This window comes from Diceros bicornis, chromosome 2 (genome assembly GCF_020826845.1).
Source record: "Diceros bicornis minor isolate mBicDic1 chromosome 2, mDicBic1.mat.cur, whole genome shotgun sequence".
In the NCBI taxonomy this organism is placed as follows: domain Eukaryota; kingdom Metazoa; phylum Chordata; class Mammalia; order Perissodactyla; family Rhinocerotidae; genus Diceros; species Diceros bicornis.
The window spans coordinates 53,717,489-53,769,502 of NC_080741.1; the positions used below are offsets into that span (position 1 = coordinate 53,717,489).

A 52,014-nucleotide genomic window follows, 5' to 3' on the forward strand; every position below is an offset into this window, starting at 1 on the left:
GAAAGAACTGTTGGAGGTGGGGAGGTGGGGTCCTGAGTAGAGAAGACTGCTGATGGCCAGATGAGAGACACCAGAGGTCCAGGCCAGGCTGGTGGCAGTGAGTACAAATGAATGGAGAAGTCAGAACGGGGAGACCGAGGCATTGAGGGGACAAAAACCTGTACAAGCTTCTACAGTGACGTGGGCCTGGCTGGGGTGGTGACCATCGTGTGTATGCGAGGTCAAGCATGGGGGACCTGGCAGAAAGCCCACTTAAACCCAACCCAGGGGCTGGGAATCCTTCCTCCTCTCCCTCTCTTTCTCAGAGCAAAGCTTCCGCCTGAGGGAAGACAAGTTCATTTTCTTCCTTTGTACCACAGATGACACCCACACAGCGCCCCCCATAGTGGCTGCAGTTTCTCAAAAGCCTGGGCGGCGGTGGAGGCTTCCTCCAGGCTTTCTCTAGATTCCAGCGGCTTCCTGTGGGTGGTGTGGAAGGAGGGGGCTTGAGGAACAGGAGGGAAGACCAGGCGTTTCTGCTACCCGCTTCCCCCCAACCACTGCCCCCCTCCCACAGGCATACACATCAGCTGGCACACTAGGCACACACACAAGAACCCAAGGCAGATTCCACAGAACACTCCCTCCGCAGCCCTTATGGCCCAGCACTCAAACCCACTCACACCCAAGTTCCCTCCTCAACTTTCTGGCTTTCCCTCCAGAGAGATGCCCCTGAAGCCAGGAGTGGCCCATACACAGGGGAGGTACCTTCCCACCTCAGAGGACGGACAAGTATGGTTGCTCTGCAACATGATGGAGCTAGAGCAGACATCAGCATGAACTTCTCAGGCTTCCAGGTTGTGAAACCTGAGGCCAAGTTGAAAGTCCAGTTCATCTTCTTTGCAAGGCCCTTAAGCAGGGTCCCACATCCTCCCCACACCTGGCAGCTCCTGTGATCCTGAGCCTGGTACCTGAAGCTGAGGCCTTAGTTCCAGCACCCACCCTGGAGAAGCCTGGTGCAGCTTGATTCAGCTGGCCTGAGTCCTCTCACCCCACTGGCCTAGAGAGGGGGTGTAAAGGGCCCCACACGGGGCCCACCTGAGGGCTTAGATTATGTACCCTAGCTCTTGACCCAAATGCCACTCCCTAGCCAGAAATTCTAGCCTTCTTCCTCCCCTCCTTCCACTGCCCTGGGATGACTTCCCAGTGCCCACAGGCCCCGGGGGGCTGGCCTGGGAACTGGCTGTGCTTCTGGCCCCAAGGGCTCACCATTCCTGCTGCCCAGGCCTGCCCAGCACCCTGGCTGCCTGCCTAGCCACTGTGGCGAAGATGACCACAGCCTGTGCCCACAGGAGCCTGTGAGCAGGGGCAGAACCCAGGCATGTGAAGGTGGTGGGGTGGGCAGTAGCCTGAGGGTGATTTGGCTTCCTGGGGAGGCTCCGATGCCAACCTCTGCCTCTGCCCACCGCAGGCTGCTGGGCATTGGGGAGGAGATGTGTCTTTGCCAAGGGAGCTCACAGTCTGGGGGAGACGTACATGAACAGACCAGTTGCCTGTTTCTAGTGCTGGGCCCTCTGCACCCAACATTTCAATCTACCCTCAGAGCAGCCCCAAGGGGTGAGGATTTTACACATGAGGACATTGAAGCTCAGAGAGGGCTGGCACTTGCTCAAGGTCACACAGCCAGTTAGCATGTTCTCCCCACTCTGGCACCTCTGTACCATGTGGTCGGTGCCTCAGGAGAGGCCCTGAACAGCCCAGGTTGGGGGTGGGGTAGAGTTGAGGGGCGGGCTCATGGAAGCAGAGAACCTCCTTGGTTAGGGGCAGGCATCTGGGAGGCTCCCTGGAGGAGGGCCTTGTTAGATGGCTAAGAGCTTGAGGGAATGGCATTCCAGGAGCAAAGCACAGCCGGAGCAGAGGCGGGGGCGTTGATGAGCAGCATGGGGGAGGAGGGGGCATGGTGGTGGGTTGGCAGGTGTGTCCTGGTGCTGCAGGGCCTTTTATACCCCCCGAGGACCTGGGATGGAGAGTGCTGGCTGTGAGGGCACCTTACTCAGGTTCTGCTGGTCCAACTGGCTCAACCACTTCTCTCCAGGCACTGCCCACTGCCCCTGTTCACAACCCTGCCAACAGTTATTGGCAAACCCTGGGTAAAGTCTGGGTCAGGAGCCTAGGATCCCCCATCCCGGTCCCAGAACAAAATGATTAAGGGGTCCCAGCCCCAGACTGCTCTGCCATGTCCTGATAGCCACCTCCTTCAGAAAGCCTGCCCTGACTGAACCCTCCACCAAAACAATTTCTAAAATACAGTGACAGTGTGGGGGTAAGTCTATCTGGGGAGATGAAATTATCCGTGCAATTATGGGAGCTTTCTACTTTCCTCTGTAAATTTGTCTTTATTTTCCTTATTTGCTGTGTTTTTCATCACAACACCCAATGTGTGTCATTACTGTTCTAGGTTTCTGTGACTCTCCCTTCCCATCCCTGATCCAGCCCCCTGTCCTCACGGTCTTCTCAGAGGTTCCCAGATGGGGGGCAGGCTGCGGTACCTTGGATGACTCCCACACCAAAGAACTCAGTAGAGCCATCCATGAAATGGGCGTGCTCAAGTCTCCCTGACTTTTCTGGACACAACCAGCAGCAGGGAAGGGCGAAGAGGAGAAGGCACCACTTGGCCCCCAGGCGGAACCAGCAGCGCATCTGCACCGTCCAGACAGCTTCCCGACACGGGAATAGAGCCGGGTCTCTTATAGCCGGGCTTGCGTCACGTGGCTGCGCGGGCGCCTCCGCTCCCGGCTCAGAAAGGTTTCCCTGGGGCGGGGCGGGGCCACACGCCCCTCGGTACCGGAACGCCGGAGACGTGCCTGCGGGGGCGTGTGCGCGAGGCCGCCGTGGGCGGGGCGGGGCGCGGCGCGGCGCGTCTGCCGGGGTGGGGAGCGGGGCGTGTGTGCGGCACGGTGGACTGTGGTGTGCCTGCTGTCCTTCGTACCCTCCTCACCTCGAGGTGCTGCCCTCCAGCTCGGGGTCGCCCCTTCCGCCCCTTCCCCCTGTTTCCCACGGGCCAAGCTGCGCTCGGTGAGCTGCCCGCTGCGGAGGGAGACTGAGGCATGGGCAGGCGAGAGGGCTGGTGAGGCCCGCGGCTCTCCCTGCCCTCTGGGTGACTGAGACTCTCGGACTCCCCCAGGTGTCAGAGCCTGTGTGAGACCTGGCAGATCAGAGCAGAGGGGGTGCTCTTGCGTGTGGGGGATTAGGGAGGGGGAGGTAGTGATGGGAGGGGCTCCCCTGGGTGTCTGTGCCAGGAGATAGCTGTCGCTCTGTGCCTGCCTCTGACAACACCAACGCCCTCCCCTCCACACCCCTTTAGAGGGCAGTAGGGTCGAGGAGCCGGAAGAGGAGATTCAGATGAGGGGGTTGCGCGGTGGTCAGTGTAGGATGGGGGCAGTCCAGGGGCTGCATACCCCTGTGAGAACCCCAGGAAAGCCTTGCTCTCTGCACTCCCAGAAAGCACCTTCTCCTGTCTACCCCAAGTATTTCTCAGGTTTCACCCAAACACAAATATATTGAGGATAGAACTTTGGGACTATTAGCCCAGCCTCATCAACTCTGTGTGGCAGTTAACATCAACATAGATTGAGCTTTGCTCCTAGTACTTCACATACATGATCTCTTCCATCCTCTCAACCACCTACCAGACCAATGTTACTGTTATTGTCTCCATTCCACAGATGAGAAAGCTGAGGCACAGTTAAGTCACAGGTCCAGGGCACAGCCTGGGTGTGAACCTGGCCCCTCCAGCCCTACGTCACACTTTCCTACCATGTGGCACTGCCCCCAACGCCACTGCCCTCACTTACGCACTACCCAGTGCTGGAGGCTGAAATCCCTGCTCAGGACCACGTTGGTGGCCTGAGGCGTGCCTGCGGGTTTGGACCATATCCCAAATGCCCTTCTTACCTACACTATCCCCAACAGGACCCTCCCAAGCTCTGCCATACCCAGCAGTTGCCCAGGCGCACCATCCCTGCTGGCTTGGGCCTCCTGCTCCAGAAACATGAGCCCACTCTCCCTTGGCCAGGCCAGGGCTCTGGGTGTGATGGGCTGACACTGGCAGCCAAAGCTTCAGGGCCATGGATGGTGATACAGAGAAGCAAAAACAGAGAGGGAGCCAGAGGCAGAGAGGCCAGGACAAGGACCAACTCTCAGCAGGGATCAAGTAGGTGACCCGATCCTGCCCTCAGCTGGACAGGCCCCAGGGACAGAAGAAGGTCCAGGCCTTTTCCAGGTTGCTTGGCTGAGTGCTGGACTTCCTCTGGAGAGGTCTTGGGGCCCCCAGCTTTCATGGCCTCTGAGTAGGGTAGGAGCTGCAGGGGTCAGGCTGGCCCTCCTCTAGACAAACCCTCCAGGGAGCCCACAGAGGAACAGCCCTGGGTGGATGCTGAGAGTAGGAGTCTGGACACTGCCCAGTGCTACCCCTGATGGGCCCATTTCCTTGACTGCAAACCTGGAGGAGGAAGAAGGGAAAGTATCGCTTCTGCATGGCTGCTATAGGCTCAGCCCTGATTGGGGATTTATACCCCATGTCACAAAATGCCATTGAAGGTTTTTCCAAGGCTGACAGCCTGTGACTCTGCAAACGACCATACCCCTACCCCCTGGCCAGAGTGAGCTGAGCCCTCACCAGGTGTCCATGCTGGCTGAGGCTCCACGCACATCATCTCACCTAACCCTTACTCAATCCCCAGCATGGGTCTGTCATCAGCCCCTTTCACTCGTAAGGACTCAGGATCAGGGAGGTGTGGTTACCTGCCCAGGGTGATACAGTTAGCATGTGACACAGCCAAGGCTTGCTCCCAGGCTTCAGCAGGCCCTTCTAAGGTCAGTGCCAGGCAGGTTGTGGGAGCACAGAGGCAAGCTTATCTGGATCCTGCCCTGGCCCACCCAGGAGCAGTTCCAGCATGCAGAGTGGCTCTAGCTGAGCTTGGCCTGTACTCCCTGGACCCCACACAAGCCTATTCTGCCTGGAACCCCCGTCGCAGGGCCTGTCTCTGGAGGGAACCCCACTCACATCCCTCCTCTGCTCTTGCCACAGTGTGGCCTGCACAGCCTCAGCCCCTCTGCTCCTCTCTGAGTGTATCATGCTTCACCTTGGAGTCTCCAGAGGCAAAAGATTGGCTGAGGCCAATATGTGCTTGCAGCCTCTGAGCTCCTGAGCCTGCATAATCCTGAGGGCCGGAAAGTGCTTCCTGGTGTCTAACTTAAATCCTTCTTGCTCCTGCAACACCAGCCCTGCTCTAAAGCAGTGGTTTTCTGCAAGGGGTGATTTTGCCCCAAAGGGAACATTTGGCTGTGTCTGGAGACATTTTTATCTGTCACAACTTGAGGGAGGGGAGTGCTACTGGCATCTAGTGGGTAGAGGCCAAGGATGCTGCTAAACATCCGACAATACACAGGACAGCCCCCACAACAAAGAATGATCTGGCCCAAAGGTCAGTAGTGCTGAGATTGAGAAGTCCTGTTGTAAAACATGGGCTTTGGAGCCAGGCAGACCTCAGTTTGTATCCTGCCTCTGCCATTTACTAATTGTGTACCCTTGGGCAAGTGGCTTCACCTACCTTTGAGACTCAGTTTGCTCATCACCAAAAGTGGCACAAATAGTGGTCCTCACCTTACAGGGTCTTGAGGAATTATCAGATTGCACACTTCCAGTACCCAGCACAGGGCCTGGCACTGGGGAAACTCCCTCAGTGATAGCCATTATCCTTCTTTTCCACTTTTCAAGGTGAACCTCAGGGTGTGGGAGCCAAGTTCTAGTGACTGGACTTGGAGCTCCCCAAGGGTCAGCCCCCACTTACCCTCCCTCCAGCGGCCTCTGGCACAGCGTGGGCCTATTGTTGATGTTAAGGGAGAGGTTAGGTTGGCTACTGTGGACCTGGATGGAGGAATCAGAAAGGAAACTTGATCTCAGGTGGGCAAAGGTCACTTGAAGCTCACTTTGCTCACCCTTTCCTCCAGCCTAGCCCCAGGGAAGCCATGGTGTGGGGGTAGGGGTGGGACTAGGACACAAAACACACTAACGAATATAGTCCATTAGCTCAGAGAAATGCCATGGATTTCCAGCTGGGCATCAGGAAGGAGTAGCATTTGAGTGGACACAACCAAGACAGGTAGAGATGTGGGGGTGGGTGGGAAATGGCATTCAGGTCCAGGGAACAGCATGTTCAAAAGTCTGGTTGTGAGGAGTAAGGTCTAAGGCCTATTTCCCAAATGATAGTCCAGTGTGGCAAGAGGGCTCCAGCTTGGTGGAAAGAGCCTGCCCCATTGGGGTAGGGGACAGGCGTCAAGGCTGGGAATCTGGACATTAACCAGTTTTCAAACTAGGTCCTCCTTCCTGAGTGTAGGGTACCTGTGGTGGGAAGAATGATTATAGCTTTTCTCTTTCCAGCCCAGACACCCACCCCTCCTCACACTTGAAAAAGAATTTCAGGATCCACATCTCTGCCAGAGCTCTCCATCCATAGAGGTCTCACTGGACACCCCCTCCCACACACACACTGCAGCCCTATAACATACCTGGTCTGGGCCCTTCTCCCCGCCCATCTCCCACAACCCAGGGTCCTCCCTTCTGAACAATGTGGCACCCCTCTGCCCCCATCCACCCCCTCCCTTCTGCAGCCCCTCTGCCTCATCCATTCCCCCAGGAGCCCACTCTGTTGTAACAGTGGCCACCACCTGCTCCTTGAGAAGACCAAAGTCTTAGCCATGGCCTGTCTCTGCCATGGGCCCCTTGATCAACTCAGGCCTCCTCAGGGGTTGGTCCCCCATTTCCATCCCTTAGGCCTCAGCTGGGAAGAGCTGTCAGACTCTCCCCATCCCCTCTAGGTGGCCCCCCAGGAGGCCTGGGACCTGGAACCCCCTTCTTTGCCTCTGGAAAGTGACATTTCTTTGGAGTATGGAGCCATCGGCTTGGCTTTCTGAGCTTTGGGGGCAAGGGAGTGGACTCCCTGGGCCCCACTCCATCCCTAGACCTTAGGCCCAGAGGATACCCAGAAAATGAATGAATGAATGAATGAGTTATGTCTGACAACCAACTTCCAAGTCTGGAAAGGACGCCCAGGTGCCAGCCAGGGGCGATGGGGAACTCTGGAAAGTGGGGGCAGGACAGCGGAAGACTGGGGGATCCGGGTAGGGGCTGCTCCCAGAATCTCCTGACCAGCAGCGGCGGACCAGCGAGAACCTCCCGCCCTGGAGTCTTCCCAGCTCGTCTTCGGGGCAGGGGCGGGACCAGCCGGCCTGGCGGCAGGCACCGAGCCCGGCCAAGTCCGCATTCCAGCCAACAGGAAGAGAGAGAGCGAGGCCGGGCAAGGCAGACCAGCTGGCCGGTGGGGAGTCCCGGGCGTGGGCGTTGGAAGCTGGGGAACCCCCGCCAACACCTCCCTGGCCTCCGTGTGCGAGGAGTGGGGTGGGAGAGCGCCCCCCGCCGGGCCTCAGCGTCCTCCTCTGTAAAATGGGGCCCCTTCTGAGGGCTGGTGCGCGCGCTAATGGCGGGCGGGGGGCGAGATCTGCAGGGAAGGGCAGAGGCCCCGACCCTGAGTGACCCGAAACAGTGAAGCGGGGACACTGGACCCCCCGCTCCTGGCTGGTGGAGGAGGGGCCTTGGGGGGGCGGGCCCTCGTGGGGGCGGGTGCTGAGCGGGGAGGGGCCAGCCCGGCACCTGGGCGAGGTCCCGCCGCCCCGCCCCCTTGCACTTCCGTGTGCAGCGGCGCGGGAGCGGGAGGCGGCGGCGCCGGGATCCCCGAGCGACCCCCGGCATCCGCCCGCCGCGCCGAGGCCCGGGCGCACTTCACCGGCCGCCGGGCCCGTCCCGGTCGGGCCCGCACCGACCCCCGTCCGCGCGCGCGCCCCGGAACCGCGCCCGGAGCCGGACCCCAGCCGCCGCGACCACTGGCGCCTGGCCCTGCGCCGGGAGGTGAGTGAGAGCCGGGCCCGGACGTGAGATCGGGGCTACCCCGAGGGCGCGCCGCCCCCCCTTCCTCCTCTGCTCCGGTTCCCGTTTCCGAAACTGAGAAACTGAGTCGCGGCCAGCGAAAGTCCTACCGCGCGCCGAGACCCGCCGGTGCCTCCGTGCCCCTATTCGTCCGTCTGTCCCTCGGTTCAACGGTAGGGGCAGTGGCCCTCTCATCCGTCTGCTCCTGGCCCCTCTACCCGCCTGTGTGTCCTCAGCTCCTCCGAGGGTCCGCCCATCCCTCCAAATCTCTGGGCCCCTCTATCCGTCCATCTGTCCCCACCCCGTCTATGTTCCCCCGTCGCCTCTCCCTAGTCCCGATCTGTCTGTCCTTCGCCCTCCACGAGCCCGTCGCTCCACCCCCACCTCACGTCCCGCCGCCCCCTAGATCCTGTCCTCTCGGAGCCGCGCCCGGCCCACGCTCGCCGCCCCCTGCCTGTCCCGCCGCGTCTCCTTTTCTACCGCCGGGCCGAGGCCAGGCCGCCCGCCTGGCCTCACCTCCCGCCCCTGGGTCCCTGCCCGGCCCAGCCCGCGCGGCGCCGCCTCCTCGCTGGATCTCTTCTTTCAGTCTCGGTGTCTCTCTCGGTCTTTCTCTCCATCAGTCTCCGGGCTGGGCGTGGCTCCAGTCTCTACACTCCCTCTCCCGCCCCACCCCTACGCTCCTGTGAGCCCCCTCCCCTGGTGGCCCCTTCCTGGTCCCCTCTGTCCCTGGCCTCTCCGCAGTCCAGACGCCCCCCCCCCATGGGGGCCCAGCCAGGGGGACGGAAGGAGTGGAGGAGAACTGGGTGAAGAGGCAGGAGGTGGGCAACGTCGGAATTGCTGCGCTTCCCTAACTGCCTGCCCCATTTGGCCTTGTCAGGGAGGGGAGAGCGGCACTGAGACCCCTTTTCCTGTGGCCCCTACCTTGTGTGCATGGACGCTGTCTCCTTGTGCTGAGTCGCCGTATCTGGGCGTGTAGACATGTTGTGTCTCTGTCTCCTTGTGTGTTCTTTGTCACTGTGTCTGGGACTTGCCCCTGTGTGCCCTTTTTCACATGTGTGACTTGCCCGTGTGTATGTTCGTATGTCTGTCTGGGCGTCCTGAGGCTCTGTGTGCCCTTTACAATTATGTGTGTACTATGTCTTGCTGTGTTCTTTTGTCACCAGACTCCCCTCAATGTATCAGGGTGTGTGTATAAGTGTGTGTGTTTGGAAGATCCTCTGTTGCACACTGAGTATGTAATGGTGACCCACTGGCTGTGAGTACATTCAAGCTGTTAACTGTGGGACCTCGTGGTGTTAGGGTGCCAGCCCACCAGGCTCGTGTGTGTGTGTCTGTATGAGTGTGTGTATGTGTGTGCACTCACATGTTCTTCCTCTCCTGCTGCCACTGAACTGCTGTGACCAGGCTGACCTGGTCACTGAGGGAGAGGACTAGTCCCTTGGGTTTCCTCGTTCCTGCTGTGGACTGAGCTGGGGTGTGGTGGACAGGCCGGCAGAGGGCAGCTGTGTTGTGTGTGTGTGTGTGTGTTGTGGAGGTGTTTGGACAGCGGTACCTAGTTGTAGGTACAGGATTTGGTGTGTGATGGACTGTGGCTGGGGAGTGGATGACTGATGGGAGACTCACGGTCTGACTGTATGAAACTGCCGGTGTGTTCAGGGGAGTAACTGTGATTGTGGGAACCGAGAGTGCTTGTGCGTGGGTGTCAGTACAAGGAGGGGATGCAACAAGGTATGTGGTGCCTGTGCCCTGGGGTGCTGGGAGGGAAGGTGAGAGCCTCAGTGTGTGTGTGAGCGCTTGGGAGGCTGTGAGGGTATGGGTGTGCACTCAGCACACTCAAGCCCAGCCCTGGCTCCTGGGGAGACAGGGAGGCTTCCATCTCTCACGTTCCTCTTCTCCCCCAAATTGATAGACACTGGAGGGCAAGTCTTGGGGTTTGTAGCATTGTGACCAAGACCTGGGGCTCTGGACCCAGGAAAGACTTGGGCTCAAATACTTGCTCTGCCTATCGAGAGTAAGAGACCGGAGCGAGGCCTCTTTAAGGCTGTTCCTTTATCTGTAGAATGGAGAAAGTTGTTGTGAGGACTAGAGGTCCTATGTTGAAAGTCCTTTAGCACAGCGTTGGTCCAATGAGAGCTCAGCACATGCTAAGTCTTATTTGGTGACCACTCACCACCCCCCTCAACAGTGTAGTCCCGATTCTCCTGGGAGCTAGGGCTAATAAAAGCCCAGATAGTCCCCAACCCAATTTCCTGCCTGCGATGTCTCTTGCTCCCTCCCGTCCCCTTGACCAGACTGCTTGTAGGAGGGAAGATGGCTGACAGAGACCCCACCAACATCCAGCCCTGTTCAGCGCACATGACAACCCCCCACCCAGTCTCAGCAGCAGTGATGGGGGAGAGAGTCTTGAGGGGTGATTGATTTGGAGCTGTGACTGCGGACTGCAGGGCCCTGACACCGTTTAGCTGGCACAGCTAATTGGAGTTTAAATTAAAATTAGAGATAATTTAAAATACAGACAAAAAGATAAAGCCTGAGGGTGCCTCAGCTCCCAGGGAACGGTGATGGGGGTCTTCAGCTGGAGGAGGGGCTCACGTCTGGGGAGGGGACTCTTGTGGAGGCCTGGCCTGACCTGCAGAAAAAGTGCTCAGGCCTTTTAGCCAGGAGACCTGGGGCACCTTGCTGCCTTTGGTGCCCTTCCTTCCTTCCAGGATCTCTCTGGGCCTCAGTTTTTTCAGCTATATAATGGGTACATCTAGTAATGTGAGAATCACCTCAAATAGACGGTGCAAAACAAGGAACAAAAAAAAGTGTTTCTATTCATTTGGCACTCCCAATGTGAGGTCAGCACAGGAGCTGGCATGCCACATCATTGGAGCCTTGGAACCACCTGGGGAGATGTATTCTCCCCATTTTATTTATTTTTATTTTTGTTTGTTTGTTTATTTTGAGGAAGATTGGCCATGTGCTAACATCTGTTACCAATCTTCCTCTTTTTCCTTTTTCTTTTTTTCTCCCCAAAGCCCCAGTACATAGTTGTGTATCATAGTTGTAGAGTTGTAGCTCTTCTATATGGGATGTTGCCTCAGCATGGCTTGATGAATGGTGAGTAGGTCCGTGCCCAGGATCTGAACCTGTGAACCCTGGGCTGCCGAAGCAGAACGCATGAACTTAACTGCTACGCCACCGGGCTGGCCCCGTCCCCATTTTAAAGATGAGACAAACTGAGGCTCACAGGAGTTGCCCAGGCCACAAAGTGGTGGTACCCAGTTGTACTATAGGTCTCTCAAGCCCACAGGGCATTCTCCTGGAGACAGGAGGATTAGGAACAGCTTTCTTGCTGTGTCTGCAGTCCTCCCCACCAACCTGGAAAGAGGAGGAGGGCTGAGACACAATATTGCAACCCCTAGCATGGAGTGGACACATAGCCAGTGCCTGGAAAAGTTAGGCCCAACACCTCGTTTCACAGAAGAGAAAGCGAGTCCAAAGAGGCAAAGGTGTCAGAACCAGAAGAGGCTGAGCCGGGCCTGTGTCGGCCGTGCTGGGGCTCACTGATGGGGAAAGCCTGTTTGGTGGCGCCTCTCGGCTCAGCTCTTTTCTCTTGTTCCTGCAGGTCTGCCGGGAACTGGCCCAGATGAGGGTGGCAGGCCTACTTATCCTCATGGGTGTTGCGTGGTAGTGGTGGCAGCAGGAGCCAGAACTAAGGAGAAGACTGGGTCCTCTTAGACAGATGGACGGATGGACAATGTACAGGGGTGGCCTTCCTCTTTGGGCTCTTCCTTTTCTGTCCTGGGTCTGGGTCGAGTCGGGGGGACATGCAGAGTCTTTGGTCTGCGTATGGTGCCTGGGCATCCAGAGGGGGCAGCAGTTTGTCCTCTGAGAGCTCCCTGCCTGGAACTGGCTTCTGGCCTAGGGAAGGCTTTGGCCTTGGAGCTCCAAGGTCTGGGGCCCACAGTGGTTTGGGGCGAGGAGTGGTGACACTTTGCTGGTCAGTTAGAGAGAAGGTGGTGTGTGAGCCAAGAGTTGAGGGTGGATGTATCAGCTTTTCTGCAGCCCCTTGTCTCTGCCTCAAGCTGTCCTCATCATCACACAGGGAAACTGAGGTTTGCCCTGGGCCCCACAGTGGGTTGGACACTGAGCTGGGAATGGAACGAGGTCTCCCAGCTCCTGGCATGACTGAGCTCTCTTCCACACCCCCTTTTCTCCAGCCTCTCTGGGGCTAGAGCAGGGACTCTAAATCCCCTCCCCAGCCCCCAGATTCGGTGAGCTGGGCAGAGTCTCTAGGGAACACTGGGAAAAGCTGCAGTCTCTGCGACCCCTTGTAAAGCTAGAAATCCCTTCCTTTGGGACCAGCCTTGCCTCCTTCAGTCCCCGTTGCAATGAAGACAGCCCTGTGTGTTACCCATTGCATGTCTAGAGCCCAGTGAGCAGAATTCTGGGGGAAGAGGGGGTGGGGTGCTGAGGGCACCTGGAACCTACGGAGTGACAGTGGGGAGGGGCGGCAAAGGTGGTCTTTCCTCCAGGAGTCCTCCTTCATCAAACCCCGACTCCCATTCCTGCTGGCTGTCGGGCATCTACAGGTCTAGGAGGTGAATAGACCAATGGGGCCTGGGCTCCCTGAGCCTACCTCAGGGCAAGGTGGGCAGGAGGTCAGGGCTCTCGCTCCTGGGGTGGGAGTAGGGGCTGAAGAAGGGTAGGCTTTTCACTGTCCATTCCATGGTTTTCTTCTGTTTATTCTACCTACCCACAAACCTGGCGGAGAGGAGGTGATGTACCCTTGGCTGGCTGGGGGCCTCTGTTACCTAATGATCAGAGGGCTATCCCCTCCCAGCACTGAGCCTCATTCCCTAAGAATTTCAACTAATTAGCCTGGGAGCCAGCCCACTTTCAATTCTCAAACATCACTTACCTAACCGGCATAGACATACATATGCTCACACAGGGATACAGACACTGAGGCTGTTCTCAGCACCCATGCCTGCAGACCCACGATTGCCTGCACATACACCACACATGCGCACACACGTACACAGGTGTTCACATGCAGTCACCCACAGGCACGCTGAAACACGCCCACAGGCGCTCACCCAGTCATCCATGCACTCAGACGCCTGCCCACACACACCAGACTGTGCCCATTATGGGTCAGGAAGGGGGGTCCTTGGTCAGGGTCACAGCCCAGCCTGCGTGTGGCACTGCAGGTGAGGTTTGAAGTGTGGCTGTGACCACAGGCGCTCCAGGGGGTTGGGCCACACTGGGAGGTAGGCTCTGCCAAGGCATTCACCAGCTATCCTGCCCACCTGGCCCAAGTTCCCAGGCTGACCAGGGCTTGGCATTGGAGATGGGGGTGGGTGGCATGGGTGTAGGGGAGGGGCTATGTCAGCTGTGCCAGTACACCGTTTGTGGCTGCTGCCACAGAGGAGGAAGTGGGCTGCCTGTGGTCATGGGGCCAAGGTGCTCACAGGTGGGTGGGGGGTCCTATCAGCTCCTCTGTTTCCACAGGGTCCATGCCTGGTGGAAGTGGAGTTGCTGGGCTCTGGGGACGGGGAGGCAGGCAAGGTACTTCTCCTGGGGCAGTCTGTGCACTTTCCAAGGCCTGGGCCCAGAGGAGAGGCCTGTTCGTCCGAGGCATTTCCGGAGGCTCACTTCCTCTGGGCTGCCCAGGAAGTGGTTTCAGAGTGGAACTGACCAGCTCTCCGTCTGTGGCTTGCCCCACCCTGGCCTTGCCTGCGAGGGGAGCAGCATCTGGCCGGTGGATTAGGCCAACTGACCAGGCTTTCTGCTGGCAGGGCTGGCCAGGCCTTGATGGAGGCTCAAGGAGAGAGGTGGGGGCTGAGGCCATGGAGTCCCCTGCAACCGCGGCTCCTCCCTTGCTCCAAGCCTATAAGCGGCTCAGGGCGTTAGCAGCTCCAGTTGGTGTTAGGCAGCTCCTAGCAGCTGTATGAATGAACCTGGACAAGTGGCTTTTTTTGTGTGTGTGAGGAAGATCGGCCCTGAGCTAACATCTGCCAATCGTTTTGCTGAGGAAGATTGGCCCTGGGCTAACATCCATGCCCATCTTCCTCCACTTTATATGGGACGCCACCACAACATGGCCTGACAAGCGGTGCGTTGGTGCTCGCCCGGGATCCGAACCGGCGAACCCTGGGCCGCCGCAGCGGAGTGCGTGCACTTAACTGCTTGCGCCACCAGGCCGGCCCCTGGACAAGTGGCTTTGATGCCCAGTGCCTTAGTTTCCCCCTCTGACAACTGAGATGATGATGGCGTCCACCTTTATGGGGTTGTGCTGGAAACAACAAATAACATATGCAAAGTAGCTAGCACCATGCCTGGCACATTGTTAATATTTAAGGAGTAGAAACTGTAGTTATGTAAAACACTTAGCACCCGGTTCATGGTAACTGTTCAGAAAACAGCAAGTGGTAGTGGTGATGGGGTTTTTGTTTTCTGATGGCCTGGGCACTGGCCCAGTGTCACAAGGCCAGGTGGCTACAGAGCCTGGCTAAGAAGCCAGGTCTCTGGCTCCCTCAACCTCTTCAATTCAGCCTCCAGCGGCCATGCTGCGGGGTGGGGAGGGTTCTGTGGGTTCAGTAGGTTCCGTGTCCTCTGAGGAGAGGAGCTCCAGGGTGGAGCAGCTGTGCCCACTCAGTGACCCAGCCCCTTCCTTCTCTCCTCCCCCTCACTCACTTTCAAAGGGAGGAAAATAGATCTCATGACAGATGGATGCAGGGAAGGGAAGGGCAGTCTGCAGCTGCCTGCTGCCCCTCAGGCCTCCCGCAGGCCCCCTCCCCTGCCCTGCCCCCCTGCAGGACATTGGGCTTGGAGAAGCTGAGGGTGGTGATGAGCGGGTGGCTGGAGAGCCCTCCTGCCAGCGTGCCTGCCCTTCTGGGGCAGATGGAGGCTGGAGGAGTGGGGAGCTAGAAATCCCCCCATCCACACATCCATACATCCATCCTGACTTGTGGCAGCTGGTGGCAGGGACCTACCTATCCCAGGGACGGGCAGAAGGCCAATGAGGGCTGGGTTGATCTTCGGCCTTTGCTATCCAGGGCTAAGAGGCTGGGGGCCCCAAGTGTTGGATGGTAATGCTGGTGGTGTAGTATAGTAGGCAGGGGCCAGGAGGCTGGAGGCTGGAGACTGGCAGGGGCCTGGGCTAGGAGTGTGAGTAAGGGCATCCTGAAGGTTTAGGAGCAAGACCTCTGCAGGCATCAGACAGACCTGGGTTCAAATCCTCACTTGATATTTCCTGGCTGTGTACTCTTGGGCCAGAGACTGGACTGCTTTGTGCCCCAGTTGCCTCATCTGTGAAATGGGCAGATCAGAGAGTGTCCATATGAGACCTGAATGATGAGAAGGAGCCAGTGTGGGTTTCAGGGGAGGGGGCAGGAAGATGGAACAGCAAGTGCAGAGGCTCCTAAGGGGAAGGAACTTGGCTGTTCAGGGAACCTGAAAGGGTCATTGTGGCTGGTGCAGAGGAGTGAGGGGAGGGCAGCGGCTGAGGAGGGCAGAGGTAATGGGAGCAGGTTGAGTGGGGCAGGCCAGAGAGAGGAGCCTGGGCTTGTCAGAGGAGAAATGGGAAACACTGGGAGCTTGGGCAGGGGGTGACAAGATCTGCTTTACTGTCTTAAAAGACCCTTCCAGTTCCTGTGGCAAGGGGACTGTGAGGGTCAGAGCAGAGGATGGCGAGCAGTGAACAGGTAGTGCAGAGCCTGGGGAAGGTGATGATGCCGGAATGGGGGCAGTGGTGGAGAGAAGAGAGGGCTTCAGGATAGACTGCAGAGGCAGAAATGATGGTGTTGCTGTATGGGGAGGAAGAGGAGGATGAAAACGACTGCCAGGTGTCTGGCCCAAGCATCTGGGCGAGCACCGGTGCTGCTAAGAGATGAGGGAACATCAGTGGGCCTGGTCTGGACCTGTCTGAGCACCTCTGGAGCGTGGTGAGGTTGGGGAGGCAGGTGGGTCCACGAGCCTGGAGTTCAGGAGGGTCTGGGCTGAGAGTGGAGAGCTGGGAGTCGAGAGGTAGCATGTACAGCCCGGACTGGGGAGGGGAGGGTTCAGCAGGTCTTTGGTGGGGAAGTGTGAGAAGCCCTGGGTACAGGGCCGGCATGACTGTGTCTCGAAGGTCCCTGCCAAGGTCCCTCGAGGGCAGGCTTGTGGTGGCTGAGCCGCTGTTTTCACAACAGCCCCGGAAGCTTTGGATCAAGTCTATGGCTGTGTTGGGTAAACAGGAGCAGTGGAGCAGCCAGTCGTGAAGGCCCAAGGCTGGATCAGATGTCGACCTGATGTGGACTGCGGGTGGCCCAGGGCTGGTGGGGGTGGGGGAGAGATAGGAGGAGGATTGTAGGGTCTTCCAGTATCAGGGCTGGAGAAAGCTTAGAGGTCTCTGTTGTCAAGACAGAGAGACTGAGGGCCTGAGAGGGACAGCTGGCCTGGGGTCTGCCGGTAGATTCAGGCTGCCTTTGTCCAGCCCGGCCTCTTCCTAGAGCGGCAGACCAGAGTATGGCACCACAGGGTGGGGTGGCCTGAGAAAGCTCCTTTACCCACTGATCCAAGGAAGTTGGAATCCCCTACAGTTACTGAGGACAGCTGGAAATGGGCACTGGGGCCATGTGGGGAGAGGGCCAGGTGTGAGGATGACAGTGGTGATAAGGATGATGGTGACAGCTGCCTCGGTGCCAGGTCGTGCATTCAGCACAGCCCCCTAGGCAGGGCAGGATCATTCCCTTTTACAGATGAAGACTCTAGAGCACCTTGACCAAGCTCACAGGGCACCCAGGGAAGACCAGATCTGAACTAGACCTGTCTAGCCCACACCCAGGCCACCCCTCTCCAGTTCCTCTGTTCGCTGCCCGTCGTAGGATGGCACACTGTGATCCTGCCTCTCTCCAGCTTTATCATGATCTCTAAAGTGGGGAGGCATCATCTGGGCCCTCTCACCTTGTGGGGATGGATGGCAAAAGCCTTAGGTGGCCATCTTGCCTTCTCCCAAACACAAAGATTATCATCGTCAATCAGGATAATCACGGGGACTCCAGGAGGAGGCCACTGTGAGTGCACAGAGAGAAGGGCTGAGGAGGGAACTTGGGCCGATCTCTGTGGGGGCTGGTGGAGGAGCCGTTCCCACCCCCAAGCACGTGCCCTTGCACCACTGGAGGCCAGATGGGTAGTTTCGGGGCTAGAACTGGAGGTCCCTCTCCGCCTGCCCCTAGGGGCTGCCCCATTGGCTTCGTGCTTTTGGGTGAATTGCTCCACTTCTCTGTCAGTTTCTGCATAATGAGTCTGGAACTCAGTGGAGGTCATGTGTGGGGTGCCCAGCGTGGCCATCCCACCCGCACAGGTGCAAGCCCTCTCCTCCTCCTGTGCACCAGGCCTGTGACTGCCACCTGTGAGCCTTGGCCTTGTTCTCAGCTTGTTCTCAGCCTCCACTGACTTCCTCTCAGACAGGTGGGCGTGGGAGGCCTGCTCAGTGATGAGCCTGACCGGCCCACTCCTTCCTTTGCACACTTTGGACTTTACTCTGGGCCATGAGGGACTTTCTCCCCCTCTCTTAGTGGGAAGGCCCAGCCTGCCTGACACCCAGCTGCCCTCTCCCAGCCCCAGCCATTGTGCCCCAAGGGCTGTAGTAGACAAAGCTACATTTGGACTTTGCTGGTGCCAGATCCTAGTCAGTCATGTGTGGGTCCTTCCAGGATTGTGTCTTTATCTCTGTGCACAAGTGTACATTATGTGCTTGTGGCACCCTGTGTGCATGCGGGTCTCTCTGTGCTGGTAAAGGCACAAGGGTATTAATGTCCTGTGTGGTCTGTCGATGTGTAAGAGCCGGTGAGTGGGAGTGTGTTTCTCAGTGTGTGTGTCACTGAGTCGTCATGGGAGTGTGTGTATGCCTGTGGCTACAACTGTCTGTGTGTCCAACTGCAGGCAGGGCTCCCCATGTGTAACTGTGTGTTTGGGTTGGTGGATGTGCCTGTATGTGCACACTTGTGTGGTTGTTCTGAGAGAGGCCCTGATGTACCCCCAACCCCGGCTCCTCACAGAGGCCCCTTGTCCTCAGTCCTGCCATGAAGGGGGCTTTGTTCCTCTCACAGGGGTACCTGGAGCCCTCCCTCTTGCTGAGCCCAGGATCCTAGCTCCCCCAATCCTAGGGCTAGCTGAGTGACTCGAGGCCTGGCCTGGTGTGGGCTATGCCCCCAAGGAGGTCCTACCCTACATGTGCTGGCGGGGTGAGTGTGAGCCAATGCCAGGCAGGGTCCCAAGTCCTGCCTCTCAGATCCTTCCAGAACCTCTGGCTGGGTGAGCCAGTGCATCTCTCAGATTGAAGCCCTCCCTGACCCCCAGCCAACAGGCCCCTTCAGCCCCCATTCTATCCCAGCCCCTCTCACTCCCTTCCTTCTGCTCACAGCCTGAACAGCGCGTGGTCTTATCCTCCTCTGTAATTACATATTTATGTGACTGTCCCCCACCAGGCTGTGAGTTCCATGAGCCTAGTGTGTCTTGTCACTGTGGTGCCCACTGGCTGAGCCTGAGGAGGGCTGGGGGTGACCTGGGGCCAGGCTGGGCCTTCAGGACCGACAGCGCCCACCTCATCATGTGCAGAATCATGTTGCCACATGCCTGTGTTTTCCTGGGAAGATGCCTCACATCTTTTGTTGGTTCTTAGAGTATTGCCATCCCTTTTGCAATTGCAAAAGATTCAGTCGTGCTGCCTGGACCTCACCTATGATTCCCATTGGATTCCAGTGGGCTGGGCCTGCCCAGCAGTGGGATTTTTTAATGTCCCCAGGACAGTCAGATGAGCAGCCAGGGCTGAAAAGGCTGAGCTAGAGGCAGAGATGCTGTCCAGACAACAGACCCAGGTCCTCAGTGTGGAGCGATGCAAACACCTGCACAGGGTGCCTGCGGAGGCACATGGGGAGGGGGAGGAGCGGGCTTCCTGGGGAGTGGGGAAGGATCCCCCAGGGCTGGCCTTTAAAACTGTCTGGAAGGATACTTAGAAATTCAGGACATTCTGGCTGAGGGAATGGCATATGCAAAAACAGGAGGGCTTGAAACTGGGGCCCGTATTCACAGTAGCCAGAAGTGAGATTTGGGGTGGAGCGCAGGCCAGGGCTTTCTCCTAGGGCAGTGGGAGTCCAGGAGGTTCCAAGCTGTGGGGAGAATGGAGGGGGAGAGGCTGGGAGTGGTGACAGATGGGAGGGGTGGCTAGGGAAGAGGAAGAGAGTCTATAGCAATGGTTGGTCGGTGTGGGGTGAGAGAAGAGGCGAGAAGGAGCCCTGGCTGGGATGAGGTGCTAGTTCTGGGGAGGAGCAGGTGTGGGGAACATCTCTGCTCTGGGACTTGGCCATGACCTGAGACCACAGTGGGTCCTCCTCCCAGGACAGAGCTGGGCACATAGTGGCTGCAGCACAGGCCCTGGTGGAGGGAGGAGCCTTGGAAGGGTCTTGCTAGCCTTTCCCCTCCTCCACCGTCTGCTCTTCTTGCTGAGCCTATTTCCTGGGTTGTGAAAGCCCTGTGGCCTCCTCAACTTGCTGCTTCCGCCTGGGAAGGCCGTCTGGGGAGGCCAGTCTCCCAGCCAAGCTGCAACCCATCTGCTTGCCTGCCCAGCCCAGCAGCTTCCGCCACACCCGGCCCCCTGCCCTGTTGCAACTATGCCGGAGCCAGCCCCGATCCTCCTGCCGATCACACTGCCTCTCACTCTGCTTCCCTCCCACTGCCTGGGCCTCATGTGTCCCCTTCCTTCCTTCCTTCATCCCTCAAGGCCAATGTGGGCTGGACCTTGGCAGAGTCCAGGCAGAGTCTGCATCCCTAGGAGGGCCTGGGCCAACACCGCCCCGACTTTGCTTTGCTGCCACTGCTGCCTGGTCTTGACAGGCAGCAGGTGGTGCCTTCCCTGGGCAGGTGGCAGGGGCCGGCCTCAAGGCTGGGTTGCATGGGAGGGGTCATCCCCCACTTCTCAGGGGTCTGTTCAAGGGAGCCAGACCCCAGGCCCACCAGGGGCCTCAGCCGATCTCTACTCACCCTTGCTTTGCTTGATCTCAGCCTGCCACCTCTTGTTTCTCTGTCAGACTTTCTGAGGGAGCCTCCCTCCACCTTTGCACAGACTCCCCTAGTGCCTGGCCAAGGCCTCTCTTCTTGGGCCCCACTGCACCCCTCTGTCCAGAGGGCATCACCCTGTGGCCCATGAGGCAGAATCAAATGGCAGGGAAAGGCTGGGGTGGAGGGAACCCTCACTGCAGGACCTCATCCTTGGTTTCCTCCTCTGTACAAAGAGGAGATGGGCATGTCAGTCTCAAAAGGCCCATCTCTTGGAGATATTTTGGCTTGATGGGTTTTGTTTTTCACCTTTAACAAAATTGTTATCAAACAAGTTACAGGTGGTTGTTGTAGAAAAATTAGAAAATGCATTCCTGTTCCCGATGGTTCCCCTCAAGTCATGTCCCCCACCCTGCCCCCTTTGCTGGAATATCCTCGTACTCACACATGTGGATGTGCATGCAACATGCACACTTGTCCTCTGTGCCCTGGGAGCTCTGAATGGCACAGTCACTCTGGTCACCTCAAGGTTGGCCTTGCCCACTGCCCTGGACTGGGAGCAGGTTTCCATTGCCCCAGAGAAGGTGACCTGCCTGCTCTGGCCTGGCCCAGCACCATCTGTCCTTATCTCTGGGCTGCTGGTCTAGGGCAGGGTGGGGAGCGGGGCCAGTGGGCCCTCATCCTCTGCGGCTGGGATCCAGTACGGCCAAGCCTTGCCCAGGTTTTGAGAACCGGAGGCTGGCCCAAGTGGCTGGGACAGGAGGGAAGGCAGCAGATCAGGACTCTGTACCACCCTCCTTGTACATAAGGGGTGGGGTGTCCTCAAGGTCAGCCCTACGACCAGCATGGAGGGGCTTGGTGGATAGACTCTGGTCAAGCAGAGGGTACCTGTCTTTGGTGCCCTCACCCCTCTGCTTATTTTCTCTGTCCTCATGAGTGTATCTCTGTGTACTGCTCCTGGCAAATTTATCTCTCTCTACCTCTGCCCTCTCTTTCCCTTCATGTCTTCTTCCTGACATGGCATACTGGAAAGAATGTGGGCTGCAACCCTAGGCAGGCCTGGATTCAAATCCTTCTCCTACCACTTATCAGCTGTGACACTGGGCGAGTCACTTAGCCTCTCTGAGCCTTTTTTTGTCAGTAAAAGATGACGTAGGACCTGGGACCTGCACAGGGATAAGGTGAGTGAATGCCATTACAAGGCTAATCTGGTACATGTTGGCCTCAGAGAAGGATGATTTTTCTTACAAGCGGGGGCTCTGAGATTCATACCCAGATCCGTTGACTCCGAGTCTGGTGCTCTCTGCTTCATAGGGCTGCCTCCACTGTGGGCTGGAGAAGCAGGAAAGTAGAGACTAGGAGCCCACAGGTGGCCGGGAAAGGCCTGGCTGGTCTCAGCTGGCTCCGAGGAGCTGGTCCCCATGGAGGCCTGTGTGGTGTCCAGCCCTTGCCACCTCCATGGCCTGGCAGAGTGGTGATGAGGCTGAGCAAGGGCCTTCCTTTGGGGCCAATGGGCCTGGGCCTATTTGCATGGGGGCTATAAATAGTCAGCACACCTTGCTTTTGTGCTGTTACTTCACTCCCTGGCCTTCCCACCCGTGTTCAGACGCTCTGTGAGGTAGGTGAGCAACTCTGGCTCCGCTGTGCAGGGGGGGTACCTGGGGTGCAGGGGACCAGGACCTCTCTCAGGGTCACACGGCGATGGAAGAAGATGCTACCTCATGGTGTCTGTCTCCCGCCTGGTGTCCAGGCAGTGCAAGTGGGGTGGAGGAGGTGGTGGAACCCAGCCAGGGTGCATGCTCTAGTTTTAGTCCTAGAGAGTTGGGGCTAGGTGACCTAACCCTAGGGTTACTGCCAAGTAGCCCCACGGCAGCCCACGCAGCCCACAGGTACCCCTCCTCACAGTGCTGTGGCCTGGCTATGCAGGTTTGGGGCCGGGGCTGGGGCCTGCTGTGGTTGTGGTTTTCCCTCAGTGGCTTCTAAGTAACTGCGAGCACGGCTGCTCTGAGTGTGACTGTTGAGAGCTGGAGGGCAGGCCTGAGGGGCAGCCTGAGGGCTTTTCTGACCTGTCTCCTCCATACAGCCCTGGGCAGTCCCCATGGCCAGCTCCTGCTGGGTAACCTGGAGGCGGAGGAGGTCATGGAGCCCATGGGCCATCTGGACTGGGCCCCAAAGGGAAGTGATGGGAAGAAGGAGCTGGCCAGGTGTTTGGTGCACCCACTGCTCCAGGATGAGCAGCTCTATGTTCCTGGAGACTTGGTTTCCCTATCTGAGAAGTGGGGTCAGTTCTCAGGACTGTCTTCCCAGGCCGTTGGGTGGGTGGAGTGGATGTGGTGGGGGATATGAATGTACTTTGTAAACTGTGAAGGGAGGTGCACAGGTGAGAGATGGGTGATGCCAGCAGGAGGAGTGATGATGGTAAGAGGCCCCCACCCCGAGGCCTATGGGATTGACGCTGGCTCTTGGCCCAAACAAGTTCTCATCATCGTCACAACCCTGCACCAAGGGACCATTTCTCCTCTGGAGGATGAGGGTGACTGAGACTCAGAGAGGCCAAGGGATCTGCACAGAGTCCTACAGCCAAGGCAGAGTTGGTGTCAGGGTCTTGCACCCAGGCAGCCTGACTATCATTTTGCCACCTGGGGCTGCCCTGACCCCTCTCCCCCGGGAGCCCAGCCCCTGCAGCACAACTACTCCTCCTTTGTCCCTGCCCACCTGCTTGCCCAACCTTCATCCTCTGAGACACTCAGAAATTGTCATTGTCCTCCCTAGGTCTCATGGTTATCCAGTGGGGAAGCACGAGGCTGAGCCACATCAGCTGGGGTCAGGTCCTGGGAATGTGGACGCAGACATGTGGCAAGTGTGTGCTGTGCAGGGGCCCTGCCGATCATTCTGTATCCCCAGGCCAGGCAGGGTGGCAGGAAGGGCATGATGTCCTTTTTGCCTAGGGGTTTGGGACACTCACCCAGCCTCCTACATACGCTCCCAGCCAGGCCTACGGCAGTTCGCTCTTCACTTCAACATTAACTGAGTGCACACCACGTGCCACCCACTCACACGTCCTCACAGGCACACACATTTCCACAGCTGGTCAGTCACACCCACATGCACCCTCACACACACCAACTCGCACACTCATGCATGCTCCAGCCCAGGGAGGAGCCAGCAGCAGCCCACAGCTGGCTCTCCCTCCCTGCCCACCGAGAGGTCATGGCGGCTGGCCTGGCTGGTCTCAGGCTGAAGGCTTTGGGGCTTGGACTCAGACATCAGTTCGCATACCCACTCTCCTCCCTCTGAGTAGGAGCCAGGCCCAGGCAGGGGACATGGTAGGGTCTGCCCTGCCTGGTCCTTCCCCTCTACTCTGGCTGCTGGCCTCAGAGGACTGGCCAGGCCACTGGGTTGGGCCGCAGGCTGAGGTCAGTGTTTCCTGTGAGCTCATCTGGGCTAGGAGCTCCTGGCAGACCTGGCTGCCGCTGGGCCTGCCTTGTGGAGGAGCTGGGGGCAGTTGTCCCAGGAGCAGGGTGGCTGTTGCCTGTGTGCACGTACGAGTGTGTGGGTAGGGGTGCGTCTGAGTCTGCCTCTATGTCGGCTTATGTTCAGGATGGAGTGAGTACATATGTATGTGCATGCATATCACTGAGTGTTTCTTCAACCATGTTATGGAGCATCCTCAGGTGTGGGGCCTAGACCCAGAGCCAGTGTCCGTGTAGGTGTATGAGTGTGCATGTGTGGGCTTGCACATGTGAGCGTCCTCCAGGAATGGCAACCCGAGAAGACCCTCAGGGTCATTTCCTGTAGTGACCCTCGATTTGAGGAACAGCAAGGAATGGGGAAGTGTGGGGCCGACCTGTGTGCTTTAAAAAGCACATTCAGCATTACATTCAACATTAAAATAGCTTTATATTTGGAAAAAAATAAGTTTGAAGGTGCAGGCAACCTTCCACGTAGGCGAGAAGCACCTGGCCTCAAGGCGCTCGGGTTCAGAAGGGTCAGCACAGTGATGTGGGCGGGGTCTTTCATGGCCCTGGTGCCTGAATGAAGTGGGGGCTTAATTAGTGGAATCCCAGCTTTAGGTTCTGGCTCAGTCTCAGGGTTTCAGTTTCCCCCTCTGAAAAGTGGGGGTGGTCATCTTGGCCCCACTTGTCTGCCTGGGTAGTTATGAGCAAAAAACAAACTTTGAAAACCAAGAAGGGGTGCAGGGTGCAGGGAAGAGGGTGCTGTCTGCCCATCTCGGCCGGCACTGAGGAGCTGGAGCCCAGCACACACTAGGTACCTGCGCATAGTGGTGCGCAGCCATTGGGTGTTGAAGGAGGCATTGAGTGACTCCCGAGGTGAATGACTCAGGATCGCAGACTCAAATGCCTCCAGGGCCCAGGTGGGTTTTAGAGAGGAGTGAAGAGAGGGGCCCTGGCCTAGAGTACATGGCAGGGGTGCCCAACAAAGGGGGCAGCCATCCCAGGGCGAGCCAGCTATTGCCCAGTGGGCCTGATGTCACATTCTCCAATCTTACTAGAGATGTCACAAATCAGACGTACATAAAGCTTCTCAATTTTAACATTGGCAACTAGAACTAGGGCATTTTAAACACCATGTGGGCCAAACTCAAGGCTGTGAGAGCCCTGGGGGGGAGCGGGTACCGGAGCACCTCCCATGGCTGTCCCTGCTGGTCCTGCTGTGCTGCCAGGCCTCACCCCTTCTGTCTACACAGCCCCACTGCAGGCCCCAACATGGCGCCGTTCCTGCGCATCGCCTTCAACTCCTATGAGCTGGGCTCCCTGCAGGCCGCAGACGATGCAAGCCAGCCCTTCTGTGCCGTGAAGATGAAGGAGGCGCTCAGCACAGGTAGGGCTGGAGGTTGGACCTTGGAGAGGTGGTGGCAGCCAGTGGGGCTGGGAATCAGGCCCAGCCGGAGGTACTGCAGGGGCTGTGCCTTGTTCCCCTAGAACCTCCGAGGGATCCTTCTCTTCCTTGTCCTCGTCTCCCTGCCCAGCCCAACTGTGGATGCAGGACAGCAGAGGCCACCGAGTGCCTATAGGGCCTCCAGCACTGGCTACAGGGAGCCCACTCTGGGGTTGGGGGCTTCTGGCTCTTCCCCCATTGGTTGTTTCACTCAACAATTCCCACGTGTCCATCTGTACCAGGCCCCGCGCTGGGCACTGAGGACACTGCCATGCTCCAGGGCTGACCTAGCCCTGCCCTCTGGGGGCTCACAGTCAGGTGAGGGAGCCAGACAGTGAGTCCTGTGATAGGGAAGCCCAGAGAAGGCAGCATCCCAGGCTGGGGTCAGGGAGGTCTTCCTGGAAGAGACAAACATCTCATGCCATTGCTTCTTTTTTTGTGTGTGTGTATGTTTTTTCGTTTGTTTTTTTATTGTGATAACATTGGTTTATAACATTGTATAAATTTCAGGTGTACATCATTATATTTCTATTTCTGCATGGATTACATCATGTTCTGATGTTCACCACCCAAATACTAATTACAATCCATCACCACACACGTGTGCCTAATTATCCCTTTCGCCCTCCTCCCTCCCCTCTTCCTCTCTGGTAACCACCAGTCCAATCTCTGTCTCTATGTGTTTGTTTGTTGTTGTTCATGCCATTTCTTCTTGCTTCTGCCCTCACCTGGTGAACCTCTAGCTCTCTTAGGTCTCAGCTGAGCTGTCCCTTCCTCCAGGAAGCCTTCCCCGACCCTTTGGCTGGTGTGGGCCACAGACCATGAGCAGGTCTAGAACCACCAGCCTTGCCCTCTTCAGTCTCATCACAGCTGTGATTTAACGTTCACTTGAGGGATGAACTGGTTCATGTCTCCACCCGGGAGTGGGGCTCTAGGGGTCAGCCACTGGGTGTAACTTTTGTCTCTGCGGTGTTCCTCACCTCTAGTCCCATGGTGGGCGTGTGGGAGCTCTCAGCACGTGTTCAATGAGTGAGTGCATAAGGGAAGGTGACATCTAAGTAGGGCTGGAGGAAGAGTCACAGGAAGAGGGAACAGCAGGAGCAAAGGCCTGGAGGGGGGACCTAGCAAACCGCCCTAGAGGAGCTGCTGGCAGTTCTGTGTTGTGAGTGAGATGGGGCTGGTGAGGTGAGCAGAGCACAGTCGTGAAGGCTGACCAGTGGGGACTCGGTCCAAGGACACTGGGAAGCCATGACGGGCCCTCGGGGACAGAGAGCCCGGCAGATTCTATCTGGGCTGAAGGCTGTGGGAGGGACAGAGGGGCCCTAGCCCATCCTTGCCTGCCTGGCCCCGTTGCAGAGCGTGGGAAGACGCTGGTGCAGAAGAAGCCCACCATGTACCCTGAGTGGAAGTCGACATTCGATGCCCACATCTACGAGGGCCGCGTCATCCAGATCGTGCTGATGCGGGCCGCCGAGGAGCCAGTGTCTGAGGTGACCGTGGGTGTGTCAGTGCTGGCCGAGCGCTGCAAGAAGAACAACGGCAAGGCCGAGTTCTGGGTGAGTGGCGGCGAGCTGTGGTCGTGTGTGCGCACATGTGTGGGCGCGCTGAGTGAGCGTGGCTGCAGGGCTCTGGGCCCTGCTCTGGCACTGGTGCAGCTCTGCAGCCACACAGCCTGGATTCGAACCCCGGCTCTGCGATTTATCAACTCCCCAGCCTCTCTGAGCCTCTGTTTCAAAATCTGTGAAAGGAGAAGCTACTAAAAGACCCTACCTCGGGGTCAGTTGTTCAAATGAAATGAGTGACTGGATTTAAGGGCTTATTGGAACTGGGGACATAGTGGGTGCTGAAGAGAGCCGTCCTCATACTGCGCCTGCTTTTTTTCATTTTAATTTTGTAAAGGCAGGATATGCATGTAGTAAAACATTTCAAACTGTGTGTTAGGGTGTGTCCCAGCCCCAACACCCAGCCAGGCCCCCTTCTCAGAGGCACCCATTGTTCCTAGTTCTGTTTGGAATCTTCGCAGATATTCCAGGCTCAGGCAGGCAGAGGGGACAACAGTTATGATCTTCAACAGCAAGGAGGTGGGAGAAGGGGAAAGCTGATGGCCCGCCACTCACCTGCTGAAACCAGGACTCTGCAAATGCATGTGGCTGTGTGTCCTTTAAGGCCACAGGATGCCAGCTCTGGCAGAGCATCCCCTGCCCCCTGGGGTGACTCCTGCGGCCAAGATGTCCCCACTGGAAAAGACCCTGTGACCTTGAGGACTGTGGTCAGCCTGCAGTGAGGGGTGGAGGGGCTGGGCTGAGAGAGCAGTTGACCCAGGGCTGCCCTGCCCCTCGGCCAGTTAGGCAGAGACACTTGCTGTGCTCTCTGTCCACTACCCCAAGGGACAATGTCAGTCACCAGGCCTGGGGCCTGGGGGACGTGAGGGTCCTGCCCTCAGAACCAGCCAGTCCGTGTAAGGAGACCAGACCTTGGAGCTCCCGACACAGACAGAGAGAGAACCAGCATGGGTGTGTCAGTATGTGTGTGTCTGTGTCCCTGCATGTGCACATGGGCACAGGGTGCCTTCATTCTAAGACCCTTGTTGAGGGAGCAGCCGGGGTAGGGGTGGGGAGTTTCCCTTCCCACTCTGTTCCCGGGCCATGTGGCCAGGCTGGGTGTGGGCTGGATCCTTTCACTTCCCCAAATGTAATAATACCCCTGGGTGGGGGATGGGAGGTGGGGGCGGGGCTCAGGCGTGGGGCCCTGCCCACACTGGGCAGACAGATGTCCGGCTAGGCTGCCAGGGCTCTCTTGGCCTTGGGGACCAGCCATGGGGGCGGGTTCTGAGTCTGGCTTGGCCCAGGCCCGCCCTCATTGACCCCCTCATCCTCACCCCTGCAGCTGGACTTGCAACCCCAGGCCAAGGTGTTGATGTCAGTGCAGTATTTTCTGGAAGACATAGGTAAGACCCTCCCTGCCTGGGCTTGGGATGTAGGTTCAGAGGCCAGAGCCAGGACAGAGGTTTGGGGAAGCAGCCCTCATCGGCAGTCTGTCCAGGGTCACCCACCCTCAGGGGCTGGGGCTGATTTCATCACTCCATGGCCCCCAGATTGCAAGCAGTCTCTTCGGAGTGAAGACGAGGCCAAGTTCCCAACGATGAACCGCCGCGGAGCCATCAAACAGGCCAAAATCCACTACATCAAGAACCATGAGTTTATCGCCACCTTCTTTGGGCAGCCCACCTTCTGTTCTGTGTGCAAAGAGTTTGTTTGGTGAGGGCTGGCTGTGCCCACTGGGGGTGAGGTGGGGGTAGGGAGGCCCCCCCACCCAGCGCTTCCCCGCACTCACCCTAACTGGGGATTTGCCTTTCAGGGGTCTCAACAAGCAAGGCTACAAATGCAGGCGTAAGTGTCTCCACAGCCCGGTTTGTACGCACACGTGTGTGTACACGTGTGCCTGCCAGTGCCTGCGTGCGTTCACAGGAAAGCCTGTGTCCCTGTGTTGGGAATGTGTATGTGGACGAGGGGCTCTGTGTGCCTGAGTGTGTGCACATGAGATTTGCCACGTCGGAGTGCATGTATATACAGTAGCTTCGTCCAGTGAGTGCCGGAGCCAGCTTGCTCTGGCTCACAGAAGCCAATTGTGTGTATCTCTTCCCATCTCTGTGTTCCGTGACATCACACTGGTAGCCTGCAGTAGGCCCCAGTAGAGTATTTACACAAATCAGCCACTGCTTACACGTCAGGGTTCTTTTCCCCCAGAAAGGCTACCGGACCTTTACCAGCACACCCCCAGCTGCATGTGTGCTTGTTAGATACGTGTGTATCTGGGCACACACGTGTGAGCACGCCTGTCTCCACATGGTGCGTGCACGAGGCGGCATGGGCCGGTGCTTGTGAGCACAGGCTCTGGAGCCAGACTGCCCGGTGAATCCCAGCTCTACTACTTCCTAGCTGTGGGGCCTTATTTAGCTTCTCTGCCTCAGTTTCCTCATCTATAAAATAGGGATAATAGAGCCATTGTGAAGATCAGATGGGATAAGCTACGTAAAGCTGTATTTTGGTTGTGACTGGCACATGGTAGCATTCTGTATAAGAAGCCTTGTCATTACACGTGCTGTGTATGTATGTGCACGTGTCTTTGTTGGGGTGCGTGTGTCTGCGTGTGCACGTGTGAGAGAGAGCTTAGGAGCTGTTTGCTGTCCTGGGGTATAGAAGAGGGAGGGGGGCTCTCCTGCCTCGAGTTCTCTCACTGCACCCCACGCCCCTCACTTCCACCCCCACCCTGCCCACTAGGACTCCTTGAGCCTTCCCTAATCGGGCTGTCCGCCCTGCCCATCCTTCTCAGGCCCCTCCTGCGAGGGCTGGCGGGAGGAGAGAAGAATCAAGCTCTGAGCCTGAGGCCTCTGTGGGGTGAGGGTGTGGGCAGTCAGGCAGAACGGTGGCTTTGTATAGAGGGCTGGACTGGGCCAGCGGGCGCCGGCTCAGACTCTACCCCTCCTGGTGCCTTCCCATCCGCCTCCTGGGCCTGCGCCTCCTCAAGAATGCAATGCTGCCATCCACAAGAAATGCATCGACAAGATCATTGGCCGGTGCACCGGCACCGCGGCTAACAGCCGGGACACCATAGTGAGGCCGGGCCCAGGGTGGGGCTCTGGGGGGCTTGGCCAGGTGGGAGGGGTTTGGGCTCTCCCCACCCCTTCCCTGTGGGGCTCACCCTTCTTCCCCATATTTCTCGGTCCTTCCTTGGACCTCCAGATTTCCTATTCCCCAGTGGGTCCCTCTTGGGCATCCTGCCAGGCGTGGGGTTGGTGGGGAGCTAGGAGATGAGGAAGGGGCTAGAGCTGGCGTGTGACCCTCAACCTGTTGACCCCCCCACTCCAGTTCCAGAAAGAACGTTTCAACATCGACATGCCACACCGGTTCAAGGTTTACAACTACATGAGCCCCACCTTCTGTGACCACTGTGGCAGCCTGCTCTGGGGGCTGGTGAAGCAGGGATTAAAGTGTGAAGGTGCGTATCACCCAGCTCTGGGGGCTGGGGAGGGGGTGGGAGGGTGTTCCCAGCTGGAGCCTACCCACCGGACCTTGTCAACTCCAGCTGACTTTGCCCTCTCTCTTGGGGATTTCATGTGGGTGAGGCCTTGGTGGCCCCTCCCCACGGGCCCCACTGTCTTTACTATTTACCTGCTGTGTGATCACCAGACAGGTGACCCCACCCCTCTGAGCTCAGTGTGCTCAAGTGTAAAATGAGGGTAAGTGTAGAGCAGGACCCAGAGAGTCACTGAGGGACATGAGGGCAGAAGGTGCTCAGCCAAGGCCTGCCGCACACTAACAGTCACTCAGCAAACGCTCCTCCCCGCCCCCTCCCTACCCCAGGCTTCACTGATTAGATGAGACACAAGAGGTCCCTTGAGGAAAAGTGACTTGTCCAGGTTGTCCCAGACATTCTCTGAAGTGTTTAGAATTAGGTCTCATATCTTCTGCTTTTTCTTTTTCTTCTTTAAATAAAAAATAAATAATGAAAGATTTGAAGTGCTTATGATGGCTTCAGGTACAGTTTTCTAAAAAGAAGAAACCCAGCAGAGCCCACCAAGGCCCTCCTTCCTCTGCTCTCTCCTCCACCCCTCCCTGCCTTGGCTGGGCCTGGGGCATGGGGACAGTTCTCCCGGAGCCTGCTGGCTGCCTGTCTGGCCCTGCCTGGGCAGGGGCCCTGATGAGCCTGCTTCTCCTTCCCCCAGACTGTGGCATGAACGTGCACCACAAGTGCCAGAGGAAGGTGGCCAACCTCTGCGGCATCAACCAGAAGCTCTTGGCTGAGGCGTTGAACCAAGTCAGCCAGGTGGACGGGTGCCATGGGAACTCTGGGAGAGGGTGGTGGGGTTGGGGACAGTCAGAGCTCACACCTATTCCTGGGGAACCACAGTGGGGGCTTTTATACCCAAGACCCCACTCCTGGAAGATCCAGTTCAAGAATTAGGCACAGAGGGTGGTGGGCTTATTCGTGAGACGAGAAATTAGTTATTCAAGCAGTTCTGTACTTGAGGGTGAACCTGGGGGCCTGCTATATTGGAGCACTTTGAACTATAAGCCTTTTTGTGTATGTTTTGTGTATGTGTGTGTTGGATGTGGGTAGGGCTCGAGGGATGCCACCAAACTTTAAGGTAAAATTCTAGAATCAATTACAAATGAAAATAACACAGATAAAAGTCTGTTGATTAAGTGGTTGGGAAGCTGGTATCCAATTTATAAAGTTTTTGCTTGTAGTCAGTGCCTTTCAGACCCCTGAGGCGTCCCTGTGCCCTGGAAGTGTGTGTGTGGGTGTGGGTGTGTGTGCATGTGCGCATATGTGGGCACACCACCTGGAGGTCCTGGGCTCTGCCCCTGCTGTTCCCCATTGGTATTGAGGGTGGAGTTATGGATGGTTGGGGTCCTCCCTTTGGGCTGGAAGTTCTGACTGTGGTATAACCGACCAACCTAACCCCCAACATCCACCACCCCCTTCAGAGACCCACCCGGAGGTCGGAGTCCGGGCCTTCAGAGTATGTTGGGATCTACCAGAATTTTGAGAAGAAGCCAGGAGTCTCTGGAGATGATGCCCCAGGTGAAGCTTGGGCCCATTTCCCCCAGGAAAGCCCCCACTCCCCACTAGGCCTCAGGATGGGGCCTGGCCTCTCTCCATTGTTGAGTGAGATCCGAGAGGAGGCACCACCCGTGGGGAGGGAGCCCTTCCTCTCTGAGGCCCCTCACCCCAGCCCACCCCTGGGCCTCAGAGGAGGGGACTCAGCAGGCAGAGACCTGAGACTGAAGTGCCATATCTTGAGCAGACAGCAGTACCTATGGCAAGATCTGGGAGGGCAGCAACAGGTGCCACATCGAGAACTTCATCTTCCACAAGGTCCTGGGCAAAGGCAGCTTCGGGAAGGTGAGAGGCCATGTGGCTCAGGGGCAGCCCAAGGGACCCGGGCCCAGGAGCCCAGGGGCACCTGCTTCCCACCCGACCTGGCTTCCTCCTGGTTGGGTGGGGCTGTGGTGCCCTGGTCTTTGGCGGGCCCTTTCTTGCTCAGCATTGCTGCCCACCCGTCAGGTGCTGCTTGCAGAGCTGAAGGGCAAAAAGGAGTTCTTCGCCATCAAGGCTCTCAAGAAGGACGTGGTTCTGATCGATGATGATGTGGAGTGTACCATGGTGGAGAAGCGGGTGCTGGCGCTCGCCTGGGAGAATCCCTTTCTCACCCACCTCTTCTGCACCTTCCAGACCAAGGTGCCCGGCCCTCCCACTGTCATTGCCCCCGGGGCCACAGCCCCCCTCAGGCCCCCAGGGCAGGCCATGTTTCCCACTCAGGCAGGGCCTGCTCTTCCTCCTCAGACCACTTAAGGCAAGGCTGTGTCTCCCTCCTCAGACTTCCCAGGGCAGGGCCATCCTCCTCCCCTCACGTACCCCAGGGCAGAGTTGTCCCCTGCTTCCTGTTGGGGCTTGCCCCTGGTGGCCCTCAGCGAGGGAGCCTCCTGTTGGTTCCTATGCCTATGCTTACCACCCTCCCCACCCCAGGACCACCTGTTCTTTGTGATGGAGTTCCTCAACGGGGGGGACCTGATGTACCACATCCAAGACAAAGGCCGCTTTGAACTCTACCGTGCCACGTACGTGAGGGCCTTGTTGGGGGAAGAGCCTTTTGCCAGTCTGTCCTCCATCCCTGCTTCCCTCTCCCTGAAGAAGCCAGCCTGGGCTAGAGCTGGGGTTGGAGAGATTTGGGGTAGCATGGCCATCCCCACCATGTGGGAAGCCATGGGCGGTGGGTGAGCTGGGAGCCTAGCACAGGCACACAGGGTCCTGTCACCTCCTTGGGCCTTGGCCAGGGCAGCCTCACAGATGGTGATCCTACACAACACAGGACTCTGGGGTGTGGCCCCCAGACTATCATGCACCCCCCCAGACTCTGTGTGTGTGTGTAGACACATGTATATCTATATAAATACATACACTCTTTTTTTTTTTTTAAGGATTTTGTATATTTATTCCCACCCCCGCCAAAGCCCGAGTAGATAGTTGTATGTCATAGCTGCACATCCTTCTAGTTGCTGTATGTGGAACGCGGCCTCAGCATGGCTGGAGAAGCAGTGCGTTGGTGCGCGCCCGGGATCCAAACCCGGGCCGCCAGCAGCGGAGCGCACGCACTTAACCACTAAGCCACGGGGCCGGCCCTAAATACATACACTCTTATGACAGAGGATTAGCTTATTTGGAGCTTTCCTTCATAATTTTCTCTTCTGCCTTGGCTGCCAGCCCCCACTTGCCTGAACAAGATGTGCTTGATCAGGCCCAGGTTGTCCGTGGAGTTATTTGCAGCATTTCCTGCCCCTGGGGCTGGAGATGAGGGCCCAGGGAGAAGCAGGGGCTGGTCTCGGAAATCCTGGACACTTTGTCTCTCTCTCATCCAGGTTTTATGCAGCTGAGATAATCTGTGGACTGCAGTTTCTACACAACAAGGGGATCATTTACAGGTGTGGGAGTTGGGGTTTGGAGTTTTTCTGATGGGAAGCTCTAACCCCATTATATCCTCTGAAGTGCTCTGAGTGGGACCTGGTCAGCCCAGCTATGGCCCCATCTCCACTTGGAGTCAGTCCTTAGTTGAGTATCTGCCTAAACTCCTACTCCATTATTAGAATTCCCTATGGCCCCTCATCTGAGGCTGGCACAGCTCCAGGGACTGGGAACTCACTGCCCATACTCGGCGCTATTGGCGGGAGTGTGGCACTGACTAGGACAGTGTCTCCCTTCCTTGGAGCCATCAGTCTCGCTCTGAAGCCCCATCTGAGCAATCTAAGCTTCTACCAATAGGGACTGGTTCTACAAATTCTCGCCCAATAAATGACATTCCCATCCTACAGTGGATTACTATGCATCCATCAAAAAGGCTGAGGCTGTGCTCTGTGTACTGATGGGGGACGATGCCAAGATATGTTGTCAAGTGGAAAACCAATCGGTGGGACAGTGTGTATTGAATATTAGGTTCAGGTTTTAAAATGTGGGGGTGAGATCCACAGTGTAATGTGCTTGTCCATGCCTAGAATCTTCTAGGGAGGGCCTGGTGATCGAGGTTAGTGGAAGGTAGACTATGTGCTGTTTGCCCCTTTTTAGTACTTGTTACCATGTGTCATGTACCATCTACTCAAACAACTAACTGTGTAAAGATGGACATGGTCCCTGCCCTTGTGGAGACAGACAAACTTGAGCCCGGGGCCACTCCTGCTGCTGACCAGCTAGGTAACCCTGGGCGAGTGACATCCCCTCTCTGAGCCTCGTTTTGGGCTTCGGGAAATGGGATGATGTGTCCAGCATGCAGCGCACAGTAGGTGGCTTGCAGGAAGCACCTGTTTTGGCATCTCTTTCCCCTCTGCTTCCTGTTCTCTTCCTCATTCCCTGGTCCCCTTGGGGAGAGTCCTAGGCTTACAGGGCTGAAAATGGGGACATGGAGACTGGGAAGAGGGGGGAATTGGCCCCTGCCCACTCCCTTTCCTATCCCCTCCCCTCAGGGACCTCAAGCTGGATAATGTGATGCTGGACCAGGACGGCCACATCAAGATTGCCGACTTCGGGATGTGCAAGGAGAACATATTTGGGGAGAAACAGGCCAGCACCTTCTGTGGCACCCCTGACTATATCGCCCCTGAGGTGAGCGGGCACCCTCCTGGCCACCAGCCCAGTCAGACACCTTGTCTCAACAGGGTGGGGCCGAGAAGGCTTCCCAAGGACAGCAGTGTCAGAGCCAAAGGCAGGAGGGTGAGGAGGCCTGGCCTGGGCTCATGTTCAGGGGTCCCCTCTCAGCTCCCGCTCTTCCTCACCTGCCCCAGATCCTGCAGGGCCTGAAGTACTCGTTCTCCGTGGACTGGTGGTCCTTCGGAGTCCTTGTCTACGAGATGCTCATTGGTCAGTCCCCTTTCCACGGTGACGATGAGGATGAACTCTTCGAGTCTATCCGTGTGGACACACCGCATTATCCCCGCTGGATCACCAAGGAGTCCAAGGACATCCTGGAGAAGGTGGGAGGCCCTGGGCTAGGGTGGCTGGGGCAGGGGCTGGCGGACATGGGGTCACGGGAATACCGGGAGCCTCCTGTCTCTGGAGTGGCAGGCTCATGCTGCTCCGTCCTAACACACTGGGGGGGTTGCTCCGTCCCCACGTTACCTGGAGCTCCTGTTTGAGTGCCTGCATTGACTCATCCTGGCAGGTGATGACGAGCTTGGGGTCAGGAGACAGGCAGACCTGAGGCTAGACTCTGAGCCTGTCTCCTTATCTGCCAAGTGGAGGTTATGAGGGAACCTCCCTCACAGAGTTGGGAAGAGAGCGTAAATGCATGATGTTCATGTTTGTGCCAGGCAGAGAGCAGACACTCAGTGAACAGCCCCTGCTTCTGCTCGAGGGTCCCGGCTGTCCCAGGGGGACCTGGGAACACAGCAGGCCAGAGAGGCTCCCCTCAGCCCCAGAGGCCCCGGCCTGTGCTGCTGGGCCGGGCCAGGCCTGCCTGGGTCCCCCCCGCAGGGCCTGCTTGGGGTTTGCTGAGGCTCCGGTCGCCCACAGCCCTCGGGTGCTAACCAGGGTCCCTGCTGGGTTGCAGCTGCTTGAAAGAGACCCAACCAAGAGGCTGGGAGTGACAGGGAACATCAAAGGCCACTCCTTCTTCAAGACCATCAACTGGACTCTGCTGGAGAAACGTGCGGTGGAGCCGCCCTTCAAGCCCAAAGTGGTACGTGACCCACTCTGGTAGGGGCCCCCCCCTTAACGTTGCCCTCACTGCCTTCTGGGTGGGTGTCTCCTCCTTTGCCCTGCCTCTCTCCTGCATCGTTTACATGCTTTCCCCCTCTCCCTTCTTCCAGGAAACCTGCTTCCCTGACCTCCCTGGCACATTCTGTCACAACCCCACCCTTATATTCTCACCCTCTCTCTCCTCACTCAGTCATTCAACAAACATTGGGAACTGTGCATCCAGCCATCCTTTAACATACATTCTTTAATGCCCACTATATGCAGGGGACTATGCTTTGGGAATCAGAGTTAAGGCTTCTCTCCCTCCCTCCATCCATCCAATCCATTTTCCAATAAATACTGGAAATGCAGAGCACCATGCTGGGCTGCACAGGAAAGTGGGAGGCCGAGTCCTAGAGCTGGAGGAGCCCCAGCTCCACGGAGAGATAAGACCCTTGCACACTGATGATCATTTATGATATAAGACAGCAGTACGAGAGATGTCACAAGGCCACACATGATCAGTTGTCATTGGGAGGGGCTGTCAGCAGGAGCCCAGGATGCAGAGAATGGGGTGGGTCTGAGAAGTGGGATGTGGGAGGGCTGACAAGACTGGGCCAGGCAGACAGCAGCTGGGAGTCATTCCAGGTAGAAGAGGGATGGTTTGCACACAGGCCCACAATCTACAAAGGCCACCAAGGAGCCAGCAGGAGAGCAGAGGCAGGTTGGGGCCAGAATTCAGAGCACCCCAAACACCTCAGAAGTTGGGCTCTGTGGCCCGTCTCTGATCACAGTTCTTCCCTCCCTCTCCCCTTCTCTCCTTTGCTTCCCCTCCTCCATCCAGACATGCTGTTCCCACTGGGCAGCATGTGTAACGTGCCCCACATTTGTGCTTTGAGGCTGCAGAGCACTTCATCTACTCCAGGGATCTCAAACTCGGATGCCTCCTGGGCTGGGCACGTCACTAACAGGCCAGGCCTGCTGTAGGAACATCACACAGCCTGCTTTCAGTTTTTTGCTTTTGATAGAAAGAAGGATAGATTTATTTCTCTGCACTAAGAAACACAAGGCAGGTGTGCTGATCAGCAGTCCCTGTCAGTGGGAAGTGGTGGGGCCTGTGGCAAGCTGTCCAAGGGAGCGTCAGTGCCAAGAGTGGACATGCCGGGAAATCGGCCCAAGGTTCCTCTGCTCTGCCAGTTTTCAAAAGAAGCCAGATATCTGGATTTTTATGTCAAATTGCCCAATTTTAAAATAATTGGCTTGGGCCTGCCCCAGTGGCCTAGTGGTCAAGTTTGGCATGCTCCGCTTCGGTGGCCCGGGTTCGGTTCCCGGGCACAGACCTACACCACTCATCTGTCAGTGGCCATGCTGTGGTGGCGGCTCACATACAGAAAGAGGAAGATTGGCAGCAGATGTTAGCTCTGGGTGAGTCTTCCTCGGCAAAAAAAAAAAGTTGGCTTAAATTCCGTTAAAATCCAGTGCTGGTCAAAATGATTGTACCTGCCAGCTCAATTGGGTCTAAAGGCCACCAGCTTGAGATCTCTCTCTATTACTATTTCATTGTATCCTCAGAAGCAGAGAGTTGGCAAACTTTTACTGTGAACAGCCTGATAGTAAATGTTTTAGGCTTTGCAGGCCAGACAGTCTCAAAGCAGCCGTAGACAGACAATATGTCGATGAGTGGGTGTTTATGTACTAATAAAACTTTATTTGTGTACACTGAAATTTGAATTTCATTTAATTTTCACATGTTGTGAAATATTATTGTCCTTTTGATTTTTTTCCTAAACATTTAAAAATGTAAAACACATTCTTAGCTTGTGAGACCTACTACAGGCGGTGGGCAGGGTTTGGCCCGTGGGCTGTAGTTTGCCAGAACCCTGCTCAGGACGATGCCCACCTTTCCTCATCCAGGCCCAGAGCCCTCTGCTGCCTTCCCTCATCCCCTTGGGGAAACAGCATCCGCCTTCCAGCTGGGGATCCTCTCAGGCTGTTGGGAGAGACTCCCTCTTCTGTTCTTAATAAGGACAGCTCTGCCTGGCCTAGCCTGACGGGGATTCCACGGTGTTTGGGAGGCAGTCCCAGGAAACTTGGGAACCTTCAGAAGGCCGCCCCTTGGGTCCCGCTCAGCCTCCCCTCCCTCTGCCTGCAGAAGTCCCCTGGAGACTACAGCAACTTCGACCAGGAGTTCCTGAACGAGAAGGCGCGCCTCTCCTACAGTGACAAGAACCTCATTGACTCCATGGACCAAGCAGCGTTCGCTGGCTTCTCCTTTGTGAACCCCAAATTCGAGAGGCTGCTGGAAAAGTGAGGTTCCCAGACGTGCCCCCCAACCCACCCCAGCCAGGGAGCCTGGGTCAGCCAGCACTGCCCGCCCACGCAGCCTGGGCAGAGCAGGCTGGGGCCCCCTCTTCATCGGCACCTGCCAGCCGCCCACAATGAGCAACAGTGTGATTGTCATGATTTCTGCTGCTGCCCTCTTGTCACCCAGAGGAGGGGCCTCGGCTCCTGTCTGGCTGGGCTCTTATGGTACTTCCTCTGTGAACTGTGTGTGAATTTGCCTTTCCTCTGCCCTCAGAGGGAAATTGTAAATCCTGTGTTTCATTACTTGAAGGTAGTTATCTATTGAAAAAATATATTATATATATATATGCACACATATATATATAATAGGCTGTATATATTGCTCAGTAGAGAAAGAACAGATGGGGGACTAGTGATGTGTTGATCTTTTAAAAAACATATAAACATATAACATATGTATATGTTATATACATATATATAACATATATATAACATACATATATATATAACATACATACATATATATATATATATATATATATATATGGCAAAAAAAAAGGAGCACAAGCTGTTTGAACCACCAGGTTCTTTTATTTGTGTGTCTAAATAAACACCAGATGGTCCCGACCTGGCTGTTGGGACGCGTTTGTCCCTGGAAGCTGGTGGCCACTACTCCCACTTCTGGCAGCTCTGTCCTGGAAGCTAATGGAGCTGTTAGCTGCAGATGCAGACTCTGGGGCTTTCATGCAAATGTGTTTGTATTTATGGGTTTCCTCTGGCTCTAGGGCCCTGGGCCTAAAGCAGAAGAATTTTCTGGGTGGCTGAGAGAGCCCCGGATGTCTCTGTGGGGTGATAGGAGGAGGTGGGACCAGCTGCAGTGGGTCTGTCTCAGGAGAGTGTGGGGCCAGTCTGGAAGTGCAGAGAGGTGGAAGCCCTGGCTGAAGGCGTGAGCAAAGGCCTAGAGGCTGGCCCAGGCTGGGGAGGAGGTTAAAGAAGAGGAAGGAAATATGGCTCAGGCTTCGGGCAGACCTGGATTCAAATTGCAGAGTAGCCAAAAGATGTGGGCATGTCACTTCATCATTTTAAGCCTCAGTTTCCTCATCTGTAAAATGGGGACAAGGCAAGACGATACTCATATAACTCCACATCTCATTACTATTTATTGCTGTCTTTGCCACAGAGGAGTCTGTGTCTGAGTTCTAGACCCTATTTCTCAGGAGCCCTGCCTACCTCCAGGGAAGGGGAGGGCAGCAGGGTAGGAGAAAAGGGTGAGAAGATGCTGAGTGGCTGGGTGGAGGTTGAGAGCCCGTTGTGCAGTGAGGATACTGGCTGCAAGAGATGAAGGTGGGGTGGTGTCCCCCTAGCACATGCAGCTCTCCCTCCCACCCCTGCCATGTCTCCCACTCTCCGCCTCCCATTTCTGCCTCTCCGCCTCTCTCCCTACCACTAATCCTGCCAGCTCTCTGGGGCTCAGGCCTCGAGGCAGAGCCCACCCGCCAGCCCTGCTGGTCCAGCCCTGCTGGTCCAGCCCTGGCCCTTTGTTACTGGAGGTGGGTGAGGCACCCCAGCGCCGATTGGCTGGCCCTGGCAGCCAAGCAGCAGACTTGCAGCACGCTCATTTTTCTTGGCTGAGGTACAAGTTTCTACAGCTGGAGAGGTGCCAGGTGAGGTAGGGCTGGTGCTGGCCAAGGGAGGGGACTGCAGGGATGGGGGTCCAAACTCTCCCCAGAGAGACCAAATGCTCCCCTCCCCTCTCCATGCTCCATCCTCTCAGGAAATACTTGTTGAATCCCTGCTCTGCTTACAGCAGTGAAAACCAGAAGTGGGGCTTTGTCCCCTTGGGCTCATGGTCAGGTGGAGGAGACAGACAACATGGCAGAGCTGTGCTGTGGGACACTGGGGCTGTATGAGCCCAGAGGAGGTGCCTGGGGCCCCCTTGTCCCCTACCTCTGCTGCAACACACATAGGCCCCAAGAACCCCCGGGCCTGTCCAGAGTGGGCTTAGAACAAAAATACAGTTGGTGTTTGAATTCATAGCCTCTCACCATCCTCCTGCAGCTCCGAGGTCAAGCCTTGCTCACCGAGTCCCAGTGTCCTGAGTGCAATGGGGGAGTGAGTAGTTCATCAGCCAGAGGCAGGGGAGGGTGGTGGGAAGAATATGTGCCTGGAATTGGGAGCCTGGAGTTTGAGTCTCACAGTGTGTAGCCTCCACGAGTTTCTTCATCGAGCCATAGTTCCCCTCTCTGTAAAACAGGACTATTAATCCCTGCTGTCTTGTGGAGCTCCTGGCTCTGGGGAGCCCCTTAAGGACTGATGCTGGGTACTCTGTGGCGCTGGGCAAAGCCTAGGGGATGGGAAAGTAGCTGCCGGGGACACTGCCAAACTGCCTGGGAGGCTATGCAGCTCCAGGCCTGTTCCCAGAGTTGGGTAGGTGCCAGGTGGCCTCAGGAAATACCTCTCGTGGCTGGGCCCAGAGCCACACTTTCACTGGGATCTGGGGGTCCAGAGGCAAGCAGGCTGCCCTCCACCCCCACCAAGTAGGTGTGCAAACAGAGCAGTGAGCATGGCCCCCACTGCAAGGGCTGGCTGGAGCAATGTGCCCCACCTGAAGTGTGTGCTAGGCCTCACACTCAGTGCTGGGCAGAATAACACAGATGCAGGAGAGCCTGGGGGGCAGGAGCATGGGCTCTGCAGTCAGATAGTCCTGGCTTCAAATCCTGCATGTCCCTAGTTGTGTGACCTCAGTGAGTGACAACCTCCGGAGCTTCAGTTTCCTTTACTGTAAAATGGGGCGAACCATGCTGCTGCTTGTGGACCAGGATGATGTTTGTAGGCGCATCCCAGGGGCTCAGGACAGAGCAGACGCTTACTAAACAGCAGCCACTGTGTCCCCATCCTCTCACCGATCTGAAACAGGCTCAGGCCAGCAGGCCTGCCAGCTGTACATTGGAACCCCCGGATCTGACTGGACTGCAGGAGGGCAACTTGGCAGTTTCAGTTAAAACCAAAATGCACCCACACCATGACCTAGCGATCCCCCTTCTCAGGCAGAGCTACCCAGAGGAACCTCACCCACAGGCCCTGGCAGGCTGGCCCAGGAAGCCCACTGGAATATTTCCCTGGGGAAATAGTGCATGGATTCATTGGGAAAAACTGGAAGCAAGCAGAATGCCCAGCAGTTGAGGAGCCAGTTAAATACTTGCCTGATGTGGAAAGTGGTGCAGGGCCAAGAGATCAAAAAAAGCAAGTTAGAGAACCAAAGGTTTGGTGATTCCACCCTGTGGTTCCATGTGCCAGCTTGTGAAGGCACCCAGAGGTCTGGGAGCACAGGGCAGGGCTACAGAGATGAAGGGTGAATGAGGGAATGCACTGCCCAGGTCACACGTCCCTTTAAGGTGATGGCTTTCAAATTCAGTGTGCAAAGCATACTGATCAGACACGGCCACTGTGCCCAGTTCTAACCAGCAGGTCTCAGCCCTGACTGTACATTGGAACCCGGTGCCCAGGCTGACCCCAGTCTAACAAGATGGTGGTCTCTGAGGAGGCCAGGGCGTCAGTATTGTCAGAGCTCCTGGGTGGGTCCCATGCTCACCAGGATTGAGAGCCAGTTGAGTGAGATCTGAGAATCTGCATTTTGCCCAGTCGGCCTGGTGAAGCAGGGGAAAGCTCTCTGAGCAGGCCACACCCTGGAAGGCAAAGTCACCAGCCAGTACCACCCAGCCCCTGTGCGTGGGAGGCCCCGACCTCTGGCCCCAGGTACCCCTGCCAGAGTGCTTGACCAAGATTGAGAGGCACGGGGGAGGGAGGCCGCGGCCCCGGCCTGGCTACAGCGCCCTCTGGTGGTCAGCCGGCTCGCGGGCGCTGCGACTGGCGCAGACCCCCGGAGAACCCACTTTGTGCCGGGTATAGTGCTGAGTTGTTAACCTACCTCGTGTCGTTAGTCCCCGGGGAAATATTCCAGCAAGCAGGTGCTGGAGGACCATTTTGCAGAGACTCAGAGACGCGGAGGTTACACATCTAGACAGATCCCCTGGCATTAAGAGGGTCTCTGGGCTGCCCCAAATCTCAACCCCATTCCCTGGCATCCATCACACGACTAGTCACATTTCCCCGATTTACTCCTATTGAGGTACGAATAACGGATAGGAGCTGGGAGGTCTTGTTTTCCACAGGTTTTAATAGCAGGAAATAGGGGGCCTTTGGCATTTATTTGCCAGGGCGGGAGGGACTAGTGGGTTCCAGGACTTCCCACTGCTGCCGTGGCCTCATTTAAGCAGGCTGGGGGTTTGCCCCTCTGCAGCCTGTCATGCACCTGCCTCCTCAGGCCCCTACAAGCTGGATGAGACCTCTGGCTCCCTCCTCACCTGGCTGTGCCCAGCAGGTGACTCCAGACTGCCCTGTGAGCCTGGAGGCTGGAGAGCTGGTTTTGGTTCCTCTGAGTCCTGATCACCCTTCCAGGCACCTTCTTATCTCCTTGGGGCTCGGGGGAGAGATGCACAAAACTGAAAACATGGAACGTGGTAGCAGAGAAGGGGAAAGGGGGCAAAGAAGGGCCTCCAAAGGTGGGAGCCAGGCCCACCTGAGTGGGCTCTGCCGAGGTCAGGCCAGATTGGTGAGGTTTGGGGAACTGGGGCATTCCCTGGGTCTCTCGTATGACTGATTTCAACCCTCGCCAGCTGTAGCCTCAGTGATTGAAGTCTTTGGACCTTGAATACTAGTCCCCAAATCAGGCTGGTTAAGTGGCCTTAAGAAGACTCCCAATTTCTTCTCTTTCCTTGCTGTGAAATACATACTCTGAAGGCCCTGACATTTGCTGCTCAGCCCACATTAAGCACTAAAGCCCAGAACCTTTGGGGAAGGTATGTTTTCTTTTTTCTTCTTCTGAAGGGGGAGTTTAGCTTTCTATTGAGTTCACATGTGATGGGAGACGTAAGTGTTGTGGGTGGGGCGGCAGTGTTGAGCTCTGTTCCTGAATGCATACGTTCCTTCATGGAACAGGCACCTGCCCTGTGCCAGAGGCTCGATGGGCGTCCCTTGGAGCTGTCACTCGACAGGCATGATCTAGCACTTGCTGTGTGTGGCTCAAGAGCTCATGATAGTGGCACTCTGGGTCCAGCACCGTGCTTGATGCTTTCACTGCATTGTCAACTGCAATTAATCCTCACAACAACCCCGGGAGGAAACGACTGTTACTCTCCCCATTTTTCAAATCAGCAAACTGAGGCTCTCAGGGGTTAAGAAATTTGCCCAATGGCTCCGGGTGGGGCCTCCATTGTGATGTTTCCTGCAGAGACGAGCACAGGCTCCCACAGTCTCCTGCGCTTGCTCAGGAGCTATCAGGGAGAGAGCACACGGGTCCCTTGTCCTGGTCCTCAGAGGCCCCAGGAAAAGGGGAGGTGAGCCTGGTGGCAGGCAGGGACAGTGGAGGGCAGCAAGGATGGGGCACAGGAAGGCTGACTTGGAGCTGGAAGGACCCTTGGAGATCATGGATCTCTGGTGGGGATCTCCACGGATTCACATGGAAAACTGAGGCTAGAGAAGGGAAGGGGCTGGGCCAGGGCCGCACAGAAAGATCCTTAGAGGGGGTAGCCAGGTGTGTCCCCAACATGCTTCCTCCTTTCTGCCCACTGGGGGCTCACACTGAGCCCGGTGCACAGTGGGTGGTCTGTAACTGTTGATGACTGAGCACAGGTGAGTGAGTCAATGGGAGGTGTCCACCGAGTGCTTACAGCAGCCCAGCCCTGCCCCTCACTCTCTGCTCCTGTCCCCCTGCCCTGCTCTGGGGAGGAGCAAGGGTAAGGAGCAGGTAAAAGCAGGGGTGGCTGCCAGTCCTGCCTTGTGGCATTAGCAGCAGCAGGTGACCAAATCTCGGGGCCTCAGAGGTTGATGCCCTCCAGCTGGGTGACAGAGGCTCACCACCCCAGCTGAGTGTTGGGACCCAGTTCAAGAGCAAGGCAGCTGCAGCTGGCCACAGCCTGTTAGAAATCTGCCATCAACAGTGTTGGCAAGGCCTCTCTGAGCCACTTCCTGGGTTTTAAATCATGAGTTCAGAAACAACGAAGCCAATTAGACACACTTTGCATCAATAATAAGTTAAAAATAATACACTTCACAAAATCTTACATTGAATTAAAAATGGATCTTGTTGGGCTGGCCCCCCTGGCGTAGCAGTTAAGTGCACGCGTTCCGCTGCTGGCGGCCCGGGTTCAGATCCCGGGCGCGCACCGATGCACCGCTTGTCAGGCCATGCTGTGGCGGCGTCCCACATAAAGTGGAGGAAGATGGGCATGGATGTTAGCTCAGGGCTGATCTTCCTCACAAAATAAATAAATAAATAAAATAAAAATGGATCTTGTTAGTTTAATTGTTCTTGAATGCCCTGTTTGGAAACAAGGTATGTTAAAAAAAAAAAAAAAAAAAAAAGATTGTCTTTGAACCCTGGCTCGGGTTTGCAAAAGCTGGATATCAAATGCTCCTATTTATATTAGACCCATACTCATGCTCAGCCTAGTGTGTGCCAGGAGGTGGCAGTGCCGATGGCCAAATCGTAGGAGGCAAGCCTGGGGTCAGATATGGGTCTACACCTGCCTGTCCCACCCCCAGCTGTTCCTTGACCTCTCTGAGCCTCATTTTCCTCAGCTATAGCTTGTGCATAATAGTAACTGCTTTACAGGGTTGTTATGGGGCCGTGCATGGAACCCTCTTCGTGCAGCCTGGCACACAGTGAGTACTCAGGAAATCCGAGACTGTTATTCTTAGCTCTGTGAACATTTGACATGTCTTCATGCATGTCTGCCTCAGAACAATGCTGTAAGTATAAAACATGGCTGGGAATCCAGGAACCCAGCGTCCAGGAATCCTGTAGAAAGGGGACACAATTTTCCTGGGATGGGAGTGGATGAAGAGCCCTGGATTTCGAGTCAGGAGTGGGTTCCAGACCCGCCAGCAAAGTCCTTCACTCCCTCCCTTGCCGTGGGCTTTGTTTGGGCCATCAGCCAGCACGACAGCAGGAAAATGAGTGTCTCATGCTGATATGAATGGCAAGCGGGTCTCATGTGGTTTTAAATTATGGAAAAGAAAATTTGAATGTCAAATGCCCCAGTTCTTGACACAGATTAAAATCAAATGACGTGAAAGGCAGTAATTACCATTGTCACAAAATTCCATTGAAAGTTGCGGCAGCAGCAGAATGAGGGACTGCCTCCTGGAACGTGGCCCCTTCTCTGCCCGCTGTTGCGTGGTCTTAGGGCCCACACCAAAATCTCTCCCTTGACCCTCGTGACCTTCCCTAGCATGTTCCAGAGGCTGAGCTGGAGAACCTGTGGAGGCCCCCAAACGTATCCCTTGCTGGTGGCATCCAGGGCGTGGATAGGTACGCAGGTTGCCCTGCGTTTCTTCAGCAGTTACTAGGGTCAGATCCTGTACTTCAGGCTTTTCTAGCACATTTGTGGGCGTGACCCTGAAATGAAGGCTGGACTCACTAATTCACTCCCTGAGCATTTAGTGAGCACTGACTACATGCTCTGTAGGATGGTGGGCAACTGGTGCAAACAATGAACAGGCCTCATGGTCTCATGGGGGAGGCAGGTCTGTGAGCATACAATTACAGTACAGGGGATGGTGGGGGTCAGAGTGCCTGCCGGGCTGTGGGTGCACAGAGGAGGGGCTGGCTCTTTCTGGGAGAGCAGCAGGGCCCAGGGAAGACCTCCTAGACGAGATGTCTAATCTTGAGATCCAAAGAATAAGTAGGTCCCACCACCAGCCTGGCAACACTTTTAAAGTCTGCTAATACCAAATATTGCTGGGATGTGAAGCAGTGAGTCCCTATTAGAAAGGGTAGGAATGTAAATTGGCCCCCTTCCCCTGGAAGGCAATTTAGCATCCTATGGGAGTGCTGAAGACGCGGAGTTTTCACTGTTGGAGAAAGTCATGCCTGTGACTTTGAGTGTCACATGGCAAGAACGTTCATTGCCACGTTGCTTGTAAATTGTCAAGCTGGAAACAACCCGAAAGTCCTCCACTGGAGACTAGATCAAGAACCGGAGGTGAATTCCTGCAGTGGGATAGGGGTTCATCCACTTGCACCGTGGGAGAGAGCTACTACCTGTTTCAAATGTTGAGGGCGGGCCCCGCGGCTTAGTGGTTAAGTGTGCGGGCTCCGCTGCTGGCGGCCCTGGTTCAGATCCGGGTTCGGATCTGGGCGGGCACTGACGCACCACTTCACCGGCCATGCTGAGGCCCTTTCCCACATACAGCAACTGGAAGGATGTGCAGCTACGATACACAACTATCTACTGGGGCTTTGGGGGAAAATAAATAAATAAATAAATAAAATCTTTAAAAGAAAAAAACCGATGAAATTTCGAACCACGTTAAGGGGGGAAGCACGTTGCGGAAGGATATGTGCGGGGTGATGAACTAGTGCAGAGCAGAGCTGCACGGGCCCAGGGTTGCAAACTTCTGTGTCCAGTGCGCAGACCTGCTGGGGTGAGAGCTCCCGGCCAGGAGACTGGCCGCGGGGGTGGGGGGTGGGGGGGGATGAGGGAGAGGCGAGGGAGAGGCCTGGGATCCCGAGGGTACCTGAAAGGCTTGACTTCACCGTCATGTTTCACGTCTTTTGAAAAAATCTGACGCCTACAAGGAAAACCATTAGACGTTCCTAGAGCTTCGTAGAGTGTCTGCGGATGCTCGTTTTATTCGCTGTGCTTTTTTCTGAGACGTTTCATAATTTTTAAAAGTGTTTTTTAAAGAAGAGTAGGCGTTCTGTCTCTTGACCTGACCGCTGGTTACCTGTGTCCCTTTATAATGATTTGTCACACTGTACATTTGTTCTATATGCTTTTCTTTATGGAGGTGACATTTCAGTTTTTAAAAGTTAAAAAGAATGAGTAGATGAGAGGCTGGGGCCAGGGAAGCAGTCCCAAGCAGAGGAACTGGCGGGAGCAAAGACCTGGGAGCTGGGCAGAGCCCCGGGTGTGCAGAGCCCTGGGAGCCCAGGCCCAAGGGTGCGCGGTCCCGTGACCGGCAGCCCCGCTCCCAGCCCTGGCCTGCGTGTGCTCTGCTCCCCCCACCCCCCCCAGTCCCGGCGCCTGCGTCAGGCTGGATAGAAAGTGAGCTCTCAGGGAGGGGCGCCCCCTGGAGGCGGGAGGGTGTTCAATAAAGGGGTTTAGCCACCGGCTGGTGTGGTAAGATGTGGGCGTGCGGCCTGCAGGTGGGGGCTATTATGAGCTTGGCATCTCTTGTTGGATGCGGCGGGGGCAGCTGCGCTGCCGGGGGAACTCGTGGCAGCGGCAGGTGACGACAACCCGGCTGGGGGAGCTGGGGGGCGGCCCGGGCGGAGGCGTAGGGGAGCAGCTGCACGCTGAGCCCCCAGGTTCTTCGGACGGCTGCCTTCGCGAGCTCGGTAGGCTTTTCCAGGGTTTTCGAAAGTTTGGGGGAGACACAGCACTGCAGGGGTGATAGGAAGGTTGCATTTTTCCGGGAGAAGCAAAAAACAAGCTTCAAGAGGAAAAGGTTGTTTCTTAAAATTTCTCGTATTCTTTGGGCATCGGTGATGGAAAGTCAGAGCCGAGCGCAGCGCTGCGCCCCGTGTGGGCGCAGGAAAGGGGAGGCCCCTGGCGTCAGGGGCAGTGCTGAGTGTTTATCTGACAAGTAATCTTATTAAGAAAACTGGTAGACATAAGGAAAAGTGCAGAGACTGATTCTGCCCCAGACTAAGAAATAAAACATTAGAAATAAAATTGCTGCCCCTCGTACCCGCCTCCCCAACAAACATGGCCCTCATTTCCTCTGTGTTCTTCCTGAGAGAACCAGCACCTGCGTCTAGTGTGTGGAGCATTTCTCTGCATCATAGGCCAGAGGCGTCCCTGAACAAAAGCTAGAGAATTGTTTCACGTTTTTAAGCTTAGTATAAAGTTATCTGTGCTCGAGGATCCTTCTGCCATCTGATTTCCCCTGGCATGTTTTTGAAATTGACCTTTGCTCAAGTGCATTTCTTTTCTTTTTGCAAGAGTTTTATTGAGATATAATTCACATGCCATACAATTCACCCATTTAAATTAGTGTACAATTCAATGGTTTTCAGTATATTCATAGAGTTGTGTGACCATTGCCACAATCAATTCTAGAACAGTTTCATCACCCAAAAAAAGAAACCTCATACCCTTTAGCCATCACCCCCCAATTCCCCCATACTCCCAGCCCTAGGCAACCACTAATCTACTTTCTGAGTGTATAGATTTGCCTATTCAGGACATTTCATATAAATAGAATCACACAGTCTGTAGTGTTTTGTGACTAAAGCATTCCTTTTCGTGGTTGTATGATATTCCATCATATAAACTTACCATAATTTATTTATCTAAATAAATGATGTGGAATCTTGCTTTCAGCCAAGATGGAGTAAAAAGGACTGTATTTACCTTCCTCCCTGAAAAAACTAAAAAACAAGATAAAATCAATGGAACAACAGTTCTCAAGACATCAGGCAACAAAGGGCAGTGCTCTCTGAGAGATGGAAATGAAGCAGGTGGCCCTCTGATGGCCTCAGCTTTCCTGCCTGGAGAGCCTGCAGGCTGAGGCACCGGGAGGTGAACCCAGGTGGTGCCCGGTGGACTCCCCACGTTGAGAAGATGAAGCTGAGAGTTCAAGGATGCCAAGGTGGCAGGAGTTCACAATGCAGCCTATTGGAGATGAGAGAGCTGTAGAGAGAAAAGCCTGGAGGTCTGCAGAGGCTCCCCCTCGAGTACTCAGCTGAGTATTCACCAGTGCATGTGTCGGAGGGAACGACCCAAGGCTGGAGAAAGAACCAGCTTAATGGATAAGAGGGAACAAGCCTCGGCTCACACAGGTTGGGGAACAGAGCCTGATCCAGCAGCCAGACTGGAAAACCTCATGATTCAAGGTCATTGTATAAAGTGAATATTTATGGGAATACAAAAACTATCCAGCACTCAATCAGGTAAAATTCACAATGTCTGGTATCCAATCAAAAATTACCAAGCATGAAAAGAAACAGGAGAAATATCAATCAATTGAAACTTACCCAGAACCAACACAAATATTAGAACTAGCAGACAAGGACATTAAAAGTTATTATAACTATATTCCATGTGTTAAAAAAGTTAAGTAGAGGATGAATAAGTGGAGGATAGAGGATTTTTAGGACAGTGAAACTACTCTGTATGATACTACAACACTGGATACATGTCCACTATTTGTCCAAATCATCCATTTGTCCAAACCCACAGAATGTACAACATCAAGAGTGAACCCTAATGTAAACTATGCGCTTTGGGTGATAATGATGTGTCAATGTAGGTTCATCGATTGGAACAAATGTACCACTCTGGTGGGGGATGTTAATAGTGGGGGAGGCTGTGCATGTGTGGGGGCAGGGAGTATATGGGAACTCTACCTTCCACTCAATTCTGCTGTGAACCTGTAACTGCTCTGAAAAATAAAGCCTATCTTGGGCCAGCCCGGTGGTGTAGTGGTTAAGTTCTCACACTCTGCTTTGGTGGCTCGGGGTTCACAGGTTTGGATCCTGGGCGCAGACCTACGCACCGCTCATCAAGCCATGCTGTGGCAGCATCCCATAGACAAAATAGAGGAAGATGGGCACAGATGTTAGCTCAGGGCCAATCTTCCTCACCAAAAAAAAAAAGGGGGGGGGGAAATAAAGCCTATCTTTAAAAAAAAGTTAAGCAGAGATATGAAAGATATAAAAAAGACCCCAATCATACTTCTAGAGAAGAAAATTATGATGTCTGAGGTGAAAAATGTGCTAGATGGGATTAACAGCAGATTAGACATAGTAAACCTGAAGACATAGCAATGGAAAGTATCTAAAATGAAACTTAGAGGAAAAAACAATTTTTTTAATGAACAGGGCACCAGTGAGTTGTGATACAATTTCAAGCAATCTAATGTATTTGTAAGTGGAATCTCTGAAGGAGGAGGGGATGATGGTACAGTAAAAATATTGGAAGAAATAATGGCAGAAAATTTTCCAGATTTGATGAAAAGTGTAAATCCAGAGATCCAAGAAGCTCAATGAACCCCAAGCACCATAGACACAAGGAAAACTACACCAAAGCACATCGTAATTAAATTGGTAAAATCCAGTGAAAAAGAGAAAAATCTTTTTTTTTTTTTTTTGTGAGGAAGATCAGCCCTGACCTAACATCTGCCAATCCTCCTCTTTTTCTGCTGAGGAAGACTGGCCCTGGGCTAACATCCGTGCCCATCTTCCTCCACTTTACATGGGACGCCGCCACAGCATGGCTGGACAAGTGGTGCATCGGTGTGCGCCCGGGATCCAAACCAGCGAACCCCGGGCCGCCACAGTGGAGCGCGCGCACTTAACTGCTTGCGCCACCGGGCTGGCCCGAAAAAGAGAAAATCTTGAAAGCAGCCAAAGAAAAAAGTCATGGTAAAGAGGAACAAAAAATAAGGATGATGGCAGGTTTCTCTTTGGAAACAATGCAAGTGAGGAGACACTGGGACAAATCTTTAAAATACTGAAAGAAACACACACACACGCACACGCACAGTCAACCCAGAATTCTATGGCCAGCAAGGGTATCAAGAGTTTTTCAGACACCCAAAGCTAAAATAATTCATCTCCAGAATTTATGGAAAATGTTAAAGGAAGGCCTTCAAGCAGAAGGAAAATTATTCCAGATGGAAATAGAAGCTACACATAGGAACAAAGAACACCGGAAACAGTAACTTTATGGGTGACTGGTATAGTAATGAAGCTTCAGTGAACTGCTATCCGGAATTGCAAAGGCAGGTAAATTAGTTCCAGAGGTCACATGATTTAACATTTCTTTATAAAAATGTCATTATTGCTATAGGGTTGGACACAAGCCAAGAGAGCTGTTTCTGTGTAGATAATTAAATGCAGGAAATTAGCAATGCATCTGTGCATGGAACATTCTCAACCACCGTAATAAAGTTTTCTCAGGTTAATGTACTCTTTTGCTACTAATTTCTCAATTACCCACTTTGTTGGACAGCTATACATGTGGCATCTGCCCTGTACAAAACACTCCACCTGGCTATGTGGAGAACATAAAGATAAACCAGAAAATCACCTGGGTTTTGAAGATTTCATAATCTAGAACAAACTGCCATAATAGAAGATAATAAATACAATTGCCTGATGAAAGGAAGAAATACAGAGCCGGGAGGGAGAGATTTAACCCCACGAGATCTAAGGAAGGCCATTTCCTGGGTAACCTTCCAAAGCATGAGAATTTAGAAATATTTAGTTAAGAAAGCCTGCCTCTTATTTGTCGTTTGTTGACAACTTCTGATTAAAATATGCTTCATCCCCCCACCTTCTGTTATTCTACCCTGTTTGAAACTGGAGAGAGAGGGAATGTGAGAGGGAGGGAGGGAAGGAGAGAGAGAGAGAGAGACAGACGGAGGGAATCGAGGGAGAGGGAGAGGGTAGGAGGAAGGGCTGGAACGAGAGGAGTTTTTTTTGTTTTAATTTTTTTGTTCTTTTTTCTCCCCAAAGCCCCGGTAGATAGTTGTATGTCATAGTTGCACATCCTTCTAGTTGCTGTATGTGGGACCCCGCCCCAGCATGGCTGGACAAGCGGTGCGTCGGTACGCGCCTGGGATCTGAACCTGGGCCGCCAGTAGCAGAGCGCATGCACTTAACTGCTAAGCCACGGGGCCGGCCCCGTGGAGGAGTTTTCACCACTAAAATATCTAGATTCTCTCTGGAGGTGGCTGGTAAGAGGGTGACGGCCTTGGGACATTATGGCTGCACTTTGGGCTTGCACACAGATTTCTCAGATGTGTAGGGGACGTGCACAGAGAGACATGTTGGGTTGGGAGCTTTAGGAACCTGTGGAAAGTCTGATTAATTTTATACTTCTATGAGTTTATTTCCTTTTTGTTTTCTCAAAAAGCCCCTTTTTGAGAATTTTAGCCTGTCTTATCTTTCCTAAGACAAAAAGGTGTTGTTTGGGCCCTGGGACTTGATACGTGTGGAAATCTCCCATTCTGTTCCTTAGCCAGGTTGGGAAATCACTGGCCTGGAGGACATGAGTTAGGGCTGGTTCATCCTTTGATTC

The 52,014-nt window shown here is 55.4% G+C and overlaps 1 protein-coding gene across 2 annotated transcripts; it reads left to right on the plus strand.

The window, feature by feature from the left end:
- Positions 1 to 7,780: 7,780 nt before the first annotated feature.
- Positions 7,781 to 38,548, plus strand: PRKCD (protein kinase C delta). Of its 2 annotated transcripts, none has more exons than XM_058561144.1 (18): positions 7,781 to 7,945; positions 24,699 to 24,832; positions 26,246 to 26,445; positions 27,776 to 27,836; positions 27,984 to 28,146; positions 28,247 to 28,278; positions 29,417 to 29,502; positions 29,758 to 29,887; positions 30,615 to 30,706; positions 31,381 to 31,477; positions 31,701 to 31,798; positions 31,961 to 32,134; positions 32,423 to 32,514; positions 33,313 to 33,375; positions 34,408 to 34,546; positions 34,726 to 34,914; positions 35,490 to 35,618; positions 37,770 to 38,548. In XM_058561144.1, exons 2-18 carry the CDS (start codon positions 24,718 to 24,720, stop codon positions 37,926 to 37,928), a joined length of 2,019 nt encoding a protein of 672 aa, XP_058417127.1. In that variant the 5' UTR covers positions 7,781 to 7,945; positions 24,699 to 24,717; the 3' UTR covers positions 37,929 to 38,548. The 2 variants fall into 2 exon arrangements, with proteins under 2 accessions (XP_058417127.1, XP_058417119.1); XM_058561136.1 differs by having other exon boundaries at positions 7,782 to 7,945; positions 30,615 to 30,715.
- The last annotated feature ends 13,466 nt before the right edge of the window (positions 38,549 to 52,014 follow it).

Excerpts from the sequence above, each read along its gene's own strand:
- PRKCD (XM_058561136.1), top strand. The coding sequence starts at position 24,718 with ATGGCGCCGTTCCTGCGCATCGCCTTCAACTCCTATGAGCTGGGCTCC. Across the intron at positions 28,279-29,416 it reads GCAAGGCTACAAATGCAGGC|AATGCAATGCTGCCATCCAC; the intron begins GTAAGTGTCTCC and ends CGCCTCCTCAAG. Across the intron at positions 32,135-32,422 it reads TCTGCACCTTCCAGACCAAG|GACCACCTGTTCTTTGTGAT; the intron begins GTGCCCGGCCCT and ends TCCCCACCCCAG.